The 64,989-nt window shown below is 42.8% G+C and overlaps 1 protein-coding gene across 1 annotated transcript; it reads left to right on the top strand.

The window, feature by feature from the left end:
* The first annotated feature begins 22,180 nt into the window (after nucleotides 1-22,180).
* Nucleotides 22,181-60,734, top strand: orai2 (ORAI calcium release-activated calcium modulator 2). The gene is made up of 2 exons (XM_041197542.1): nucleotides 22,181-22,523; nucleotides 56,534-60,734. Exons 1-2 carry the CDS (start codon nucleotides 22,299-22,301, stop codon nucleotides 57,083-57,085), a joined length of 777 nt encoding a protein of 258 aa, XP_041053476.1. The 5' UTR covers nucleotides 22,181-22,298; the 3' UTR covers nucleotides 57,086-60,734.
* Nucleotides 60,735-64,989: the final 4,255 nt, after the last annotated feature.

Consider the following 64,989-nt stretch of genomic DNA (forward strand, 5'->3'; position numbering starts at 1 on the left):
CAGTGCTGTTAGGGAGGGAGTTCCAGGATTTTTTGACCCAGTGACAGTGAAGGAACAGCGATATATTTCCAAGTCAGGATGGTGAGTGACTTGGAGGGGAACTTCCAGGTGGTGGTGTTCCCATCCAACTGCTGCCCTTGTCCTTCAAGGTGGTTGGCATTGTGAATTTGGAAGGTACTCTCGAAGGAGCCTTGTTGAATTCCTGCAGTGTATCTGCAGGACTCCTCTGCCACTGAAAATGATATCTTCACATTTACTCGACTAAAATCCTTCAAATCAATTGGGTAATGATGATTGGGACAGTCATGTCGGGGCAAAGAGAGGTGTTTTGTCCCATTGTAGAATGGCTACTAAATTGAGGGAATGTCCCTTTATCCAGAAATGGAAGGGAATGAGTTAAGGCCCTCATTTTAAACATAAGCTCTCACACAGAAGAGAAGGCTTAAGTAATGAGAGTTAGATAAGACATTGTATGTTCAGAATCAGAGACACTGGTCAATGTGATAGCATTTCCATTAAAAAACAGACCGAGTCTGTTCAATTTGCATTCGACTCTCCTAACCTGCAGAGATCTCTGCTGTTCATATTTCACTTAACATGCAGACTGCACTCGCTGACCTCATGATAGCTCACTGCAACAACAGTGAGCAGCACAAGCAAAACTCATTCAAAGGAGCAGTGTCCTCAGGAACAATAGGAGATAACTGCTTTTTTTTTAATCAGATGCTGAAGATTGGTTGCAAGACATGGTCCTAATTTACATTCAGTAATATCTGGATTGCAATTTAAAGATTCCATGCCACAATGCTGTTTAATTCTCCTGATATTGTTTGTACAGCATTTCTTCCTATTTTAGACATAAGGGTGAGAAAAATACAAATGGAAAAGCAGAGCGTGCTGCATGTAGACAGCAGTTATGAAGAGGAGAGATGGGTTCATGTTGCAATTATGAAGGCGCTGTGAGTTTGAAGCATTTCCTGTTTTTATTCCCCTATTACAGGCCTCAGAATTATGAAACTACTCAAAAGAAATCTTAAGGGTCTCACGGGACTGATTTCACAGTGGAATGTGTGAGACACTGGCCCTCTCCGTTTATCCGAGGAACCAGGATTCAAGCTCTCACCACTTTGTGGAATCCCCACCTTTCCAGGAGATACTGAGGCGAGTGCTTTGTGGTCGTCTCAGTCCTCATTACAGAGTACAAGTGAAGGCAAATTGCTTGCACTCTCGAATTCCCTGGGTCATTTTACAGCCTAGCTCTTGATTTGCTGAGTGGCTGTTCGGCACTGGGAAGCGAGATGCGAGATGTTTGCTGAAGAACTCCAGCCATTTAAGGCGAGGTTGCCATCTTCATGTGGCTTGTGTTCTGACTGCTCGTTCTGTTTCCAATGTTGAATTTGGAGTGGGAGATTTTTTTCAACTATATTTTTTTGCTGCTGCAGCCCCTGAATTCTGTACTCGTCTGATCAACCACGCAGCAGCATCTATGCTGATACCGGTTCACCCTGACCGTGGGAATTTCATTGGGCCTACCAAGCTGCTGTCAGATTGTAGAAGGTAGAGGAGAGACAGGTTCTCCAGCACAGTAGATACGTGGTACCCCCATGTGGACAGCCCAGGCATTACCAGCACAATGGCTTGGCCATGCCAGAAGAGACCTGCCTTTGTGGTTTACAATTCAACAGGGAGATAGTCACCAACTGGTGCCATCTGCTGCAATCTGACCCACAGACACTATCAAGCAGACATACAGTTTTGCTGTTGTAGGGAAGTCACCACCGCAGTGGAAGGTGGTAGGTGAAGAGCAGGTAGGACTCCTTCCCCCTATGATGATGTCTGACTACTGAGGCACCGAAACTACAAATCAGTCAGCCATGTCTTAGTGCTATCAATTTCACCTTGTGTCAGAGGACTGTGGGCCCTGCTCCCACTCCAGAGACTTGGGGCAGAATTCTGCCCGTGGCATGTGGGCTCAGTGGGGGTGGGGGTGATTGGGAAGCCGACCGCCGCCCTCAGTTGAGCCCAGAAGGCAATTTCACATTGGCGGGCCCAACAAAGGCCTGGCCAGCTTGAAGCGTGAGCGGCAGCACTATGCGCTGCCTCAGGGAGATGAAGATATATGAAAGAAAAATGAAAATGTAATGAAACATGTCCCCCATGTGACTTGGTACAGGAGCAGGGACGTGTTATTAACGAAAAATGAAAGTTTTTCTGTATTTTATTTTTATTTGCTTTTGGAAACCTCATCCCTCCCGTGGATGATGTTTCCAAAAAAGTGCAAAGGCCGCTTGGCGTTTTCACCTGCCCGCCAACCGTAAGGTTGGACCGGCAGCGAAAAATTTATTTCAATTAACTTTTTAATGGTCTTAATAGGCCTTTTAATTGACGGTGGGTGCACCGCTGACTCCGGCGCGTGCCCGCCAACTGAGATATCGCATGAATGCACAATGAGGTCGGGATGCATGCCTGACTTCATCGCATGTCATTTTATGCTCGGTTGGAATGGGCGCGCGATGACATTGTGAATTTTTAGCTCGGTGGGCGGGGCATGCCCGACCCAACCAAGCATAAGAAGACGCGCGATATCTCAGTTGGCGGGCATGCGCTGGAGTCAGCGGTGCACCCACCAACAATTAAAAGGCCTATTAAAGCCATTAAAAAGTTAATTGAAATACATTTTTCGCTGCTGGTCCGACGTTAGGGGTAGTGAGCAGGTGAAAACGCCAAGCAGCCTTTGCACTTTTTTGAAAACCTCATCCACGGGAGGGATGAGGTTTCCAAAAACAAATAAAAATCAAATAAAAACTTTCATTTTTCATTAATAACACATCCCTGCTCACGTACAGAGTCACATGATGGGACATATTTCATTACATTTTCATTTTTTTCATATATCTTCATCTCCTCAGGGAGATTATGTAGCACGCACTCATGCGCATAGCGGAGGTTGCACTCGGCTGGCTCACACTCCTCCTGCCACCTGCACCAGCAGCGCTCAGTGCTGCCGCTCGCACTTCACGCTGGCCGGGCCTTAATTGGCCCACCAGTGTGAAATTGCCTACTTTGGGCCTGATCACGGGCAGTGGTCGGCTTCCCATCCACCCCTGCCGACCAAGGGAAAAATTCTGCCCTTGAGCACAAAGTCTAAACTGACACTCCAGTGCAGTACTTTGGGAATGCTGCACTGTTGTAGGTGTTGTCTCTCAGATGAGACATTAAACTGAGGCCCCGTCTGCTTTTTCAGGGAAATGTATACAGAACAAGGGACATTTCCCTGGTGCCCTGGACAATATTTATCCCTCAACTATTGTCACTAGAACTGATTATTTGGTTACTGTGACATTGCTATTCTTTTTTGTACCTTGCTGTGCTCAAATTGACTGCTACATTTCCTACATGATAACAGTGGCTACACTTCAACAGTACTTCATTGGCTGTAAGATGTTTTGGGATGTGTTGAGGTAATGGAAGGTACCATGTACATGCAAGCCTTTCTTTCTTTCAAATGTGCTTCTTCCTCCAGGTAGCACAGATATAATGGAATACCAGATAATACTCATTATGGTGCAATATGGTCCTCAGATGTGTTGGAAGCATGTCTATATACTGCATTGCTATGGCAACAGCTAAATGAACAGGGCATTCCATCTTAATGAAGGAAAATGAATGGCCCAGAAGGTGTTCCAGTTGTTGCTTTTCTCTTTAAACTTCCAGAACCAGTAATGCAGCACAATTAAACTGAACCTCCTACTGTTAATATGAATACAGGCTGCTAATGAACTGCGACCAATAGGAAAAGAAGGAACAAATGGGTGGATTAGAATGATGTCACCTCAAGCTCCCTCGAGCAAAATCTAAACAGCCTTGCCTCAATGAAACAGTCACTGCTCAATCTATGACGAGACATGCAAAGTTTGAGTGGGAGGAGGAAATGTGGCAGAACTTGTTTCTGAGGGTAGAATTTTCCACTCAACGTGCGGCCGTGCGCCCAACATGTTCAAGCATGAAATAGGACGCGATGATGTTGAGCGAGCGTCGCAAACGTCATCGTGAACTTGCGCAATATTTCGTTAGACGGATGTGCACGAGAGTTGGCAGAACGTTTGCCGACAATTAGGAGGCTCTGCTAAGGCCATTAAGGCAGCAATTGATGGCAATTTTTCACTGCCCGTCCAACATTATGCTTGCGGGTGGGCGAATCTGCCAGGCGGACTTTCCCTTTTTGATGAAACCTCATCGAAGTGTGAGATGAGGCTTCTGCTATTAATTTAAAAAAATTAAAAATCTTTGGACAGAATTATCATCTATATTTTCATGCGAGTGAATCTGATGTGTGGACATTTTTTTCTGCAGTTTTGAATCTTTATTGATTGGTTTTAAATTCTTCAGCTCCCTGAGGCAGCTCTCTGCCTTCTGGGAGCTTACAGTGCGTGCTCCCCTGCGCCCGCACAGACTTCAGCGCACGCCCTCTTCCTGCCCCCACTTTGGCAGCGCTGAGCTTTTCAGTCCACCTTTCGCACTGGCTGGCGAAGCACCGTAGCCGGCGGTCTGTTTCCCAGCAGTTCCCGGGCCTGCCGATTGTGACCGCCTGCCAACCCAAAATTCCTGCCCTAAATCTTTCTCCTAGGCATATCTGAGGCACAAAGCAGGAGATAGGAGGTCCCAATAACTGCATTTAAAAAGCTAACAGTTTTTTTCTACTCCAAATTCTTTCATGGAAAGTGGGCAACACTGGCAAGGCCAGCATTTATTGCCATCCCTAATTGCCCATGCACCAAGTGGCTTGCCACACCATGTCAGAAGGCTGTGGGTCTGGAGTCACATGTAGGCCAGACTAGGTAAGGGTGGCAGATTCCTTTTCCTAAAGGACATTAGTGAACCAGATGGGTTTTTGCGACAATCGACAATGGTTTCATGGTCACCATTACTGAAACTAGCTTTCAATTACAAAATTATTAATTGAATTTAAGTTCGACCAGTTGCCATAGTGGGATGTGAACACTCGTCTCCAGAGCATTAGTCTGGGCTTCTTGATTACTAGTCCAGTGTCATTATTTCTGTGCTAACTGCACTGTTTCTTCATCAACATGGGCTTCACCAACATGACAATTATTCTTTGCAGTTTATGCAAAGATTGAAGGTGAAGTAAGAAATATTCACATTACACGCTGGAAATGTGAACACACTGTAGTTGCAATAGTTGCAAAGCTGCATGATGTGCTGGAGCATGTATTGTAGGTCAATTCGCAGAATACAAGTCAGAAGCTGTAATCATGACACAGTGTAAAGTGTTGGTGAGACCAGACATCCAGCAAAAAGAGACCAGTTCTACTGGCTGAGGTAGAGCTGTTATAACACAACAGACCAATGTGTGAGACAACTGTGACAGCCCAAATGGTCACATGGTTTGCTGGAGGCTTCAGCAAGAGTTGGAAGTTAGATAGAGCCTAACAAATAATCAGATATCTGGGAATGACTGTCCCATGTCAGGGGTCAGAGACGTACTCCAAGTTGGATTGATAGTGTAGAATCCATTGTTTGTCAAGTATGTGAAGTCGGCTTGGCTCCCCGCAAAGAAACAAATGAGCTTACGTTTATATAGCACCCATCACATCCTCAAATTTATTCACAACTAATGAATTTATTTTCAAGTGTAATTGCTGCTGGTCCATAGGCAATTGCAGCAGTCAGTCTGTGCACAACAAGGTCCCACAAATATCAGTGAAATAAATGACCAGATAATCTGTTTTAATGATGTTTGTTGAGGGATCGATGTTGACCAGGTCACCTGGTATTGATTCAAAACCCACAATCTTCTGACTCAACCTTCAGTCTGTATTTTGGTCAGTGCTGAATTATTATGAGTAGTGTGCTATGATTGGCTGGTAGCTCTCGGTGGGTGGAACTTCTGCCTCTGGGGTCCTTGGTCCAGGGGAAAAGCCCACCCCCTGGCCTGTCAAGTGCCTGAGTGGGATCAGGTATGGAGGGCCTTCCCAAAAAGGAGGCAACATGGGGCTCTCGCTGGTTGCCTCAACAAAATTCTAATCTATAAATATGACCATCATTCCCCACTGCTTTAATCTCAAGTACTGTAATGTGGGGTTTCGTGCAACATACTATAATTTGCTACTCATTCATTGAGTAAAGGAGGAATCTAGTGCCAGTCTTTCCTTAACATAGGTTTATTCACAAAACCCAAAGAACACAGGCAAAGACTCCCTTTTTTTTCCCCCACCAGCCCCCAGGTGGAAACCGGTTTGTATATATACTTAAGAATAATGCCCTAACCTTTACCCAATTAGTAATAGCTGCTCTCACTTACGGCTAGAGCATGCACTTCATTGTGACAGTATTTCAGCATTAACACAATGCTATTTGGAAGGTGCAACCACACATCATTGGGCTTTCTATAGCAACTTAAAATGTCACTCTTTAAAAAAAAATAAAGAAGACTCTTCAGTTATCATCCTTCCCTTCTTCATTTTTGCAGTTTGGCTAACTTTATACATGTTCTTTTCAGGTTCATTTCTGAAAATGTATTTTGTAATTTCACCTAATATTGATGGGTCAGCAATTACCTGGACCTATGTGGTTAACATTAAAACAAGGACCATAGGGATAAGATAGGAAAGTGGAATTGAATTCAGAGCAGGTTCAAGGAACCATATAGTCTACACATGTTCCTATTTCTTGTGTGCCTCAATGTTCACTGATTCCTGTATAAATCTCCACCCTTCATCCCAGTTATTACTGTAGGGTAAGTGTCTGTAGAACTACTTGTTTTTATCCATTTTTCCCCATATAGAAGCTCCAATTTATTTATGCTGAAGTTATTATTTTCACACAGATTGTCACTAGTTATGAAGAGCATGTCACATCTTCATTTGTGAATACTTAAATAATGTACTCATTGAATATGTTAAATATGTTAATATATTAACAGTTTTATGTTTCCTCGCTCTCGCATCCTGTTGTGGACGATCTGCATGGAGGGTCTATCAATACTTCATAGATGTGCTGCTGCCCATCAGTAATTATCCTTTTCATCGTTGGCTCCTGGGGTTCAGCATCTGTTCCCAGCTGAGGAGAGGGCTCTGTCCTCTGTCCTCCTCCTTTACAGCTGTCTCTGCCACCGCTTTTTGCTCATGTTCAGTTGTGAATTTGAGTCTCCAGGTGAAAACAGAATAATTGTTGATGAGGACCCACTGAAGTGCGACAAACTGCACTGGTGCGTGGTCAGTATGAGTCCTGTGATGGTGCAGCCTCAGAAATCATTGTCTGACAACTGTGCTTGAATGTCCTGGAGGAGAGGGGAGGTGGGTATGAATTAGTACTAACAATGTAAATCTGTTGCTGCTTAGTGTAATTAAAATAATCACATTTCGCTCATTGTTGAAATCAAATCTTGTAAGAGTTGTAGGACAGAAATATTTAATTCTGGCATCAGGCAGCTTCAAAGTCACAGTCTCTACATCTCACTTGGCTGGGGATGCAGATGTGCCAATGATCTCTATGGCCTCTACCTCTGATGATGTCAGATGCACTATGTGAGGTGGGCCACCACTTGACCTCTCCCTCATGCTTTGTGCTCATTTTCACTACAACTGGGAAGCAACAGAATGTCTGTATGGGATCTGTTTACCCAATACAGTGAATTCAAGTGAGGGGGATTATCAGGCAGATGCATGTAATAAGGACTGGGGTGAATGGCAGTGGTGAATGGATAAAAAGGGAGGTGAAGAAATGCATACAGAGTCAATAGCGGTTGCTCTTTAAATTCTGTGAGAAGTGATATGATGAAATACACTTCACAAAAAAGTTGGGAAGGGGAGGGGTTGTGCACTACAGGGCGTAGGTGATTTTAAAAAAAATTCATTCACGAGATTAGGGTTTTGCTGGCTGGGCCAGCATTTATTGCCCATCCCTAGTTGCCCTTGAGAAGGTGGTGGTGAGCTGTCTTCTTGAACTGCTGCAATCCAAGTTGTGTAGGTACATCCACAGTGCTGTTAGGAAGGGAGTTCCAGGATTTTGACCCAGCGACAGTGAAGGAACGGCAATATATTTCCAAGTCAGGATGGTGAAAGATTTGGAGGAGAACTTGCAGGTGGTGTTGTTCCTATCTATCTGCTGCCCTCGTCCTTCTAGATGGTAGTGGTCATGGGTTTGGAAGGTGTTGCCTAAGGAACTTTGGTGAATTCCTGCAGTGCATCTTGTAGATGGTACACACTGCTACTACTGTGCGTTGGTGGTGCAGAGAGTGGATGTTTGTGGAATCAAGCGCGCTGCTTTTTCCTGGATGGTGTCAAACTTCTTGAGTGTTTTGAGAGCTGCACTCATCCAGGCAAGTCAGGAGTATTCCATCACACTCCTGACTTGAGCCTTGTAGTTGGTAGACAGGCTTTGGGGAGTCAGAAGGTGGGTTACTCGTCACAGGATTCCTAGCCTCTGACTTGCTCTTGTAGCCATAGTATTTATATGGCTAATCCAGTTCAATTTCTGGTCAATGGTAACCCCCAGGATGTTGATAGTGGGGGATTCAGTGATAGTAATGCCATTAGACATCAAGGGTTGATGGTTAGATTCTCTCTTGCTGGAGATGGTGACTGCCTGACACTTGTGTGGCGCGAATGTTACTTGCCACTTGTCAGCCCAAGCCTGGATATTGTCCAGGTCTTGCTGCATTTGGACATGGACTGCTTCAGTATCTGCGGAGGCATGAATGGTGCTGAACATTAAGCAATCATTAGCGAACATTCCCATTTCTGTCCTTATGATGGAAGGAAGGTCAATTATAAAGCAGCTGAAGATGGTTGGGCAGAGGGCACCACCCTGAGGAACTCCTGCAGTGATGGCCTGGAGCTGAGATGACTGACCTTCAGCAACCACAACCATTTTCCTTAGTGCTAAGTTTGACTCCAACCAGTGGAGAGTTTTCCCCCTGATTCCCATTGACTCCAGTTTTGCTTGGGCTCCTTGATGCCCCACTTAGTCAAATGGCCTTGATGTCAAGGGCAGTCACTCTCACCTCACTTCGGGGGTTCAGCTCTTTTGTCCATGTTTGAACCAAGGCTGTAATGAGGTCAGGAGCTGTGTAACCCTGGTGGAACTCAAACTGGGTGTCAGCGAGCAGTTATTGCTAAACAAGTGCCACTTAATAGCACTGTTGATAACCCCTTCCATCACTTCACTGATGATCGACAGTAGACTGGTGGGGCAGTAGTTGACCAGGTTGGATTTGTCCTGCTTTTTTTGGACAGGACATGGCTACGCAATTTTCGACATAACTGGGCAGATGCCAGTGTGGTAGCTGTACCGGAACAGCTTGGCTAGGGGCGCAGCAATGTCTGGAGCATTAGTCTTCAGTACTTATAACTTTCCTGATCTGTTTAGTTAATTGAACCACTTCCTGCACTGCACCCAGGTACGGGGCACAATCTTCCTCTTGTTAACTTCCTCAGCTACCTCTAATCCTCATCATCTTGACATCAGTATGTTTCCTCCTCTATACTGCATCCAGCAGGGTATCGAATGAGGTGTCACCAAAGTGGAGCCAGTCTTTGAACATCCAGAGTTAAGTTTGTTATTTTTCCATCTGTTTCTAAAACTCAACTCCTCTAAATCCCATTTTTGAATTTGTCCATTAAACAAACAAGTTGAAATCACATCATGTGGATGCATTTCACAATTGCTGAGTTGTATTGGAGTTGCGAAACTCAGAAAAAAGAAAATAAAATCTGACATTTCAACACAACGAAACTTATTCTAGGTTTTTACAGTCGCAATCGCCATCACTGCCTCATCCCCTGCCCCCACGCTCAGAACCAGCTTCTGCATTATTATCGGGCCTCATGTGTTTCACTTGTCCTTGCTGAAGAGTTGCTAGTTAGCTCCGCTGCATCCAAAAATCTATTTGCTCCAGCTCCTCCCACATTTCAACAAAATGAACCTTTTAAAAAAAAAAATGCCTAATCCTGGCCTTCAATGTTCATGAATCCCAGATCATATTAAACTTGCCTGGTATCTCCCAAGAGTGCCACAACTGCTGTTTCCTGTTTGTGCCTATATTTCATACCATAATTCAAGATGTGCACTTACTCTTGACGTATTAGATCACAAAGCACTCAAATATTATACTAATCAGCTCATGTGGTGATTTCCATTTTATATTTCATTGGTTGAAGTTCTCTATTCAAATAATTTTCTGTTTCACTTCCCTTTCTTATCTATTATTGGAGTCTTTATTCTCTTTCTACCCCTGCGTATATTCCACACTGTGTTTATTGTGTAATTTTCCTCTCACAAGCAATCAACTCACTTAATTTCCTAGATATTGTCAATATAAAAGGAAGGACACATCCTCTCCTTTATTACCCTCTCAATCTTTCCTGAGTACTCTTTGTAGGTTTTTATCTTCTAGTGTACACCATGGTATTGATATTCTGCAACCTTGATCAGAGAGGAGTCAGACATAAAAAGTGAAGAGCACTCAACAACAACCTGCATTATTATAGTGCCTCTAGCATAGTCAAATGTTCCAAGGCGTTTCAAAGGGAGCATCCAGAAAAAACTGATACTGAGTTAAAGAAGAACATATTAGGATAGGTCAGATAGAAAGGTGGATTTTAAATGGTCTCTTAAAGGAGGAGAGACAGTTGGTGAGGCAAAGAGGCTTAGGGAGTGAATTGCAGAATGTAGGGTCTAGACAGGTGAAAGCCGGGTCACCAAGGCCAGGGCAAAGGGAAGTTGGAGATATTCAAGATGCCAGAATTGGAGGAATGCAACAGTTTTGGAGGGTTGTATGGCAGAAAGAGGTGACAGAAATTGGGACAGGGAAACCATGGAGGGATTTGAACAAGAGGGTAAGAGTTTTAAATTTGAGGCATTGCCAAAACAGAGACCAGTGAGCGGAAGGGTGATGGTTGAATGGAACAGTGCAAATTAGGATACAGGTCACAGAATTTTGGGTAAGCTCAAGTTTACAGAGTGGAAAACGAGAGGCTGGCCAGGCGAGCATTGGAACAGTCGAGTCTGGAGGTAACAAAAGCATGGTTGCGGGATTCAGCAGCAGATGGGCAGAAGTGAAGACAGGTGAAGTTGCAAAGGTGGAAGTAGATGTTTAGTGATGGAAAGAGTATGAGGCCTGAAACTCAGTGCAGGGACAAAGGGAAAAAGATTACACATTTTTAACAATGTAGATAAATAGTCAAGCTTTTGTGAAATGTATCCTATATGTATCCTATATCCTCTGTTGAAGGAGCAGGATGGTTTAATCACAATCTAATTGTCACCAATTTTAACTAAAAGAACCTCTGCTGCCGAGGTAAGGAAGTTTGAAATCAGCTTAGCTAATGTAAGACCAGATAAACCATATTTGCAGTAATTTGCTCAGTTCTGGTCTAGATATAGAGGAACTCAAGAAGGTGCAAAAAAGATATAGAATAATACCAGAACTGAGAGATTATAATTATCAAGTAATACTGAGACAACTGAGTCTCTTTTCTCTAGTATTGTTTTCAACCCCCGCCATAAACTCCATTCCCTAGTCACCAATTCAATCCTGCTCCCTGGCAACATTTTAAAAAATTTGTTCACGAGATGTGGGCATCACTGGCTGGTCCAGCATTTACTGCCCATTCCCAGCTGCCCTTGAGAAGGTGGTGGTGTCCCACCTTCTTGAACCACTGCATTTCATGTGGTATAGTCACATCCAGAGGAAAGGTTACAGGATTTTGTCCCAGAGACAGCGGCAATATTTTTCCAAGTCAGTATGGTGTGTAACTTGGAATGGAACTTGCAGGTGGTGGTGTTCCCATGTGCTTGTTGCCCTTGTTCTTCTAGGTGTTAGAGGTCACAGTTTGGAAGGAACTGTTGAAGGAGCTTTGGTGAGATTCTGCAGTGCTTCTTGTAGGCAGTACACACTGTTGCCAATGTGCATTGGTGAGGATGGATTAAATGTTTAAACGCAGTGGATAGGGTGCCAAACAAGCGGGCTGCTTTGTCCTGTGAATGTTGTTTTAGCTGCACTCATCCAAACAAGTGGAGAGTATTTATTCCATTGCATACCTGACTTGTGCCTTGTAGATGATGGACAAGATTTGGTGTGTCAGGAACTGAGTTATTTGCTGCAGAATTCCCACCCTCTGATCTGCTGTTGTAGCCAGACTATTTATGTGACTGGTCCAGTTTAAGTTTCTGGTCAATGGTAACCCCCCCACGATGTTGATGCTGGGAGATTCAGCGATGGTAATGGTACTGAATGTCTAAGGAGGATGATCATTGCTAATTGGCACTTCTGTTATGCTAATGTTAGTTGTCACTTATCAGCCCAAACCTGACTGTTGTCCAGGTCTTGCTGCATGCAGGCATGGACTGCTTCATTATATAAGGAGCCATGGATGGTGCTGAACATTGTGTAATCATCAGCGAACATCCCCACTTCTGACATTATGATGGAGGAAAGATCATTGATGAAGCAGCTGAAGTTGGTTGGGCCAAGGACACTACCCTGAGGACCTCCTGCAATGTCCTGGGGTTGAGATGGTTGGCATCCAGCAACCATAGCCAAATTCCCTTTTGCTAGGTATGAGTCCTGCCAGTGGAGAACTTTCCCCCGATTCCTATTCAATTTTATAGAATTCCTCGATGCCACACTCAGTCAAGTGTCTTGATGGCAAGGACTGTCACTAATACCTCACCTCTAGAATTCAGCTCTTTCATCCATGTTTTAACCAAGACTGTATTGAGGCCTGGAGCCAAGTGGTCCTGACAGAACTCAAACTGAGTTTCAGTCAGCAAGTTTTGGGTGAGTAAATGCTGCTTGATAGTCCTGTCGATGAGATCTTCCACCACTTTGCTGATGAGTGAGAGTAGATTGATGAGGCGGTAATTGGCTGGATTCGATTTCTCTGGCTTTTTGTGGACAGGCCGTACCTGGGCAATTTTCCACATTGTTGGGTACATGCAAACGTTGTAGCTGTACTGGAATAGTCTGAAGCTGAACCAGACTATTCACAGCCTAGACTTGACTAATCCAATGAACTCTTGTATGACCTCCCAGCTACCACACACTATAAATTTAAGCTCATCCAAAACTTTGCTGCCCTTATGTTAACTTGCATCAAGTCCCGTTCACCTATCCACCCTATGTTCAACCACCTATACTGACTCCCAGTTAAGCAATGCCCCAAATTTAAAATGCTCATCCTTGATTTCAAATCCCTTCATGACCTCACCCCCCCTCCCTATCTATATAATTTTCTCCAGCCCCCAATCCTCCACTTCTTCAATTTTGGCTTTGTGTGCAACCTGATTTTAATTTCTCCACCACTGCTGAATGTGCCTTCAGCTGCTGAGGCCCTAAGCTCTGAGGATCGCCCCTCTGTCCATCTTTGGGATAGTCTCTAAAACCTACCTATTTGATCAAGTTCTTACTCATCTGCCCTAATATCTGCATATGTCTCAGTGTCAAATTTTGTTTGATAACACACTTGTGAAGCTCATTGGGATGTTAATGGCACTATTGAAATGCAACTTGCTATTATTGTTGTAAAGAGAAGGTTGAAGGGTGACCAGGTAGAGGTCTTTAAAATTACAAAGGGATTAAATTAGATAGAAAATGAGAAGATGTTTCTACTTGTGGAGAATCCAAAACTAGGGTCCATCAATAGAAGATAGTTACTAAGAAATCCAATAAGTAATTCAGGAGAAATCTCTTTACCCAAAGAGTGGTGAGAATTTGGAACTTTCCTTCACATGAATTACTTGAGAGGAATGGTACAGATGAATTTAAGGGGAAGCTAGATAAGCATATGAGGAAGAAATGAATAGAAGTACATGATGATAGGGTGAGATAGGAGGAGTTCATGTGAAACATAAACACCATAATAGACTTGTTGCCTTGAACAACTTGTGTCTGTGCTGTAAGTATTATGTAATGCTGTGTAAACAAATGCAACACTCTCCCAATGACTGGGTTGCAAAGTCAACAAGTATTTAATTCATTTAAATGGGGAATGCCTCAGATTCAATCTTCAATATGTATTTGTGGCTGGTCTCAATTGTGGCAATGGCACAACTGGCCTCAGCAACTCTGGGTTTCGGAGGGAACAGTCAGGAGTCTGGCTCCTTAACACCATTTAGTGTCCTCTGCCAGGTACGTAGGAGGGGGGAATTTCCTATATTAGAGCAGTGCCAGTAAACACCACATTGCAAAGAGGGTTGTAATTTGATGAATCTTTTAACATACGTCACTGAGACATTGGCCGGGATTTTCTGGCCCTGTTGGCTTCAGGTGTGATGGTGGGCTGGTGAGGGGGGTTGGGGGGTGGGGGGGGGGGGGTGGGGGGGGGGGTGGGGGGGTGGTGGTGCAAACAATATCGTGAGAAGGCCAAAAATTGATTTTACGCTGTTGTGAAACCAGTTTGTTATCGACCGCTCCACCTGCCAATAGTGGGCCGCGTTTCCCACCTATCGGATGTCAGGGACATCATTTCAATACGTTTGCAATTAACTATAAGCCCTGCTCGCCAGAATCATCCGTCCACGTCAAATTTACCGCCCATATCAACGTGACTTCAGAACGGCGCGCTTCATGAGTGCCTTTAAAAGGTGTGCACCTGGCGACCTGGACTCTGAGGGGAACTCGGAGGTGAGTGCACACAAACTTGCACAGCACTCATGAGCATCGCCCGTATCAAGGAAGAAGCATCGCGCATTCGCGGGGAGCGCAGGCAAGACGCTTTTTTGCCAACTGGCTTTCAGTGCGGTGCCAGGGCAAGGGCTACGGTGCAGGTCAAACCAGTGGGGGAAGCTACTGGAAAGACATGGCTACCAAAGAAAGGAAACATGCTGCCCCCAAATTTAGCAATGCCTCTCTCGGATGCCTACTGGATGGAATGGAAGCCCGCCATGAAGCCCTCTACATCCACTCTGGGCGAAGACCAGCAAACAAGGTCAGCAACCCAGCAAGGGAGGTGGTGGCAGCGGTCAGTGCCACTTAGTGCCAAAAGAGGGTTAATGATCTCCTCCGTTACGCCAGGATAAGTCATTCTTCTCAGCACTCTCAACTTACACACTCACAAACCCATCACACATCCCACAGGGATCTCACTCACTGCCAGTTCAAGGGGCATCACCATTCACTCTCTCACACAAACCTTCATCTGCCCTGCGGAGCATGTCCACATCCCATCCATGGCACCACTCACATATGCCAGGCATCCTTATCATCTGGCCTAGTAGTTGTCCTGCTTACACTCTCTCCATCTGTATTCATGCAGGACAACTGGCACACAACAAAAGGGAGATGTCGCAGGCTGGTGGAGGAATGAGTGACATCAAAGGTCCTCACAGACTTTGAAAATAGAGTAATCCAACTGCCCAGCAACCATCTGGAGCGTTTCGGTGCTGACGGTGAGCAACACCCATCAGACAACCATGCTGTGAGTGACGTGTCCTGTTTCACAGGCCACTGCCATGCATTAATTATCTCCCCTTGCTTTTGCAGGCATATCTGGGAAACAGCCAACAGAGTCCACGACCCAGGTACTCGACTCAAACCCTGAAGGCACCTTGGAAGAAGAATCTGATGACACCCTCACTGAAGACCCGTCACAGTGCTCACCCTCACCATCCACCAGCGCAGAGATACACACTTGGTCAGACTTAGTTCTAGAGTAGCCTCGGGATCGCAATCCAGTGAGCACATCACAGTCTGATCCACAGCAGACGGTGGCAGGGACTTCCCAGGTTTCCGGCACTTGAAGGACTGCTGGAGACCGAAATCTGCCGAGTCCCAGTCAGGTGAGCAATCTCTGGACTCGGTTATACCTCAGTTGCTGGAGCTGCAAAGGCAAGCTCAGGAACATCGGGAAAGGATGTCCGCTGCACTCCTCAGATTGCAAGGCACAATGGAGGAGTCCATCCGCCTTCAGTCTGAGGTGATAGTGCCAGCATGCCACGCACCGAGGTCAAAAGTAGTAGGACAGCAGCCACCATGGAGACCTTTGTCCAGGACATCAGTCCTGCACTGCTGCGCGGGCTGAATTCCATCGCTGATGCTATAGTTAGCCAACAGTGTCAACGTGAGAGGGGTGCAGGGCAGCTCGATCTCACTCCAGCTTCCCCTTCTCAAGAAGTCAGCCAGGGGCTATCGGGCACCCATAGGTAGGAGGATCAGCAGGTGCACATCCATCCAGGTGACTCTGGGAGTGTCCGGCCCATCCGAATCTCCTCTTCCTGTGACCTCAGCAGCTCCAGCTCCACAGGCTGAGGAGGGTGCCACTGCCACACAGCAGGAGTCTGAAAGCAGGCTGGAGCTCTCCAGGTCTCGGCTCTTCAGAGGAGGTCCGACAAGGTCATCACAGGCAGGGTGTAGCAGTCAGCAGGCTGCCTCCACCTCCTTTGTGGATGTCCAGGAAGCACCAAGACGTAGCGGCAGGGTTAGGATGGTTAAGAAGATGTAATTGCACAGCCTGGGCATGGGTGTTAATCACTTGTACATAATGTTCACTATTGTTAATAAACTCCCACGAATGTCTCCCTGCCTATAGCTCCTTATTCTGATGAGCAGTGTTCCTGTCATTCAGATGTGAAACTATGGTTCCTGCACATGATGAAGTCAGGTGTCTCAGTCCAGGGCCTCTTCCCTGTACAGTATGTAACCTTCTGAGCAAAGTGATGGTCCAGCCTCACACTCACTGGACACATTACTGATGCCTGCACCTCGGTGATGCTTGTCATTGCTGCCAGAATGTCATGGGCAGGCGTCACAGAGTTCCATCATTCTCTGTGTGCTCTCAACAACTTTGAGGTGGGGCTGGCCCCCATCTCTTCAGCATCTGTGACCCCTGAAGGGGTCAGGTGCTGAAGGCTGACAAAGGATCAGGTGCATTTAAAGTTTCATGGTTGTGTCTCCATGATATGACCCTGATCACAGAACGCAAGTCAGTCATTCTCAGAGGCTGTGTGAAGATCGATGGAGGGCCATCACTGCATGTCGTCATCATCCTCCTGGAATCGAGTGACTATTAGTGTCTCTGCTGTGTCTCCATGACATGAGTCTGAGCACTGAGGGTATGTGCGCTGCCATCAGCCACACAGGAGTCAGACATTCACAGATGCACGTTGAGGATGTCAGGACTGTCTTCACTGCATCTTGTCATCATCCTCCATGAATCTTGCAGTTATGAGGGCCTCCTGAGTGCGCGTGCCTCATTTGATCAGCGTTATGGCCTTATCACCAGCATCCTCACCTTTGAGGACCTCATCATAGTCATCCCCTTCGACGTCCTCCTCATTGCAAGATATGTGCAGCTCTTCCATCTCCTCCTCAGCCAGGTCCTCCCCACTTTGCAGCACCAGGTTGTGGGCAATGCAGTAAGTGATGATGATGCATGACACCCTCTGAGGATTGTATTGCAGTGCTCCACTGGACTTGTCTATGCCTACTGTTTGCTCTGCCAAAGCCCTGGTCGTGACATGAGCCTCTTTATACCATCGATATGCTGCAGTCTATAGCTACCACACAAGCGTCATCAGACACATCATCTTTGGGTAGCCCTTGTCCCCGAGAAGCCAACCCTGCAGCCTCTCTGTACCTTGAAAGATGTCAGGGATCGGAGACCTGCTAAGGATGTAGGAATTGTGGATTAACACTGGAAATCATACATAGACCTGTGGGATGCTTTTGTGGTGATTGCACACCAGCTGAACATTCAGTGAGCGGAAGCCCTTGTGGTTGATGTAGTTAACTGCTTGTTGCCATGGAGATCTAAGCTCCACGTGCGTGCAGTCGATGGCACCTTGCATCAGTGGAAAACCTGAGATCTGTGCAAATTCCAGGGCTCTTGCTTCCTGGCTTTCCTGATCCCCAGCGAAATGCACAAAGTTCTGTGCCTTTGCGAAGGTGGCAACCGTGACCTCCTGGATGCACTTGTATGTGGAGGCTTGCAAGATCCTGCACAGGTCACCTATGGAGCCCTGGAAGGAACCACTGGCATAAAAATTGAGCGCCACAGTCATTTTCATGGCCCCTGGCAGTGGATGCCCTCCATACTCCCATGGCACCAAATCCTGCAGCAGGAGGCATTTGTGACCAACCAGTGACATGCGCAGTCTTCGGCGGCACTGGTTCTCAGTCATCTTCAGGAATTACAGACGCCAACAATAGACCGTCGGTCTAGCGAGGTGCCTACGAGCGATGGCTTGTTGTGGATCTACAGCTGCATGCACAGAAGGCCCTGCCACCCCTTCATCTTGAGGGAGGTAGGGCCACCAAGAACCAAATCATATTGTCAAAACACTTGGTTTTGCAGTGTGTGATGTAGGAAGCATGGTTTCACAGATAGGACTTTCCCTTACTAACATTTTACCTTTACAATAGTGCTGAAAAGAAGTTCCTTTTAAATTATGAATAGCTAACGGCTGCTGGTGATGTGGTAAATGGTAAGCCTTCCCTAAATAGGTTCCTTCCTTCTTAGTAACAGGAAACATATTTCCAAACCAGCTGTAGTGAACTGAATGACACATCATTTTCATTTGAATGTGGTCTTTGACTGGGTAAAAGCCACCATATTACAATGAGGCCATATACAAATAATAAAGATATTGAAGTAGATCTCCCATGGCATTGTTCATGGACACAGTACAAAATCCAAGTAGATGCTTCAGTATGGTACAAAAACAAAAATACCTGGAAAAACTCAGCAGGTCTGACAGCATCTGCGGAGAGGGATACAGTTGATGTTTCGAGTCCATATGACCCTTCATCAGAACTAAGACATATAGAAATGAGATGAAATATAAGCTGGTAGAGGGGGGTGGGACAGGTAGAGCTAGATAGGGGGCCACTGATAGGTGGAGACCAAGAAGAGACTGCCAAAGATGTCATAGACAAAAGGACAAAGGGGTGCTGATGGTGGTGATATTATCTAAAGGATGTGTTAATGGGGACATTAAGAGTAGCAAGCAGGACAAGCTAGCGGCAGATGGTCTTAGTGGGGGTGGGGGGAAGGGATTGAAATGGGCTAAAAGATGGAGATGAAACAATAGATCTAAATAAATTTAAAAATAGGAGGGAAAAGAAAAATATATTTGTAAAAAAATTATAAATTATTGGAAAAAGGGGTATCTGGAAGGGGTGGGGATGGAGGAGAGAGTTCATGGTCTGAAATTGTTGAACTCAATATTCAGTCCGGAAGGCTGTAAAGTGCCTAGTCAAACAGTTCCTCTGACATGTCTTCCTTCTTCCTTAACTGAGGTTTTCTACCCATGGTGGTTGACAGGGCCCTCAACCGTGTCTGGCCCATCTCCTGTGCTTCCCCCCTCACACCTTCTTCTCCCTCCCAGAACCATGATAGGGTCCCCCTAGTCCTCACTTATCACCCCACCAGCCTCCGCTTTCAAAGGATCATCCTCCACCATTTCCGCCAACTCCAGCATGGTGCCACCACCAAACACATCTTCCCTTTATCCCCCCAGCGGCTTTCCACAGGGATTGTTCCCTCCAGGACACCCTGGTCCACTCCTCTATCACCCCCTACACCTCAACCCCCTCCCACGGCATCTTCCCATGCAACCGCAGAAGGTGCAACACCTGCCCCTTTACTTCCCCCCTCCTCACCGTCCAAGGGCCCAAACACTCCTTTGAAGTGAAGCAGCATTTCACCTGCACTTCCCTCAATTTAGTCTACTGCATTCACGGTCTCCTCTACATTGGAAAGACCAAACGTAGACTGGGTGACCGCTTTGCGGAACACCTTCGGTCTGTCCGCAAGCATGACCCAGACCTCCCTGTCACTTGCCATTTCAACACAACACCCTGCTCTCATGCCCACATGTCTGTCCTTGGCCTGCTGCATTGTTCCAGTGAAGCTCAACGCAAACTGGAGGAACAGCACCTCATTTTCCAACTAGGCACTTTACAGCCTTCTGGACTTAATATTGAGTTCAACAATTTCAGATCATGAACTGTCTCCTCCATCCCCACCCCCTTTCCGATCCCCCTTTTCCCAATAATTTATAATTTTTTTACAAATATATTTTTCTTTTCCCTCCTATTTTTAAATTTATTTCAATCTATTGTTTCATCTCCACCTTTTAGCCCATTTCGATCCCTTCCTCCCAACCCCACTCGGGCCATCTGCCACTAGCTTGTCCTGCTTGCTACCCTTAATGTCCCCATTAGCACATCCTTTAGATAATATCACCACCGTCAACACCCCTTTGTCCTTTCGTCTATGACATTTTTGGCAATCTCTTCTTGGCCTCCACCTATCAGTGGCCCCCTATCTAGCTCTACCTGTCCCACCCCCCTCTACCAGCTTCATTTCATCTCATTTCTATATGTCTTAGTCCTGATGAAGGGTCATACGGACTCAAAACGTTAACTGTATCCCTCTCCGCAGATGCTGTCAGACCTGCTGAGTTTTTCCAGGTATTTTTGTTTTTGTTCTAGATTTCCAGCATCTGCAGTATTTTGCTTTTTGCTTCAGTATGGTACTGAGGGAGTGCTCCATTGTCTGAGATCACATTTTTCAGATGAGACGTTAAACGTCTGCTATCTCAGGGTGACATAAAAAATCTAAGGCACTTGAAGAGGAGAAGCAGAGTTCTCCATGGTGTCCTGCCCAATAATTATACCTCAAACAACATCAAAAAAACAGGTTATCTGGTTGTTAACACATTGCTGTTTGTGAGACCTTATGTGTAATTTCACTATTGTGTTTCCCATAGTACAACAGTGAATGTACTTCAAAAACAACTTAAATGGCAGTAATGTGCTTTGGAAAATCCTGAGATCATGAAAAATGCTATATAAATGCAACGACCTGTGCTTTTAAGACCAGTGCCCTAAATGTATAAAAGCAGCCAGAAAACCCATCAACATTATAATTCTCTAATCCAAACATAGAAATAATATAATTTTAAATAAAAGGAAGACTGTTGTGCTTTGTGTACAATGTCACCTTTTTTCTCCGATTTCCAATTCTTCCCAATGCTATTCTAATTTTAACATTATTACTTTAGCTTTAACTTCTTGCTTCATAATTAAAATGGTGTGTGCATTTCTATTGCTTTTCTTTTCAGGTTCATCAAGTCACCTGCTTCAGTCTTCCATCTTGAAGGTCAAAAAAGCAAGGATATCAGTGTCGGTCCATTATAGGCACCAGTACTGACCATTAATAGCAGTATCTGTCCATTGTGCACACCAGTACTGACCATTAATATCAGTATCTGCCCACTGTAAACACCAGTACTGTCCATTAATATCAGTATCTGCCCATTAATATCAGTATCTGCCCACTGTAAACACTAGTACTGCCCATTAATATCAGTATCTGCCCAATGTAAACACCAGTACTGTCCATTAATATCAGTATCTGCCCACTGTAAACACCAGTACTGTCCATTAGTATCAGTATCTGCCCACTGTAAACACCAGTACTGACCATTAATATCAGTATCTGCCCACTGTAAAAAATAGTACTGCCCATTAATATCAGTATCTGCCCACTGTAAAAACTAGTACTGCCCATTAATATCAGTATCTGCCCATTAATATCAGTATCTGCCCACTGTAAAAACTACTACTGCCCATTAATATCAGTATCTGCCCATTAATATCAGTATCTGCCCACTGTAAAGACCGGTACTACCCATTAATATCAGTATCGGACCACTGTAAACACCAGTACCGACCATTAATATCAGTATCTGCCCACTGTAAAAACTAGTACTGCCCATTAATATCAGTATCTGCCCACTGTAAAGACCGGTACTGTCCATTAATATCAGTATATGCCCACTGTAAACACCAGTACTGACCATTAATATCAGTATCTGCCCACTGTAAAAACTAGTACTGCCCATTAATATCCGTATCTGCCCATTAATATCAGTATCTGCCCACTGTAAAAACTACTACTGCCCATTAATATCAGTATCTTCCCGCTGTAAGCACCGGTACTGTCCATTAATATCAGTATCTGCCCATTAATATCAGTATCTTCCCACCGGTACTGACCATTAATTGAGTGTGATGGCAACAGGTGCTTCTTTGGAGTTCTCATTGAGCATGCGCACTGGCGGCAGTGTCCTGGAGCGGGGCGATCGTCCCCTGGCGGCGGCAGCGGGCAGTGCGGGAGCGCGCGCGCGTGCGTGCGGCGATGCCGTTGCCGCGCCTCTGAGCCGAGAGCGCGTGTCTAGTCAGTGCTGATTCCCGGGCTCTGGAGGCGGCGGCGGCGGCACGCTTTCCTTCTCCCGTTGAGGTGTATTCCCCCCCGCCCGGCGGCGTTGCCATGAGCTCGGAGCGGTCGGCGCCGGCCGGTTCCCCCGCTCCGCCGTGCTCGGAGCCGGAGGGAGGGGCGGCCGATTACCGGGACTGGGTGAGGCGCAGTTACCTGGAGCTGGTCTCCTCCAACCACCACTCGGTGCAGGCTCTCTCCTGGAGGAAGCTCTACCTGAGCCGGGCCAAACTCAAAGCATCGAGCCGGACATCGGCTCTACTGTCCGGCTTCGCCATGGTGAGTCAGCCCGGCTGGCCCGGGATTAGAGTTAAAGGGCTCTGTAAACGGTTAAAACTCTACACTAATGTCTGGCAATTTAAAGCTAATGTCTGCAATATTATTGCAAATTAATAATCCATTACTCTTATCTTAACACAAATGAAACTAATACTCGTCACTTCCGACCATAAATAAAACTGAGGTGGCATTTCGGGGTGGAGAGGCTCGGTGAACGAAAGGGGGAGATGCCTGGCCACCTATGTTGGGAGGTGGGTGGGGGGGCAAAGATGCCTGGCCACCTATGTTGGGGGGTGGGGTGGGGGCAAAGATGCCTGGCCACCTATGTTGGGATGGGGTGGGGGTGCAAAGATGCCTGGCCACCTATGTTGGGGTGGGGGGCAAAGATGCCTGGCCACCTATGTTGGGGTGGGGGGCAAAGATGCCTGGCCACCTATGTTGGGGTGGGATGGGGGGCAAAGATGCCTGGCCACCTATGTTGGGGTGGGGTGGGGGGCAAAGATGCCTGGCCACCTATGTTGGGGTGGGGTGGGGGGCAAAGATGCCTGGCCACCTATGTTGGGGGGTGGTTGGGGGGGGGGCAAAGATGCCTGGCCACCTATGTTGGGGGGTGGGTGGGGGGGGGCAAAGATGCCTGGCCACCTATGTTGGGGGGTGGGTGGGGGGGGCAAAGATGCCTGGCCACCTATGTTGGGGGGTGGGTGGGGGGGGGCAAAGATGCCTGGCCACCTATGTTGGGGGGTGGGTGGGGGGGGGGGCAAAGATGCCTGGCCACCTATGTTGGGGGGTGGGTGGGGGGGGGGGCAAAGATGCCTGGCCACCTATGTTGGGGGGTGGGTGGGGGGGGCAAAGATGCCTGGCCACCTATATTGGGGGGTGGGTGGGGGGGGGCAAAGCTGCCTGGCCACCTATGTTGGGGGGTGGGTGGGGGGGGCAAAGATGCCTGGCCACCTATGTTGGGGGGTGGGTGGGGGGGGGCAAAGATGCCTGGCCACCTATGTTGGGGGGTGGGTGGGTGGGTGGGGGGCAAAGATGCCTGGCCACCTATGTTGGGGGGTGGGTGGGGGGGGGGCAAAGATGCCTGGCCACCTATGTTGGGGGGTGGGTGGGGGGGGGGCAAAGATGCCTGGCCACCTATGTTGGGAGGTGGGTGGGGGGGGGCAAAGATGCCTGGCCACCTATGTTGGGGGGTGGGTGGGGGGGGGCAAAGATGCCTGGCCACCTATGTTGGGGGGTGGGTGGGGGGGGGCAAAGATGCCTGGCCACCTATGTTGGGGGGTGGGTGGGGGGGCAAAGATGCCTGGCCACCTATGTTGGGGGGTGGGTGGGTGGCTGGGGGGGCAAAGATGCCTGGCCACCTATGTTGGGGGGTGGGTGGGTGGGTGGGGGGGCAAAGATGCCTGGCCACCTATGTTGGGGGGTGGGTGGGTGGGTGGGGGGGCAAAGATGCCTGGCCACCTATGTTGGGGGGTGGGTGGGTGGGTGGGGGGGCAAAGATGCCTGGCCACCTATGTTGGGGGGTGGGTGGGTGGGGGGGCAAAGATGCCTGGCCACCTATGTTGGGGGGTGGGTGGGTGGGGGGGCAAAGATGCCTGGCCACCTATGTTGGGGGGTGGGTGGGTGGGGGGGCAAAGATGCCTGGCCACCTATGTTGGGGGGTGGGTGGGGGGGCAAAGATGCCTGGCCACCTATGTTGGGGGGTGGGTGGGGGGGCAAAGATGCCTGGCCACCTATGTTGGGGGGTGGGTGAGGGGGCAAAGATGTCTGGCCACTTATGTTGGGGTGGGGGGGGTGGGGTGCAATGATGTCTGGCCACTTATGTTGGGGGCGGGGGGCAAAGATGTGTGGTCAGGTAAGTTGGGATGGAGAGATACTGGGTTTCTTTCTAAAAGGATTAGATGTGTCGCTATATATTTTTTGGGGTGAAAGGGGCGACTGGATTGCTTGAGAAGTGGCGGGGGTAACATGTCAATATGTTTTTTTGAGGTCGACACTTAACCTGTCACGTCATTTTTTTTTCCCCTCTGTCACATCTGAGCAACATACCGATACATTTATCATTCACATTTGCAGAATCTGTGCCTATTTTTAATGGAATGGAAAATATTTCTTGGTTTTGCAGAAGGGCCACCGTCTTGGCTGCCTCACTGGATCATGCAGTCTCTGTTCTTATCCAGGATCAAACAAGTGGGATCAACTTTGTTTGTGCCTCTACTAGATGCTGCCCTCCTTATAATCCATATTGACATTTGTTATTTCTTTATAATCATGATTAAACCTGTGACAATTATACCATGATTATTGGTCTTTCATTGTTGACATTATCCCACATCAGATCAATTGGATAAAATGCTCTGGCACTTGCTATCTCCCTTGATACCTTCTGCAAACCCAAAACAAAATTGTTAATTTTTTAAAAAACTAAATGAGTTCATGGTTGTCATCTCGCAAAGGGGTTGGATCATGATTATAATATAATTCATCTTTGCCTGTTGATGATTTGAGGCCTGAGAGAGGTGTGCTGCTTTGTAATGAATGCTTCACGGGCTTTGTTTGAGGGCACCTCAGTGAAGGAATAAATTTCAGTCAGGGCCCAATGAATTCACCATTTTAAATTACTTCTTCTATGATTGGTAGTCCTGCACACTCACAGATAAAAGCAGAATATTGCGGATGCTGCAAATCTGAAACAAAAATGGAAAATGCTGCAAAAACTTAGGCCTGGCAGCATCTGTGGAAAGAGAAGCAGAGTTAGCCTTTCAAGTTTGAAGAAGGGTCATACGGATTCGAAATGTTAACTCTATTTCTCTCTCCAGAGATGCTGCCAGACCTGCTGAGTTTTACCAGCATTTTCTGTTTCGTTGCTGCAAAGTCCTAGCTTCGGAAGGGCAGCATCTGAAAAGTGACGTGTTTTATTTTTTGCATATACAAAAATTTCACATGCCCATCATTACACTGCAACCAATAACAAAGGAAATCAGCCTAAGGCATTCACTAATCTATATAGAAGTTAGCTTCCTGGTATTTACCAGATACAGCACCTGTGTAATGCTATTTATTCAATGATCAGTGCTACTATCTGATTACATCTCTGTTCTGCAGGTGCGACTTCCTAAAAAGCAAAATAAAAATCTATTTTGAGATTGTGTTATGCCTGATACGTTTTTGCATTTGAATTAGGCAGTGTTTTGAATTAAACTGCACAAATAAAGCAAAGTAGGAATTTGGTGCAGAAAATTTCTATTATCAGGCAATTTGAAGTGATTTTGACTGAACAATAGCCTGTAGATGAACTTGCTGATTTCCTCAGGATTCAGACAAAAAGCAAAATACTGCTAGGTGCTGAAAATCTGAAGCTGAAACAGGTCAGGCTCCAGCTATGGAGAGAGGAAGATAGGATTAACATTCCTGGTTGATGACCATCTGTCAAGGTTTAATCATGCTTACTGCTCTCCACAATGCTGCCTGACCTGAATGTTTCCTCTGATTTCTGACTTATTATTCACCCATGTTTGGCCTTGTTGTGGCTTGCAAAGTTTCACTGCCAGGAGACAAGTGATTTTATGTGCTTTTATATTGTGGAGTATTTTAATGTTGCCAATTCTAAAGTGTGGGTCTGGTGCAGACACTGACAACATCAGGGTTAGGCTGTCAGCAGATCTGATTTAAAATTAAATGGCTCTTCCTAATGGCTTTTTTCTGAACTCTGAGGTTCTCTGAGAACCACCATGTCAGTAGCTGACAGCACTAATGCCCTATAATTAAATTGGGTGCTATCAGTTGAAGAGCAACATCAATCCTTTCCTGTGGGTGCACCGGTTCAAACCTTAGCTGAGCCAAGTTGGCCCCTGAGGCCCCCTAACTGAATAATGATTGGTTAGTCTCCAGTCAGTGAATGATTCTGGTGTCTGATCATTTTGCTACATTCGTGCTACATCATCGCTTTTGCTGCCGGAAATGTTGATTTCATTGCGATTCTCTAGGCAGCAGGACTGTAATTCAGTACGCCAAACTCATATCACTTGCAAGATTTATGAGCTGAGAATAATTTCATTGAAGTGTATCCTTCATTTGCTGTGTTCTGGTTTTTAAATAAGTGTGCTTCAAGCATAAGGAGACTTACCCGACTGCATTTTGCAAAATTTATCAAGTAAATTCTTCATTTGTGGATTTTTCTGCAGCTTGAACGTTAGAGACCGCTACAGTGTACCTTTGACATCCAGCAGTGATTATTCTCCTTTCCTGGTGGCCTACAGATCACCGCAGTCTTCTGACTTGTAGCACGGTTGTTAAGATGTTAAACAGGTGGAAAAAAAACTACATAATGTACGTTCTATAAAGTATTGGATGTGAATTATAAAAACAGGCAAACTTGCATTTATATAGAGCCTTTCACAAGCTCCTTATAGCTAGTCAGTTGAGCACTTTTGAAATGCAGTCACCCTTGTAATACTGATGAAGACAGCAGCTAATTTAAGCTTAGCAAGGCCCTACAAACAGCACGGATAAACAGCCACTAACTCTTTGTTGGTACTGATACTTGTGGGCCAGACAGGGGTCTCCAATCATATACATCCACCTGAGAATGGTTTAACATTTCATCTGGAATCTAGTTTGCAGCACCAAACAATTTTGTTCATATGGGATGAATGTTTCATCTGTCAAGTAGCAGTGATTGATTTCTGTGTTTTGACATCAGATGATAAGTGCTAACTCCTTTTGGGGGAAAATCCTAATAAACTCTGATATGCTTATGTATAAAACCATGAAACTACCATAAAGCAATAAGAAATGGCCAAATGTATTCACATAAAATAACACTTAGCTCCTAAAATTCCAGCCACAAAACTCAAAAAATCCATCAGCTTCCTATAAGAGAGGGACATAGAGGTTCGTTTTACCAAACTTCACATCCTCATGCCAGCTGGAGTTCACAGATATATTCTCTATTCTTTTTAATTTCAACCAGCTTATTCCTATCTGCTAATGTGCTCTGCTCTTTTGTGATATTAAGTGGTGACCTCTCCAGACTTCTGGTGCTGATTTTGAATCTTTTTAATCCACTTGGCTGCCTCTGCCTTTAAGTCATTTTCTTGTATCTAATCTTGCTGGGCTGTTTCCAGTTTAAGTGGAGGTCTGGGGTGGAAGTCCCATTTAAATATTGCAGTGATGAAGGATGTGTGAACATCAAGAAAACTCGAGCAAAAACTCATAAGATGCTACATTCTGTCCACTTTGCAGTATGCCTCAGAAACCTGGATAATAAATAAAGATCTATGGAAGAAATAGAGACCTTTGAAATGTGGATGCTAAAGACTTTAGCTACAAGTTCCGTAAGACAAATGAAGAGGTGCTTGAAATTGCAAGAGCAGAAAGAACTCTTAAAAAGTGACATCCAGAAACGATAGTCAGTATTTCATTCATTTGATCAGAGCTGAAAAGTTGCACAGATCTGTTCTAGAGGGCAAAGTGGAGGGCAGCAGAAACAGCGGTCAACCTAGGTGTATTTGGATGACGGATGTCACAGAGTGTTGTAGACGAGCTATAGTGGATGTGTGAGGGTGGTGCAAGACAGGCATGACAGCAGCTGATCTGGTAAAAGTAACTACAAGCAGCAGAAGCAGATGGAAGGACTGAGCGGGAAAGCAGCTGGCTGGCTCTTTGATAGTTATATTCTTATGTGGTGCTGCTGGGTTCAACACTTAGAGACAAAACTGTTCTTCCAGGAAAGAAATGTGATTTGTGCTCAAGCTGATTTGGTACTTCTGAGCCCTAATGCCCTAAATTTCTAATTTACTCTGGAAGTACATGCGGTAGAAATTGTATATCGTGGAGGCGAACGTATGATAGGTAGGGAAAACGTAACAGTGATTAAATGAGAGTTTCTGACTGTTAGTAGTCATCCTGCACTTCGCCCACTGAAATATAGAGCTGCTGAGTTTCTACATTGATTTATTCCCCTTTAGGGACATGCTTGGAGGCGATTCAGTTGTGATATTTGCTGTAATAATCTTCAAACCCAAGCCAAAAGCTAGGCATTTGAGGGAAATGGGGGTACAAAAGAGAGCTGTAAGCAGCACATGGAATGAAGTTGAGTATAGTGAGAAATGGTGACAGAATTACTGAAGAAATTGGAAATTTTAGGCAGGTTTGAGCATTGATAGAATATGTTTAGGCAGTGGGCTGAGAGAATAATGGGTCATGTGAAGTAGTTTCAGCTTCGCATCAATGCAAACTATTGTAGGTTAAACAAAGTGTGGGAACAGCCTCTGAGTTGTGTAATGATATTTTGAGGTCTTGCCCTTTACCAACAGCTTCAGCATTTGGTGAGCTATAGCTTGCAAACCTTTCTTCTGTTTCCTCATTTTTAACAATATCTACCCCTTCGTTGTTTAGCTGAGTTTCTTTCAGCACCAATGCGTAATGCTTTGCATTTTTTTTATTGACTGCTATTTGCCATTCAGAGTCGAGGAGTGATATCCCTTTCTGCGGAATGTGTAAGTGATCTTTTATGTAGGATTTATATCCCATGTGTGGGCTGACCTGGCAATGGCAACTTACGAGAAACTTTCCAGCATGAGTTGGAAGTTGGAAATCTGGATTTTTCTTTTATAAGTAGTAACCCACTTATGTCAGTGTTTAAATTAAATTGGATTTGACAGTTCGGAAAGTGTAGGTTGATGATTCTGCGGTGCCTATTCTGTTTCCACCAAGCTGGGACATTTTACTACAATTTGCGAATTGATCTGTTTTGTGAAGTGGATTTATCATGATTGCATGGTGAACAAGCTGTTCATAAGAAACCCATTTCAAACCCATGTAGATTCATAGCACCTTACAGCACAAAAGGAGGCCATTCAACCCATCAAGCCTGTGCCAGCATTTTGAAAGAGCTGTCCAATTTAGTCCCATATGAGCGTTTTCTTCATAAACAAGTAGTTCCAGTAATTCAAATTCGATGTCCCCTCTGTACATTCTGTGGAAACCTGTCTTGTGGATGATGTACCTGTCCTAACCCTATCCTTGTGCTCCTTGTATGGGGCTATGAATTCCACATTGCTACGAGTCTGGAGTCACGTAGGCCAGACCAGGTAAGGACAGCAGATTTCCATCTTTAAAAGGGCAACGATTTGGTGGTTTCATGGTAACCATTACTGATTCAAGCTTTTTATCACAAATTTTATTTAATTGAAGTTAAATTCCAATGCTACTGTAGTGGAATTTGAACTTTTGTCTCTGGGTCATTAGTCCAGTATTAGCCCTGTAACATGACCATAATGTTGCAGCACTCCTTGACCATTTCTTTTGTCTGTGGTACTGCACTAGCAACCTAGACATTGTGTGCTGAAATCCCAACATGGAAAATTTGGAATAATGTCCAATTAATAACTTGTGGGCAGGCACCAGAAAATGACCTTGAACGCTGCTGGATTGTACTGAAAACCTGGTTCACCCATGTCCTCTGGGAAAAGAGCCTGCTTTACTGGCCTACACTTAACTCGAAATTCACAATATATAATTGACTCTTAATGTGTTGAAGATTGCTAGGATTGGGGAGCACATGTTGCCTTGCTACTATTACTTACATACAAAATAAAATTAAACACATAATGGCGGCCATTTATACTTGCCTCTAAGAGCTGCTTAGAAGCCACCCTGTGAGGTGAGTCTCTGGATTTTAAAAGTCATTACCCGTTCTGAAGTTACCAGTGCTGATTCAATTTGTCTTGCTTTGAGCTATCAGGCATCACGTAGGTATGATCTTAATCGGTTAACTGATGTAGGCAACAGAGATATTAGGTAGACTCTGCTAGTCATTACCATCAGCTGTAAGTAAAAATTTGGATTATCTGCTTCCTATTATCAGAATAAGTCACCACCCATTTTACAACTTCTGCATCAGCCTTGTGGTTTGTTCGGTTACTTGTCTGTTTTATTTTATCATAAATTTTACTCAGCGTTGTTTTTCTTCATTATGGGCCAATTTATGAGCAGGATTTTTTATTTTTTTTCTAAAATGTAAATATTGGGGTGGAAGAAACTTTAAAAACTGGAAATAACAACAGTTATTCATTTACTGTTTATGAAATGAAAATATTTAGTTACAGACCCTTCTTGACTCAGTGCCTATCTTCCATGTTCTAATGCTTCAGTCTATTTCTCTTAGTTTTCCATTTTTCTTTCTTCCTCCTTGTCTCCTTTTATGGTCTGTGACACTTTCTCTTCATGTCACCTCCATATGAATCCATGTCTGAAATAGGATTTTCTGTCACCTTTGTGAATCTGTTCTTTGTCTCGCTGTCTTCAGCATACATCCCTCTTTATGTATATCATTTGTTATACAGTTTGTATTTCCATCTGCCTACCTTTTCCTCTGTCTCTCTGACTTTATATACATGCGAGAGTTCCTTCTCCCATTTTGTTTTTTTAATCTTTTGGATTTACCATGCGTTTTTTTTTCTTCCTGTCCTTTAGCTCCTTTGACTTTCATTCTATTAATTTATAATTTATCATTTAAATCTCAAGCACAGTTCCAAAGCTGAGCTTGGAATGGGGACCTGTTTTGGGTTGGGTTAGGCAGAGGACTGAAACTCAAAACAGTCAGGATCTGGTTGTATGGAAAAAAACATTGCATAGGAATAAAATCTTAAAATACTGAAAATAATCTAAAAATTCAAGTGGATTAGATAATGAATGAAGGCATTGCAGTAACTAAGAAGTATAGGCACAACGTTTAAAAAAAAAAACAGGACTAGTAGCTGCCTTTGTTGGAGTTGTCATCATGGCAGAGTTGATGATATTTCCATCTCTGGATCAGTAGGTTCAAGCTAGTTAAGTAGGATTTGAACATGTGATCTGGGCTGACACTTCAGTGCAGTACTGAGGAGCTGCTTCATTGTTGAGAGTGCTATTCTCTAAATGAGATGTTAAACTAACATCCTGTTCGCCTGCTCTGTGGAATCAGGTAGATGTTTAAAGGTCTGTAGCACAAATTAAAGAGCAGGTAGTTCTCCAGAAATTTTTGGCCAAGATTCCTCTCTTAAGCAATATCACCAAAAGCAGATTAACTGGTCGTGTGTGGCTGTTTACACACATCCTGTAAATGTGCTACATTTGCCTATTTAGCAAGAGGTGCTCTCAAAGTAATTGATTGTGTTGAGCGCACAATGTTTCTGAGGCATCTAATTTAAATAAATTGCTAGACTGTGGAATGAGGTTGTTAGCTATGTGGAAAATGCTTGAGCCATTTTACAATCAATCGATATGTTTTCAGAGATGCAGAACTTTAATTGATGTCGCAATAATTTGGAGGATATGTTACTTTGTAAGGATAGGAGCAGATTTCTTTTCCCTTTAATAAAATCTCCTTATTTGCAGCCAGTTGCCTGATTCACCACAGCTCAGTAACACAAGACATCTGAAGGTATTTCATGCACAGTGCAGTAAGATACCATTGCTTAAGAATGAGTGTTGTCAAGAAAGCAAGAAATTGAAATATTGTTCTTCTGGTAATAAGTCCGACATTTTCTTATGTACTGGAAGCCAGGCTGTAATTAGATTAAGATTTAGAGTGACTGTGAGGGCCTAAAGCCAACAGTGGTTTTGATATGCTAATGAGCCAAAAGGAACTTCAGTTAGAGTTTTACATAAAGCAGTAACAGGAATAGTTTTGAATTGAGTTAATTTAGTTCAAAGTGGGTATATGCAGGTTGCAAAAAGGTGTAAGGAAATAAGGTAAAGATAGGGTAAGTTTGCTTTTACAAGTCTAAGAGCTACAGAACAATTTAATCAATTCTAGGAAGAAAGCATTTCTGAAGAAGCTGGTTGAAACAATATAGAGATCAAAGAGAAAGAACGCATTTAAGGAAATACTGAAGCCTATGTGAGGAGGCAGCTGGTTAGATCTCACAGAAGACAGCAAGATAGCTGGGCAGATCTCCAATAAGACAATGTGAACAAGGCTAGACTGGAGCAGCCACTTGCTGTCAGCCTCAGAGGACACCCTAAAGAAAAAAAAGCGCTGTGTAGTAAAGTTACTGGAATCCTATAAATTTTAAAATGTATAAGGATAGTTGCTGAACGGAAAAAGGGAAAGTTAGCTCTGAGGGTAGTTAAGATTTGTGGAACTGTTTTAAAATGTTGCTTACTATATGAAGCCATTCTTGTGTTTAAATGTAATTGTTTTTTTATTCTTTATTCTTTTAGTAAATGTTTACTATGAAATCATCACAAGTAGTTGGGGACATTGTTTTCTGATTTCAGAACCGCTCCTCATCCTAAACAAATTGCAAAAATCATTTTGGCAACTGTTTCAAGTTTCCCCCTGGGATTTGAGCAGCTCTGCATTTACTATCTGCCATGCCATAATAAAATTGCGGGCTCTTTGCAGGATATTAAAGGAATAATTCCTTGCTTGGCTTGGAATTGGTGAATTTAAAAATGAGGATGAGGAGTATACTGGACCAGAAGTGGTATTGTGAGATTTTAAAGTGGAGACTGCAATATGGCTTTGGCAGTTGCTAAGACTTGTCTGGGAGTTGAAGTCATAACTTTGGATGGCTTGCAAAAGGTAACTAGAGCTAAGTTAATGGAATTGGCAGATAGGTTACAATTAGGATTACCCACAGGGGTAAGGAAATCAGACATAATTGAAGGTGTAGCGCAGCATTTGAAATTAAAAGGTGTATCTGAGAGATGGAGTTCTCCAAGTGGTAGATCATTGGATTGGGCTCAAATTTAGTTGCAAATGAAAAAGATTGAATTAGAGGAAAAGGAAAGGGAATGAGCATTTCAAAGGAACAGGCAGAAAGGTAGGAGAGAGAAAGGAAACAGGAAAAGGGGGTTAGAAATGGCAAGGTTAGAAAAGGACGAAAGAGAAAAAGCGAGACATGGAGGATTCCAGCTTAAAATGCTGGCAGTTAAAAAAGGGACACCAGAACGTAAGGGAAGGACTCACTTCCAGATCAGAATCAAGTGGGTAAGCTAGGTCAATTTGTAGAGGGTTCAACAAGGGACAGTGCTGTGCTGGACCTAATTCTGGGGAATGAAGCCGGACAGGTGGCTGAGGTGGTGGTGGGGGAGCATTTTAGTGATAGTGACCACAGCATGGCACAGTTTAAGTTTGTTATGGAAAAAGAAATAGACAAGTTGAAAAACAATGTTTTGGATTGGGGGAGAGTAAATTTTAGTAAAATAAGGCAGGATCTGGCCAAGGTAGACTGGGAAGAGCCACTTGTGGGGAAATCTACAGAGGAGCAATGGGGGGCATTCAAGAAAGAAATGGGGAGGGTACAGGCTGGACATGTCCCTCTAGGGTGATTGGAAGGAGTAACAAGCCCAGAGAACCATGGATGACCAGAGATATTCAAGTTACGATGAGAAGGAAAAGAGAGGCTTTTAGCAGGTACGAGGGAAGCAAATCAGCGGAGGCATTAGTGGAGTACAGAAAGTGCAGGGTGGAGCTTAAGAAAGCAATTCGGAGAGCAAAGAGGGGATATGAGAAAGCTCTGGCTGGTAAGAGGGAAAATCCCAAGATATTCTATAAGTATATCAATGGGAAGAGGATAACCAAGGAAAGAGTAGGGACCAAGGGGCCAATCTACGGGTGGAGCCAGATGACATCGCTAGTGTTGAATGAATACTTCACATCCGTCTTCACCCAAGAGTATGAAGGTATCGAACTCGGGGAGAGAGGTTGCGAGGCTCTTAAGCAAATTGATATTGGAGGTGTTGGCAGGCTTAAAAGTGGACAAATCTCCAGGTCTGGATGATTTGTGTCCCAGACTGCTGAGGGAGGCAAGGGAGGAGATCGCAGAGGCTCTGACCCAAATTTTTTATTCCTTTCTGACCACGGGGGAGGTGCCAGAGGACTGGAGAACAGCTAATGTGGTTCTGCTATTTAAGAAGGGTTGTAGAGATAAGCTAAGGAACTAAAGGCCAGTTAGCCTCACGCCAGTGGTAGGGAAGCTATTGGAGAAAATTCTATCACCACTTGGAGAGGCAAGGTTTGATGAGCAATAGTCAGCATGGCTTTGTCAGAGGGAGGTCATGCCTAACAAATTTGATTGAATTTTTTGAGGAGGTGACCAGGTGTATAGATGAGGGTAGTTCAGTCTATGTAGTTTATATGGATTTCAGCAAAGCCTTTGACAAGGTCCCACATGGGAGACCTATAAAGAAGGCAAATGCACATGGGATGCAGGGGTAATTTGATAAGGTGGATTCAAAATTGGCTTAGTTAGGAGACAGAGGGTGATGACAGAAGGATGCTTTAGTGACTGGAAGCCAATGTCCAGCGGCGTACCACAGGGATCTGTGCTGGGTCCCCTATTATTTGTCATTTATATAAATGACATAGATGACTATGTTGGGGTTAGGATTAATATGTTTGCAGATGACACAGATTGGCCAGGTGGTTAACAGTAAGGTTGAGTGTCTTGGGCTATAGGAAGATAAAGACGGGATGGTCAAATGGGCAGGGAAGTGGCAGATAGAATTTAACCTTGAAAAGTGAGGTGATACACTTTGGAGGAGTAATTTGACAAGGAAGTATCCAATGAATGGCATGACACTAGAAAGTTCTGAGGAATAAAGGGACCTTGGCATGTGTGTCCATAGATCTCTGAAGGCAGAGGGGCAAGTTAGTGGGGCGGTGAAAAAGGCATATGGGACACTTGCCTTTATTAATCGAGTCATAGATTACAAAAGTAGGGAGGTCATGTTGGAGTTGTATAGAACCATGGTGAGGCCACAGCTGGAGTACTGTGTGCAGTTCTGGTTACCACATTATCGGAAGGATGTGATTGCACTGGAGGGGTTGCAGAGGAGATTCACCAGGATGTTGCCTGGGTTGCAACATTTAAGTTATGAAGACAGGTTGGATAGACTTGGGTTGTTTTCTTTGGAGCAGAGAAAACCGAGGGGTGACCTGATCGAGGTGTACAAGATTATGAGGGGCATGGACAGGGTGGATAGGGAGCAGCTGTTCCCCTTAGTTGAAGGGTCAGTCACAAGGGGGCATAAGTTCAAGGTGAGGGGCAGGAGATTTAGGGGGGATGTGAGGAAAAACTTCTTTACCCAGAGGGTGGTGGTGGTCTGGAATGCACTGCCTGGGAGGGTGGTGGAGGCAGGTTGCCTCACATCCTTTATAAAGCACTGGATGAGCACTTGGCAAGTCATAACATTCAAGGCTATGGGCCAAGTGCTGGCAAATGGGATTAGGTAGGTAGGTAGGTCAAGTGTTTCTCACGTGTTCGATGGGCCGAAGGGCCTCTTCTGCACTGTGAGATTTTGTGATTCTGTGGGTAGGTGTTTAAATTTGTACAAGCTCTTCCAAAGTCTAAAGAAAGAGATGTTGATGCATTCTTTATCTCATTTGAGAAGATAGACAAACAAATAAAATGGCCAAAAGCAATTTGGACATTGCTATTACAGTCCAGGATGGTGGGTAGAGCTTTTGTGGTATATGCATTGCTGTCAGAAGAAATATCTGGGGAATATGATGAAGTGAAGAAGGCTATTTTGAGTACCTATGAATTACTTCTAGAGGCACACACAAAGAAATTTTGAAATGTGAGAAAACAGCTTGAACAGGCATATTGTGTTTGAAAAAGAGTCAAAGTAATTTTGACAGGTGGATCAAGGCATTAAAAATAGAAGAAACCTATGAAGGCCTTAAAGAAGTGATAATTTTGGAAAAATTTTAAAGATTCACTTCCTTCGGTAGTAAGAACCCATGTGGAGGAACAAAGGGTTAAAACTGCTCGGCAAGCAGCAGTGATAGGTGATTATGAGCTGGCCCATAAATCAGAATCTTTTTTACGGTGCCCTTTAAATCTGAAAATGATAGAAAATGGGAAGCTGAGAGGAAGGTAGGTAGTCAAGGAGGAGACAGGAGACTAAGGAGATTTCACCTCGGACTAGGAAGGGGGGTGCTGAGTGTGGAAGAGATGTAAAAAAGTTTAAATGTTTTCATTGTAATAAGATTGGCTATAAGTTGTCAATGTGCTGGGGGTTACATGAGAAACCTTTTGGATTAGTACAAAAGGTACTGTGAAGTCAGGGGCTTTAGAACAAGACAAACCAGTAGGACATATTCAAGCAGAAAATCAAGCTCAAGTATTAGCTGAAGGTGTGGAAATGGGTTCACTGCCTATTCAAAGGGATGTTGAAATGCAGGTTTCGAACATGTTTAAAGATTTCATCTGTGAGGGAAGTCTTTTCATGTGTAAAAGGTGGAGTTGGCAAAGATACACAAATTTTCAAGGATACAGGGGCAAATCAATTCTTAATGTTATGGGATAGTGATATTTGTTGTTCAGTGGGAATTTTGTAGGAAAAGTTGCATTCAACAGAGGTGTTGCAGAAGGAGCATCTTGGATTGTTCCCAGATTGTGTAGTAATGAGATCACAGACTTACAGGTTGAAACAGGAAGAGGATGAAGTTAAAAGGCAGGGAAAAGGTGCTGAAGCTCAATTAGCTGACACTGTCTTTGTTCAGGAAAAGAGAATAGAGGAGAAGTTAGTGAGTAGGAATTCGGAACCCACACTTGGATTAAGTATCTAAATTCAGGGAATTATTGAGCAGAGCATGTGAATTAGCTAAAGAGCATTTAAAAATATCACAGCAGGTGATAAAGGCAGAAGCAGATAGGAAGGCAAAGACTTGAATTTGGCTCTAATTTCCCTTTTTCTGTGTTATTTCACATTTCTTTATTGGATAATTCAAGCTTGCACAAGCAATGACTTTATCAAGGGTGACATGGATAACACATTCAGATTTTTTTCGTATTTTATGAATGGCTTTTGCACAATCCACACACCAGGATATGACTAAGTGGAACGTAACACCAAAAAAACATACAACTCTGCACGTTTTACTGCCACCCTTCTTCTTTGTATTGTAAGGAAGACTTCCCACCCTAGCTTTTTCAGGCCCTCGAAACCATCAGACAGCGTTCCTCCTTCAATCTTCCCTTCATCCTTCAACCTACAGGTTTTTAGAATGTACATTTTGTGTTGCCCAATCACTATTTAATATGATTAGCCTCATCCTCTCTCCTACTCTTTTTAGACTTGTTGTGATATTGTACACAGTGGAACATGACCCTTTGCCAAGCTTCCTCCCTTAAAAAATACACACAAATCCAATGAGCTGTTGTGGGCTCTAACACACTCGTGGCACTTTATATCTATATTTTTCTAAAGAGCTTTAATTTATAAGGGCGTATGAATTTTTTCAGGACAGAAGTTTCTACAAATTAAGTTCCTTTTGATAGCTCTGCAACTCATTTTTTTGCCATTTTCTCAATCTCTTTTACCTCTAAAATCCAGAATCATAGCAGATACCTTTTGGCCCATCATGCCTGTACTAGTTCTCCGAATTTGTACTGCTCACTTTAAAAGCCTTCCATGATAGCCTATTACTTGAGTTGACTAATTCAGGTAAGGGACCAATTTGGCCACCTTTCCCTCTTTACTAAAGAAAGCAATTCCATACTTGATCTTTCCTTGTAACAAGCCTTTCTATTGCCCGCTCAATAATGTTTTGTTAGAAACAGATAATGCAGAAATACATATATCTCTTCTCTTTAAGTTATTGGTTGACCTGTTAAATTTTCAGCTTTGTGATGGGAATGCTAAACTGTAAGAGTTGCCCCAGTATTGGCCTGAGTTGGATACTGATTTTCTCTTTTGGGCTTCAAGAGTGTGATAAGCTAAAGTTTGAAGTATAAAATATGAAGCAAGTATATTACTTTAAGATAAGTGAGTAACCTAACAACAGTAGAATACGGTGCAGTATTCACAATATGTGTTTTATCACAGAGACACAGTAGCAAGCTGATAAAGTCAAATAACTAATCTAATCAGTTTTACTTTATTTGTAAAAATTGCCTGCATTTATTTTGCTAAGCCCATAATTTAAACTGTCAAGTACTTCTGAGATCTTGCGATGTGCCTGCCAGTCAGTATTCTTTAATTGTTCCTTTAACTTTGTGATTCCCTATAGAAAGTACTGACTAGTTACAGATGTGGCTATGGTGAAGCTGTATTAGCTGCATATGTTAATTTCAATAGAAAATGCTTTACCCAAACAATATGGGCGAACGTACTTCATATGTGTATTTTCTTAACAAACTTTTTGTTCAGCAACCAAAAGTAAAGCACTTGCAACAATCAAAAAAACGCTTGTGCACAGTTTATTTCATTTTACTGTGTGATCAACAAACTCAAAACATGTTAAAGTGTACACACACCATGTGACGGAGCGTTGGGATTACATACCCAGTTATGGGGTCTGTTACTTAGATTTCATGTGCTAATCAGAAATGCAATTAACCACATATTGCTAACGTGTTGGACAATTTTGCTTTAGCTCAAGGCAACCATATCCACCTGCCATTCTTTGTAGAATTTTTTCAAATTGACAACTGCCAAACAAACACTAGAGTAAAATGTTTCATTTTTGTCTTAGAGCCAAGTAACCCACAAGGGCAAAAAGCTTTGGCACCTCTGGCCTATGAGTGAGTGTGACCGTTATTTAGCTGCAGTTGGGCATTATGACAGAGCTCATTCTTGACCTCTACCAGTGGCAATGTAGTGACCAAGAGCTGTAGCCCCTTCTGCTTTCTTCCCCTTCAATCCCAAAAGCATAGAGGCCATTTGCAATGTTCCATGCTCCTGCCTGGTCTTCTAACCACAGCCCTCACATCATGCTTTTTTTTAAGGGCCATTAGGGAAACTGGCTTCTTGTTTTTATATCATTAAAATTCTCTACCGCATGTGTGATTTGGTTGATGAAAGAGCTGGCTCACAATGTACTCTCAGATTTTTTTTTTGTGCATCCTGGAACTGGCAATCAGATGCATAAGAGTGGGTTATGTAATTTTTTTGCCCCTCTCTTTCCCCCAGTACTGCATCTGTTGCTATCTCCCCTGACGTGACTGGAACACTCTGTGTAGATTGAGGGGAGAGACTGTGGATTACAGGTTCAATCTTACAATATCGCATTGTATGACAACAGGCAGTTATGCTGCCACGAGACTTGCCTTCCAGTGAGGCACATTAAAAAAAAAGATTGAATGGAAATGCACATATCAACTGGCAGAGTTTTTAAAATAAAAAGCAGAAATAGCTGGAAATATAAAGCAGGTCAGTCAGTATCTGTTAAAAGAAAAGGCATGTAATGGAATTTCAAGTGTGTTTCCTTTTGCCTTATGTTCCGATGACAGGAGCACACCTGAAATGTCACAACTTGTCTTTTCTTTTTACAGATACTGATTGATCTGTTTATTTCCAACATTTCAGTTTCCACTTGATGTTCTGCATTTTTGGCTTTCATCTTACTTTATGGACTTACATTAAGTAAGGATCATGTGACTGTGGATGAGTTGGTGGGGAGGGGGGCGGTGGTTGTGACTAGCTGTTTATATTTTAATCAATCTTCACCATTCCTAGAAGGGATGAAAGAGCTTACATGTTGTCACTAACTGTGTCACAACAAAAGCTCCACTTTTTTGAAACTTAAGAACTGAATAAATTCATTGTACACAGGGCAGTGTAGATAGGGCAGTAGAGTCCATGTGGATGAGTTACTGCATTGTAGATAGGGCAGTGAAGTGCCTGGAGATTAATTGCTCTGCTAGTATCAGATATAGACAGATAGCTACCAGTAGTTCACCCTGGTGATATACAGCTCAAAATGTTATCCAGACGCAATCCAAGTTTGGAAGGACGGGATCTATATTTGTTTTGTAGGATGTTTCATGCCCCACTATTGTAATTATCAAGTTTCAAGATTTAATGGTAGAAGCTAGACAGATTTATCTGGGGTCTTTTTAAAGTTATAGTATGAAGAAGTGAGAGTAAACTCCACAACTCTTCCTGCCACAGACAGCTGGTTCACAAAGGAACATGAATTGAAGCTGCTGCTTAGAGATGGTGATCTTGCTATGCATGTGTAACCTGTATAGTTACTGAAATATATTTGTAGTAAGCACAAACTGCATGAATGTTTGCAATTAACAACTAACTGAAAGTGATTCAGATATTCTACTGTACCAGTCACAGCTATCGTTTTTATTGTACAAGGCACCATTCATGCTTAAAAGTGAAGTCACATTAACTTCCTTCATCCCATCCCTCCAACTAGACAAACATGAACAGGTGCAGTAATTTATTTCTGGTTCTCCCCATCCATATCAAAGATGGTTGTTTGGGCTATATGGTTCTCTTGACCCCAGCTCCCCTTTGGTAATTTGCAAAGTGACCCGTGAGCCAGTGCTAGTTATCCATTAGGCTCCCTTGGCAACCTCATGATAGCAAGGCAGTAAAATGAACAGAATTGAGCAGTTTATAGTTTTTGAGCAGCCATTAGTAAATTACAGAAGTCATGAAGTGCATGTGTTGGCTGTGACTCAGTTGGTAGCACAATTGCCTGTGAGTAAGAGGGATCTGGGTGTCCTTGTACACAGATCGCAAAGGGTCAGCATGGAATATTGACCTTTATTGCATGGAGGATGGAGAATAAAAGAAGGGAAGTATTGCTACTTCTGTATAATGCATTGGCAAGACCACACCTAGGCTGGGATTTTCCTGCCCTGTCGCGGACAGGACCCGCCGCGGGCAAGGCGGAGCCCCAGCCAGCAGTCCATTGACTTGCGGTGGGACCGGAAGATCCCGGCATTGGGCAGGTGTGGAAAATCCCACCCCTAGAGTACTGTGTATAGTTTTGGTTTGCTTACTTAAGGAGGGGGACACTTGCATTGGAAGCAGTTCAGAGAAGCTTCACTAGGCTGATTGCTGGGATGAAGGGGCTGCCTTGAAAGGAGAAGTTGAACAGGTTGAGAGCATACTCACTGGAGTTTAGAAGAATTTGAGAGGTGATTTTATTGAAACGTAGGATTGTGAGGGAGCTTGACAGGGTAGATGTTGAGAGGATGTTTGTGAGGGAACCTTGAACTAGGGGGCATTATTTTTTTAAAAATCCTGTTTAAGATGGAGATGGGGAGAAATTTCTTCTGTTGAGGGTCGTTAGTCTTTGGAATTTTCTTCCCTCGAGAGCAGTGGAGGTTGGGTCATTGAATAAATTCAAGGCTGAATTAGACAAATTTTTGATCTACAAGGAAGTAGAAAATTATGGGGGGGTAAGCAGAAAAGTGGAGTTAAGGTCACAATCTGTGTTAAACTACATCTAGCCAGTTGGTGAAGGAAGAGACCAGAAGTCAATCTTTACTGAGTTTTAGATTTATTCACAAAATGAGACATCACAATTGTATAGCTCCCATCTCGACAACCCACTACCAGTGTGAAAGGTGCTTCTTTATATGTGTACATGTCGCTATCCAAAGAATATCCCCAACTACTTAACTGTATGCAATTAACAATCACATCAGCCATGATCTTATTGGTGAAGCAGGTTCAATGGACCATTTCATTTGATTTTGTTAGAAGGTTGTGGGTTGAGGTACCATTCCACGACCTGAGCACGACCATAAGACGTAGGAGCAGAAGTAGGCCATTCAGCCCTTCGAGTCTGCTCGACCATTCAATGAGATAATGGATGATCTGATAATCTTCAACTCCATTTTCCTGCCTTTTCCCCATAACCCTTGATTCCGTTACTGATTAAAAATCTGTCCATCTCAGCCTTGAATATACTTAATGACCCAACCTCTACAGCCCTCTGTGGTAAAGAATTCCACTACCCTCTGAGAGAAGAAATTCCTCCTTACCTCTGACTTAATTTGGCAACCCCTTACTCTGAGACTATGCCCTCTGGTCCTAGACTCTCCCACAAGGGGAAACAACCTCTCCGAATCTACCCTGTCAAGCCCCCTAAGAATCTTATATGTTTCAATAAGGTCGCCTCTCATTCTTCTAAACTGCAATGGGGACAGGCCAACCAACTCAACCTCTCCTCATAAGAAAATCTCTCCATACCCAGGATCAACCTAGTGGACCTTCTCTGGACTGCCTCCAATGCCAGTATATCTTTCTTTAGATAAGGGGAACAAAACTGTTCACAGTATTCTAGGTGTGGTCTAACTAGTGCCTTGTATAGTTTTAGCAAGGCTTCCCTATTATTGTGCTCCATTCCCTTTGAAATAAAGGCCAACATTCCGTTCGCCTTACCTATTACCTACTGAACTCATATGTTAGCTTTTTGGAATTCAGGCACGAGGGCCCCCAAATCCCTCTATGCGGCAGCTTTCTGCAGCCTTTCTCCATTTAAATAATATTCAGCCCCTGTAGTCTTCCTATCAAAGTGCATAAACTCACATTTTGCCACATTATATTCCATTTGCCAAGTTTTTGCCCACTCACTTAACCTGTCTATATCCCTCTGTAGACTCTTTGTGTCACTCTCACCACTTGCCTTCCCACCTATTTTTGTCATCCGCAAACTTGCCAATAGTACATTCATTTCCCTCACCCAAGTCATTAATATATATTGTAAATAGCTGTGGCCCCAGCACTGATTCCCTTTGGCATTCCACTAGTTACAGATTGCTATCCTGAAAATGCCCCCTTATCCCAACTCTGTCTCCTATTGGTTAGCTAGTCTTCTATCCATGCTAATATACTACCCCAACACCATGGGCTCTTATCTTAAATAGCCTTACGTGCAGTACCTTATCGAACATCTTTTGGAAATCTAAATATGTTACATCTACAGGTTCTCTTTACCTATCCTGCTTGTCCCTCAAGGAATTCTAATAAATTTGTCAGGCATGATTTCCCTTTCATGAAGCCACGCTGACTCTGCTTGATTATATTATGCATTCCTAAATGCTCTGCAATTACATCCTTTTTAATAGACTCTAACATTTTCTTAATGACAGATAACTGGCCTACAGTTACCTGTTATTTGTCTGCCTCCCTTTTTGAATAAGGGTGTTACATTGGCAGTTTTCCAATCCTCTGGGATTTTTCAAGAATCTAAGGATTCTTAGAAGATTACGACCAGTGCATCCACTATCTCTGCATGTACCTCCTTTAATATCCTAGGACCCGTCAAGTCCAGTGGACTTAGCAGCCTTTAGCCCCATTAGTTTCTCTAGTACTTTTTCTCTAGTAATGGTTAGTATTATTTCCTCCCTGACTTTTGCCCCTTCATTGTTTAGTATTTTTGGAATGCTATTAGTGCCTTCTACCATGAGGATTGATGCAAAGTATTTATTCAACTCCTCTGCCATTTCCTGGTTCCCCATTATTATTTCCCCAGCCTCATCCTCGAAGAGACCTATGTTCATTTTGGCCTCTCTCTTCCTTTTTATATATTTAAAGAAGCTCTTACTGTCCATTTTAGTATTACTGACTAGTTTACCCTCAAAGTTTATTTTCTCTCACTTTTTTTTGGTGATAATTTGTTGGTTTATAAAACTTTTCCAATCCTCTAGTTTACCACTAATCTTTGCCACATTGTATGTTTTTTCTTTTAATTTGATACTATCCTTAACTTCCTTGGTTAACCATGGTTGGTTTATTTGCCTCCTAGAGTCCTCCTTCCTCACTGGGATATATTTTTGTTGTGAGTCATGAACTATTTTCTTAAATGAATGCCATTGTTCATCAACTGTCTTTTCTGCTAAACTATTTTCCCAGTCCAGTCCAGCCAACTCTGTCCTCATTCCTTTGTAATTACCTTTATTTAAGTTTAGCGCAGTTGTTTCCAACCCAAGTTTTTCACACTCAAATTTAATGCTAAATTCTACCATGTTATGGTCATTGTTTCCAAGGGGGTCTTTTACTCTGAGATAATTTATTAAACCTGCCTCATTACACGTTACAACAATCTTGGCTGATACTCCAGTGCTGTATTAAGGGAGTGCTGCACTGTTAGAGGTGACATCTTCTGGATGAGATGTTAAATTGATACTCTGCCTGCTCCCTCAGGTGGATAAAATAGTGCCGTGGGACCTTTCACAAAGAAGAGCGAAGGAGTGAGTTATCCTTGGTATTGTAGTCATCCCTTAATCAACACAAACAGATTATCGGATTATTATTTCATTGATGTTTGTAGGAGTTTGCTGTATGCAAACTGGCTGACGCTTTTCCTATATTACAACAGTGACTACATGTCAACAAAGTACTTAATTGGCTGTAAAGCATTTTGGATTGTCTGGTGCTTGTGAAAGGCACGATTCAAGTTTTTCTTTGATTTTTGTCTGTTTAAGAAAGTAAAATATAAGACTTGACAATGAAGGCTCCTTGAAAAAGTTTAAACTAAATGTCTGTCTGCACTTTGGGTTAGGATTATGGACAAAAAGAGGGGATGTGGGAGTAAGCAAGATTGGTCTTTGTAGAGTAGGTATAGACATGATGGGCTGAATGGCCCCCTTCTGTGCTAAAAACACATTTTATCATTAAATAAACCACTTTTTCTGATTTGCTTACTGTTCAAGCTGTTTTTCAATACAGTTTTCTTGCATCATTGACTTGAGAACAATTTCTGTAAGGCCAGGTCTCTTAGTTAGAGATTAGTGCTGTCCAGGTCTAATGATTAACCCTGACCAGGATAAGTTGCTTACCAGAAAAATATATATCTATATCTTTTGTTATTTTTGATGATGGAAATCATGACACAGGTCACTTTTAATAGATGAAACTGTGTCCATATTTACCTACAATGAAAAATAAATTCTCAAATGCATATCAATGTAGCTTAGATACTATGCAGCATGCACACTGCTATCGTTAAAACATTGATAGCCCTTCTGGCTTATCTTAACTCTTAAATGATGGCCTTTGATAGCGAGGGCAAAATAACTTTTATACAAAAAATGGGAAAGATGAATAGACTTTTGTATAAAAAGAATTAGAAATGCCTACACTAGAATGTGTCAGTCAGCCTTTGCTCAATGGTTATATTCTCGCCTCTGACTCAGAAGGTTGTGGGTTCAAGTCGAGCTCTTAAGACTTGAGCAAACATCCTAGTTTGACAATTTAGTATAGTGCTGAGGGAGTGCTGCACTGTTGGAGGGGAGTCCTGAAGCAATGAAAGGCATTATATAAATGCAAGTCATTAAAGGTACCACCTGGTATAGGACAGAATTACTGTAGTTCCATATGCCTTGATGCTCTTAACCAAATAATTTCATTACCTGATCATCAACTTTAGTCTGCTATAATAGACATGAAATGAAAATTGCAATGTACAAATGAACATCCAGCTGAATGAAAGTTGCACCAATATGAAATACAGTATGAAATATTTATAAAAATGTTAGATTTCGCAAAATAAGGATTTGCCTTTTTATGCAGTTCAAATTGTCAGTGGTTTCAAACTGCGGCCAATCTTTTCTCTTGTGATTATAATCATGAAGTGGCAACAGTCCATTTGCATAAAGTGGACACAGTTTCCTGATAGAGGACTTCCTCTGAAGAAAGAAGCAGTTTGATTAAAATGTTAATGGGCAAAGCATGCCTTAATAATATAATTCCTGACTGTTAACTGTTGAAATGAGAAGGCTGTTGTGACAGGAATGCTGTTTGTTACAAGCAATTATCTTGTGCAATATGGGACAATGGACCAGTGAACTAAATATCAGTAGTAGCAAAAAAAAGGAATTCCAACTAAAGGAGAAAATATAAAAGCATCTAGAAACCAAAAATACAATAATGAATAGTTCGTGTGGATTTCAAAATGCAAAGTCTTGCTTGACTAACTTCATAAATTCTTTGACCAGAATGGGTCTTGAGACAAGGGTGATGTAGTAGATGTAATTTGCCATCCATAGAAGGGCCTCTGCGTGGTGTCTTTTGTAATGAGAGGCCTGTTGCACAATAAGTCCTACACTTGGTGGGGCATTGCCTGGTTGTAAACATCAGATGTGCCTCTATAGCTGAGAACAACTCACTGTTGCAACCTTTTGTTCACCTTCACAACTATCATCATTGAAAGACTTTGTTGTGGTATAAGATTTGTTGAATGGCAACTCTTGCTCACCATGTCTTAGGGTGCTGTAAAGTAGGTTTTAGAGGCACCGCCCTTTGCCTCGCCTCCACCCTAAGCAGCCTACTGCTGTGCCCCATGACTGCTTATTTGTCAGGAAGGTTCCTGCTAATTTTGTGGATAACCTTCATATTTGGAAGTTGTTTTGGCTATCCACTGCCCATTGACATGGTTGGTAGCTGCAGCTCACCCCAACGACACCAGCGAGCCCGTTCACATGGGGGCCAATCTCAAAGCCTCCATGAAACTTTGCTCTATTAACATCAATACATGGGAAACAGATGCCCAATCATGACCAAAATGGCAATCCATTGTCAAAAATGAAGGCCTGACAATCAGTAAGAGCAGCCATTGAGAGAGGACAGCAAGATGGAAGGAGAGGGCAGCTGCTCAAGCCAACAGTCTGCCACCACTTCTACTAACAACTAATGTCCTCGCTATGGGAGAGCCTGTAAGGCTAAGAAAGATGGTGCTGATAAGCCATCTGCGAAACTACAGCCAACACTGATATCTCATAAAAACCCAGCCATCTGCAAGGGAGAATCATATTTGACATGAAGGGTTGCCGATGATGAGCAGATGTAATATCTAGATTTGGATGAGAAGAGGATTGAGTAGAGAATAAATGCTGTTACAGACTGGTTAGGCCGAATGGCCTGTTCATCTGCTGTATGTTCTATATGATTCTATGTATACACGGCTGAGGTTTGAAGCTTCAACACTTTTGGTTTCCCAAAATAGCCTGAAGTTCAAAGGAAATACATTCTTATAAAAGATGCCTAGTGTCAGTTACACCTTTTACCCCCTCTCCAATTCACCTTTTACCCCCTCTCCAATTCATTTTGTGTTTCTCGCAGTCTGAAGTGCACCCCTTCTCTTCAAGGGAGCTGAGTACATTTTCTGTGCAGTTTGGTGTGGTCTCTGCCATTGAATGGTACAGTACTCTTGTACTTACAGTAACAGTGAGATAAAGTCAAATATACTCTGCAGGAAGTTTAAGCAGGAAATCCTCCTGTCACTGAATTTTCAATTTGGTTGAACAGAAAATGAGTTGTTGTGGAGAGGGAAGACCTTTATATATTCTTGCAAAGTAAAATTAATAGATAACCATATTAAAATATTTCAGAAATGTGATTTATTATCTTTTGTACGTGCAAGTAATTCTGGGGATGCACAGAACAGCTGTGGGTTAACAAATTCATTAAGAACTGACAAAGCTCTTGAGACAGCCAGGGTTAAGCAACAAGTTGGGCCTGGGCAGCTTTTCTTCATTGATGTTGCATCGCATCCTTCTTTCTCTAAAAATGGGCATCATGGGAAAAACTAGATTTATAGTTTGATTAGGTTTAGGAATGCTGGCTCAATTTAGAAGATAATCTGAAGATAAACTGTAGATCTTAATAGTGATTAAGTATCGTATTTATGGAGCATCTGTGAGAAACCTTAACAAATGCTACATCTCTTATCCAATCGACTTCCCAGTTACTGCTTTAGGCCTAATCTGGTCATGTGTGACCTTGGCATCCTTTTCAGTACCAAACTCAGCCTTGCACTCCACATCTGGTTGTGTTGTGCTTTGAACTTAGCTTTATATTTCCATTTCCAATCTGTTGACAAGATTACCTCTGTTCAGTTCTGGAGCATTACCCACTTATGTCCTCACAACTGCTAAAAAAAAAAACCAAAATCAAAGCTTTCATTATCTCGAGGATTGACTTGTCCAAGTTTCTGCTTACTTATTTCTGTTGTAAACTCCAACTCATTCAAAATTCTATCGCTGCACACTCATCACTTATTACCACCAAACTTGCATCTCCTTCTCCCTATTTTAATCCTTTCACTTTAGTTCCTATCTCAGTTACAACATCAAGACCATCTTGGTCAAAGAGGTGAATGATAATCTACATGTTCGTAACGACAGTGCACCATTCCTATTCCATGACCCTGTTGGCTCTAATTTGACTGACAGCCGCTCTTAGTGGCAGATCCTTAATCAACCTTGGCCTTCCAAAAACACCTTGGGGTCTTTGTTATGTCATGGATGTTATGCAAACATAAAATGTAATTCCTCAGTACTGTACCACCAATGCACACATTTATGTCAAAGTTGGAGACACAAAAATAGCTTTAGGCCCACTCCCTGCTCTGTAAATTGATAGAATAACATTTTTGTTATAATTATTGTTTTTATTGTATGTCTTGGCTAACTACAGCCTGATAAGGAAATACCAGTGGTCATTACAAGTTGATGCTTAGGTTAACTCCCATGTAATCCCCTCTAATTTCTGTTTGAGGTGCCATTTATCATTAAATGCAATCAGGAGCTAGAGAGTATCTTGCGCATAATGGCAGGCAGTAATTGGGTTGTTATAGGAAAATAATATCTGGTCATTATCCTACCAGTTATCATGGATGTAACATGTTTAGGCTGAATAGAATTATCATAGCCATCCTTTTACAGAGCCTCTCGATAGAATGGATGTTGGTGACTGCTCAAGTGAAATTTGCAGCAGCAAATTAATGTAGTTGTCTCAAGTCTCCTGTTTGATCCAGGCTATTCTTTGAGCAATTTTCATGGACCTACAGTGGATACAGCTTCTCTTTATAAGGTTCAAAAATTCTGAAATAAACCTGTGGAGTTTAGGGGGAAGGGATCACTCCCAGCTTTTAGTTCCTTCTCCATAATTGACAGTAAATCAAATGATTCACCCAACATGATGGAAAACCATCTGACTATAAGCTGAGAAAGGAAAAGGTAATCCTATCTGGGAGTACTGTAAATAGAAAACACTTATTTTATTGGCATGAAAACCATATGTGACATGAGGAAGAAAGAATTTAGGCAGCAAGTTATGATCTGGATTGCGTTGTCTGACGGGGTGATGGAACCAGATATAATAGTCATTTTCAAAAGAGAATTGGATATGTACTTCACAGGAAAAAAATGCAGGGCTAATGAGATAGGGCAGGGGAGTTGGACTAATTGTTCAGCTCTTTCAAAGAACTGGCAAAGGTGTGATGGATCGACTGGCCTCCATGCTGTATGATTCTCTGATAACAGTTGATGCTAGTGTTTGCGGGGAAGCACAAACATTGTGTTGAGGTAGCATGAGGCAAGTCACTGATTTCCCATAGCTTAGTGCAAGTTCATGGTGAAGGCTAACTGTATCAAACTCCTGTCATGAGGTAGACTCCTAAGTTCTGATGCCTGAGTGAGAGTTCCACAGTAAGGGGAAGTGTATATTAAATATTGCTCTGGTGGTGATTTCATTGAGCATGGAATAGGCCACTATCATCTCCACTAATTTGCATGACTTTTGAGTACAAGAAAAAGAGAATCCATCATTGACTTATTATATGGACCATGAATAACAACAACTTGTCCCACTGTAGAGCAATTTACAGGTGGCAATGGACAGACCTTGTCAGATGTATAGTTTTCTAAAAAGTTGAACACTCACCTATAATGCTTTCTTTACCTAGTGTATATTAGCTGTAATAGAACAAATTGCAAAATTCTGTACATTCTGGAAATCTAAAATGAAAGCAGAAAGTGCTGGAAACATGAAAGATCATGTACCTGAAAGGTTACCCTTGTATTCTCTCCCCACAGATGCTGTCTGATCTGCTGTGTGTTCCTAGCATTTTCCTGTTTTTATTTTAGATGTAACTGAAGAGAATTTCAGTCAATGCATTGAATAACACCGACTAATCATGGTTAATCTTGAGTGCGTGTATTTGTTTTTGGTACACTTCCGATAGAAACACCCAGTTTTTGAAATTCCACGAACGCCCACGTTACAAGTAGATACAGGCTCAGGATCCCATTGACTGCCACCGCCTCCAAAAAGAAAATCTCATTTTGAATCTCCAACCCCTCCTCTCAGCTGCAGCATTTCTTGTCACTGTTCTACTGACGTTACCATGCTATTTGCCCTTACGAGCTTTCATCCCACCCTTCTAAGCTCCAAATCTGCCATCCATCATGCTTCTTTGTTCTCCCTGCATTTTCATTGAACCCAAGATTCAACTTACTTTATCTATCCCATTTCCTGCTCTAGTTCGTTGTTTCCAGAGCCTCAACTCTGTGACACCCAGTCTCTTCCTTCTGTTGCAATCTACCAGCTTTTCAACCCTCGGGTTTGGTAGCAGCTACTTGCTCCCTCTGGATTTGGATGATTTTTAAAAACTATGCTGATGCCCTGTTTGCTCTTCCCTTCATTTATTCTTTTTACTCTAAAGACTGCCTGTTTCAGCATTTGTTGAAAGAAATAGGTTAATGAATCCTAATTTTTTTAATTTGAAAAAAAAATTGAAAGTCTTTTTCCTGAGTTGTAGATATGAAGGAGATCTGGTTATTAATAGTTGTCAGTGGTTATTTCCATTTTCAGTGCTTATGTACTGATGACATATCTACAAAGTTACCTTCTTTAACTCTTCGGAGGGCTGAATGGAGTAAGCAAGTTTATCATAAAGCTACCAAGATTCCAAGGATACTGTAAAATCTAATGTAACGTTATTTTCTACTGTAGTTTCAGTATAAGTCATAAAAGTTGGACAAATGTACAGATCTTGTGTTAGAAACTGAAGAATACGTTGTAGTGTCGCCGCTGACACTGCATATTTTAGATTTTCAGCACGCTATGAATTCTAAGTCCAGCGCATTGAGCTTGAAAGGGGATAGCCCATTTGAGATCTATAAAACATTTTTTGACATCTAGCAGTTATTTTTGAAATTTGGCTCTTTTTTCTATAAACATGGGTTCCAAATGCAAAGAAATTACTATCTCATCAGAAAGTGCAATAAGAATATTTTTCGCCTTTTAATTTTCTCTCCGCTCTTGCTGACATGTGTTTGGGGCATGGTTCCATAAACTCCATTTGACCTCCAGTAACTCATTCAAGAGCTCAGCCCTTTTTTCCCCAAGGATGATTAGGCATTAAGCATTGGCAGGTTATTGACCCACAGAGCCTGTTCCTGTTCTCAAGTTTTCTCATGCATGTGCAATTTCCAACAGAATAAAAGTCAGGTTGGAATCTGGGCTGCTTTTTCCCACTCAAATTGTAACTCTTTTTCCTTTTCACTCACTCAGATCACAAACTCAGTCCAAGCCATGACACAATTCCACCCTAGGCAAAATACTAAGAATGCCGAAAAACAGAAAATGCTGGAAATACTCTGGAGAGAGAGAAACAGTTAATATTTCAGGCTGATGACACTTGTCAGAACTCAATTAATAAGGAATTAAATGGGTAACAAAAGGATAATCTGGTAGAAACAGAAAGCTACTGAGCTCCTTTGTAATTAACTGGACTTTCAAATTGGGTTCCATGTTATTTATAAATTTATAACATGAGGAAAGCTGGTAAAACTTCCATAATTTTTAAATTGATTGACTCTGTTAATGTACCTATGTTGTGTTGCTGAATTCAGCAATTTATAAACTCCCAGCACCAATGCTGAAATAATTGTACAGCACAGGCAAGCAAAGCCAACTTAAATGCAGCAGAAGAAATCAGGTTATATTTATCTACAGTATTAGTTATAATCTATTGTATTTTGCTGCCTTCCAAATACAGGGTTAAACCAATGAACTACATTTATAATTCTGCATTCCAATGCTCCTCTGGCCAGCGAGCCTCCCATCTTCCACCCTACATAAACTCAAGCTCATCCAAAACTCTGCCACCCATGTCCTAACTTGCACCAAGCCCCATTCATTCATCATCCTTGTGCTCGCTGATTTAAGCTGGTTCCTAGTCTGGCAACATCTCTATTTTAAAACTTTCATACTTCCTTTGAAATTTAGCCATGCCCCACCAGCCCCTGTCACCTATCTCCAATCTCTTCCAGCCCTACAACCTCTGCATTCCATCAATTTTCACCTCTTTGAGCATCTCCAATTTTTAATTGCTCCACAGTTGACCACCGTGCATTCAGCTGCCTAGTGTCCAAACTCTGGAATTCCCTTCCTAAACCTCTGCCTCTTCTTCTCCTTTAAGATGCTTCTTAAGACCTATCTCTTGGACCAAGCTTTTAGTTATCTGTCCTCGCATTTCCTTTGTGGATCAGTGGCAAATTTTGTACTTTTTTTTTAGGTACTTTGGGATATGTTAAAGGTGTGATATGAATGCAAGTTGTTGTTCAAAAGCCTGCACATGAATCTTGCAAAAAGTGCAACTTTGTAAGTTAAAAGAAGAGCTTGTATTTGTACAGCATCTTTCACAAACTCAGGATGCCCCAAAGCACTAAATAGCCAATGAAGTACTTTTGAAAAGTAGTCACTTGTGAAGCAGGAAACACAGCCTCCAATTTGCACAAAGAGCAAATAGATAAATGAACAGTTAATCAGTAACACTGATGTTGGTTGAGGGAAGAATATTGGCTAGGACAACAGAAGAATTCCGTTTTCCTGGAATAATGCCTTATGTCCGCTTGAGAAGACAGACTGGACCTTGTCTAAAAGACAAAAACAACATTCTTTCAAGGTTACACTAAATTATAAGCCTGGATGCTGTGATGAAACCTCTGGAATGGAACTTGAAACCACTGGAATGGAACTTGAAGCCACAACATTCTTATTTGAGTAAAGATTATCACTGAGCCAAGGGTGACGTTTGCAAACATGGCCTCGGTATATGATGGTGGGTTAACAGACACGTTGACTACTTTCTTCCTTGTGTCACTTCCACTTTGCTGAGGAACGGCTCTGGTTGCTCAGTTTAAACTATTAGATAAAAAGGAAGATCATCCTCTATTGCTAATTATTTCATTGTGTTATCACATATCCATTGCTATATTTAATCAGACATTGTGCACTCCCTCAAAGTTACTGAACTGTCTTTTATGTACCCTTGCAAGTGAGTTTGTTTCACTGACTGGATTCCATTTTGAAGCAATGGGTATTAATGTCTACATGTTTGTGGTGGTGTCCTCAAGCTGTGATCAGGCCTCCTGAAAATGATTTTCTGTCATCGCAAATTGGGACAATAAGTGTAGACATTTGCCCCTTCCATTTCAACAGCAACATTGCAGACAGTTAAACTCTTTCCTTTCAGGAAAGATTTAAATGATGGTGTATTACCTTCTGAAGTAGTAAATTAAGATTCAAAGTAGGAACCAGTAAGACCCCCACACATCATCCATGTGGACTCTTGAATGGGAATGTTGAAGCATTTTTTTTTAAGGAGGATTCAAATCAATTCCCCTTCCCAGGAGGGATTCATCACTATATTAGACTTCTAAAAATAGAACGCAACACATGAAAGGAATCTTATGGAGAAATTGGATTTGTCTTCAGAGGTACTTTGCTTACTGCCAGAAGACTGCACACCATGGATGGAATTTAACCCAATGAAAGAGATCTTGCCCCCTGGCTGGAGAGCTGGCAAGAGCCCTGTGTCGCCTCCTTTGGAGAAGGCCCACCACATTAAGTGCCAATCAGGCACTAGAATGGCCAGCAGTAGACCTTTCCATGGACCATGGGCCCTGGGAGTCAGAGGGGCAGTGTGATAGAGATCCTGCTCCTCACCCCATAGCTGCAAGTCAGTCAGAGGCTGGCATTTCTCCATTGCAGGCAGCACCAGTGGGCAATGCACGCAGCAGAGGCCCAGAATCGGCAAGGGACCTCAGGCTGCAGGTGAATGAGGGCATGATGAGATCATAGGGAGGAGAGTCGCCGGCTGTGGTGGGTGTGAAGGGGTTCGGAAGAAAGGGTCGGGGGGGTGGGGTTGACTCTCAGGCACCCCCCCATTCCTGATGTCAGGTCCCTCAATCAGGCATTGAGTGCCATTGAATGAGGGACCTCCCCCACCCCACCCCGGGAGTCCAGAAGCAAACCAGACAGGATTTTCTTTTCAGGATCCCTGCCTGGTGACTCCCTGCCCGCTGCTGCTTGAATGCCAGGCTCTGGAGTGGACATTAGTTGCCACAAGCCTTCCCACCCTGGACTTGCAAAGGTGGGGGATCCCTATTCTGCAACCTCTAGCTCGATTAAATGTCCCCCACCCACCTTTCACCCTGCAAACTCATCTCCAGCGAGAGGATTAAATTCTGCTCTTTGTGGCTCCTTTAAATGTCTGTCACAAGAGCCTAGATGTTTGCGTTAAGGACCCTGTAGCAAAGTATTCTGTGCATCAGCAATCCCCTGCATAAAAACAATTCTCCTAACTTCCTTATACTTTTAATTTGATAATCCCTTCCACATTGCTGTGGTCAATGTTATAGACTGTATACATTGCTGCCACTGTGTGCTGGTAGTGGAGGGAGTGAAGGTTTAAGGTGGTGGATGGGGCGCCATTAATTTATGCTGAGAACAGAAGTGAGCTGGCCCAGGCCTGACCCCTGGAGGGTACAGAACTGCCCAACTGATCTCCAATCCAATAACACCTACTTACTCTGCTTATCTCTTAATTTTACACCCATACTGTGTGGTACAGACAAGGAATTGGTTTGTTAGGCTGCTGTGTGTAAAAGGAGAGGGATTGTTTGCTGAACAGTTGTCGACTGTTTCATTAAGTATGAGGAGAATTGGTATTGGTGTTGTACCATGGCTGCCGTACAGATGATATAGGATGTCCCTGATTGATTTGAGATTCTTTAGTCAAAATGGAGTGGAAGTATTTTATAGCTGTGGCCAAGGCAGCTTTCCTTGTATTGGAGGCAGCTTTCCTTGTATTGGAGGCAGCTTTCCTTGTATTGGAGGCAGCTTTCCTTGTATTGAGTCAGTCACTTACTCACTACTTAGACCATATTGATTGTGTTTCTCATGTCTAATCTAAGTAGGCAATTCACTTCCAGCTTCTGGAGGAGAAACTGGAGTCATAGGGCAGAACAATTATCTAAAATCATTTGCCACTAAAACCTAACATCACCTGAACAGATAATTTGCTTCATCATCTCCTTTCAACCTCTGCATTATGTGCCTTGATCCTGCACTAGTGTCCCAATTCTAAAATGGCAAAATTCTTCAATTTGTTCCCTTTGACAGTAGCTTTTTAAAAATGTTTTGGCTTCGTCCATTGGCCAAGCATCGCCATGGAAATGACTGGTTCCATTACACATTTGCTTTCTAGATATTTTATGAATTTTGTTTAAGAAAAAATGTTGAACTTGCTGTTGAAAAATGTCAAGAATGAGCATTCCAGTCATTCATTCATATAAAATTACTAGTGTTAGGACCTGCACCCCTAATATGTGGACGGTTAAGCTCCAGAATTTTGCTGACGGAATGAGCTCAAGTAAAACAGCCCCTGTAATATTATCCAAGTAAAATACTGTAGCATTAAAATGATGCTGAGATACTTCAGATTGATGTAGCCAAATCTTTATGCCAATCTGAAACATCTCTTATCATTCTAACAGTTTTGTGGAAGGTTTAAACATCTTCATTATTCTTTCTTTTTGTGCAGAGTGATTATAGGTTGCTGAGCAGCCTATATTGGTTCACATGGATGCCATGCCACATGTCTAATCCTGTTCACTGTACAGTGCTCTGTTCACAGGCATCATGATCCTGCTGCGTCAGACTTCTGCAATCGGGCCGCATTAATCATTCCCTGCTTTCTGTGAGCAGAGGTCTTCTATTTATCATGTTCTCTTAAGCTTCATTTGTGTTGTGTTTTTGCTTTGTTAATAAACTACATCCATTATTATTGTGTGGTTCATGTTCTGTTTATATAAATTCACACTTCTTGACACAAAATTGTGAATTTCCATTTAAGTGAAACATAAAATTGTTTAATAAAATATATTTTTTCTTGTGCATTTTTATGTTCATCAAGGCGACTGGTGTTGGGGGATGGTATGAACCCCCCCCCCCCCCCCCCATATGAAGCACACAGTTACACACCTAAGACAGACGTACCATATTTAAATGCAGAGGATATCTCCTTTTGCACTGCCCCAGCCAACCCAGTGCAGAAGAGTACCTTCTACTTCACCTTGTAACATTGCCCATATTAATCTTGCTGTGATTTCCATGTGAGATTGCCATTCTAATACCAGTATGTATCAGATAATCTTCAATGAGGTTTTCATTTCTTTTTCTTGCAGGTTGCCATGGTTGAAGTACAGCTGGAGATGAAGTACAGTTATCCCAAGTTCCTGCTCATTGCCTTCAGCGCCTGCACAACAGTGCTGGTTGCTGTCCACCTCTTTGCCCTCCTGATCAGCACTTGCATCCTCCCTAACGTGGAAGCAGTCAGTAATATCCACAATCTCAACTCTGTCAACGAGTCGCCCCACGAGCGCATGCACTACTACATCGAACTAGCTTGGGGTTTCTCGACTGCGCTCGGCATCCTACTTTTCCTCACAGAAGTGGTCCTGCTTTGCTGGATCAAGTTCCTACCGGTAGGCAAACCTGCAAAGAATGACAAAAATCCTGATTCAGTCCAGCCAGCAGAAGGGCACACTGGGTGGAATGCAGCTTTGGCATCCACTATTATCATGGTGCCTGTGGGCCTTATTTTTGTGATTTTCACCATACACTTTTACCGTTCACTGGTAGGGCACAAAACTGAGCGTCACAATCAGGAAATTGAAGAGCTGCATAAGCTGAAAGTACAGCTGGATGGTCATGACCGGGTCTTGCAAATGGTTTGACAAAGTAGCAATTGCAAAAAAAAAGTTTTACTCAACTATCCTGGGATTCTGGGCTTCAGCAGCCAATATGATCTCAGTTGCAAATGCCATGTGGGCTCTCCTGTTTATTCAGGAATCCAGGTTTACAGCTGTGGCTTTTAATTGTCTTTGTGGTTACAGTACTTGCTGCATTGTCTCGAGGAAAAATATCAAGGCTTATGCATCTCTTTCCCTTTGTCACAGAGTTGAGATGTAAACTGGAATTCTAAGCTTATCCAAAAATGTTTCAGGCTGCACAGATGCCGTGCCAGCTGTTGAGGAACTGAGATTTGAGCAAAAAGGATGCTGATTGAAGAAAAGCTTAATTCCTTACAGGGCTTAAAACTCTAGAGGAACTATTCCAGATTAAAATGAATAACCAGATGTAGACCGATCCCAATTTTTCTCCAGTCCACCATTTTGTTTTTACACCACAGGAGTGAACATGAGTCCGGAATCTGGCGTACTGAAAGAGTAATGGATTAGACAGCAATGAAAAGCTGTAACTGAACAGAAGATCCAAGGATATGTGGTGTTATGGAATGATGTTTGGCATGTTTCTGGAATGTCTTGGATTTTTACAGTGGATTCTTCCCCTCCCTACCCTACACTGAAATTCTTAAAAGCAGTTTTATAAAGAGGAAACCTGCTTTCTTTTGTTGGGTCCCTGCAGGTCTAAATAATATCCAATGCTGCCCCCGACTGGTCATGAGGAGTATTATAATCCGGTGGGGCTACCCAATGGACCCCTGCTTTGCAGCATGGATAAATACTGTCAGGAGCTCAGTGGAGTGGAGGTTCAACCTGTTCCCCTCTACTCCATAGCAACACATACTGATGCTCCAATGCGATGTGCCACTGTGCCTCCATATTATTAACGATAAGCTATTAAAATCCTGATGTGGATAATCTTATTTAACCCGATGCCCTAGATCCTGATCTATACATTGTTGTCCAGGATATTGAACTGTTCTGATCTTGGCAGGCAGTGTCATCGTTGATGTGGATTGAAATGGAGACCTCTTCTCTGTTCAACTCTTGACATAAAGGGGAACTACTCATGCAAAAAGAGGGAGAAATATTTCCTGGTGTAATTTTAAAATATCAGATGGATTTGTGCCATCTGAACACTGCTTACTTGATTTATATAGTGCTCACTTCTCCCCAGCTCCCTTTTAACCATGATGCCATGCTCTGGTGAGCCTGGGCCCTTCACCTTATTTCGTTAAAGTTTCAAGATTTTGATGCTTGAGTCTTAATAACAGAGCAGCCAATTGTCATAATGCTAACTGCTAATTAGCTAAATTTTAGGAACTACTTAAAATATCAGTTGCAAGAAACAATGTGACATTTTCTTGTTTTGGCATTGGAGCAAATCTGGAGTGATTATAACTGAGTCAACCTCAATTATGATTATAGTGCTACCACCAGATGAAGAAGGATGCAAGGACTCCCCTTTTATCCCCCATTCCTCAGTTGATCATAACAGGGTTTTTAATTTATAAGGATGAATGTGTCAATTCAGTGTATGTACTGAACTATTTATGTGCTGATTGCAAAGAACTCTGTCCAACAGGCTTTCTTGAGTTTAAACATGTAAGGGGTTAGGCTTTATTATGCTAAAAACCCACCCAGGCAAAGATATTAAAATGTCTAAAAGGTAAACAAACATTCAGACTATTGCAACACATGCACACACACACATATCTACTCAAGCATGCAAAAATACAAGTTACAAAGTAGACAAGGTTAACTTTTGGCAAAATTAAGATTCAACAAGAAAAGGCAAGTAAATAAAGAGTTCACTGATTCTAAATTACTTATGCTGTTGTTCATGGCTGGGCAATTCTTAAGCTGTCGTCCTTGTTTTTTTTCCTGGAAACAGTGCTTTGGAATTTGAAGTTGGCTTTACAATTTCTCGATCTGCTGTCCATGCTATGATATAAGCAGGCAGGGTTCAAGATATTTGAGAGCGAGGAGAGGCAGAGTGCCTTTGGCTGCTGATGTCATCTGCTATCAGGTGTTACTTTTTCCAGAGTGCTGGAAAGCAAGCAGGGTTTTGTGAAAAAAAAACAGGCAGTTCAATAGGGTGATCCCAATCACATGACTTCTCCCTCCATAACTATTGCGTATTCCACAGAAGGAAATTGACTGGCTCATGTCTGGACAGACCTTGGCTATTGTTTTATGGCCTAAGTGATTAATTTTTAATGTCCAGGTGATCACTTCTGAATGACCTATTCTTCCATGTAATAAGCTAGGAAGAACATATCAACATCTCCAATGTGACTCTTGTCTCTGTTGTCTCTGCCTCCAGCCTGATGTAAATGGAATGTAGCCATTTTAAGTTTCAGACCATCTCTGAAATAATCCTTTATATCAGCAGTTGTGAAATTTCACAGGAGGACTGCCTGCTCATGTCCTAATTGTAATCCACTTTGGAAACTCCGGAAACTTGACCCACTTGCAGTTGCAGACAATGTCAGATGACCACTGGCAGCCATTTTAAGTCAGTGTTTTTGTTTTTACAGTTGAAACTGTCCTTTTTAAAAAGTTCCATTGGTGAGCCAGCGGATGAAATTGAAATTTAATATTTGACATCAAATCACCTAAGAATGGAAAAAAAATCCAATGTTCCCCATTTTGGACCCTACCTGTATTTACCCACCTTAGGGGCGATTATGAAAATTGGTGGCTTTTTATGGCTGATTTGGTTTTAATGGTTGAGCCTGACATGGACTCGGGCTGAATGGCCTCCATCTGTGTCATGATGACTCTATGATTTGTGCATGCTGTTCTGTTGAAAGATCCAGCACCCAATCTTATTAACGTGTTTAATTTCTGATGAAAAATAATTTCTGGATGGTGGGGAGGAGGAGAAAGTTTATCTGTGATTTCTTGGAGATATTGATAGGTGAAGAGGAAATTAGGTTGCTGCATCCATGTTCCTTAATCAGGGGTTTGGGGAGATGGGAATCAGTCACTTTCGAGTGTAAAATTGCACACATCAAACAAGAGACCAATCTTTGCATGTTTGCTGTTTACTTGTGCAGCTTTTACACGCTTAACTACAATGGTGGCCTTTTTACTGAAATCAGTGACCTACAACTGCTTCTATATGCAATTATTGGTGTTTTTTTTAAAACATTATTGTGGTCTGATTTGATCCTTGGATCAGACAGTGTTAAGTCTTAAGCTTCCTATGTGCAGTATATGCCAACCTTTTATGTTTCATATGTGAACACTTAATTGTCTTAATCTTTATGAAGTCAAAAACCGCTGTGACTTGGGTCCAAGAGGAGTGTAGCGTGCAGTTTGGTACCCTGTGCTTCATTGCAAAGCTTATAGTTACTGTAACTTGCAAGAGAGGCAACAGTTGGTATATTGCTTTTTTTCAATTTTATAAACCAAATTCCTGGACAAAAAAAGTTGTCGTTTTTTTTTCCAAAAATAATTCTTCTCTGGTACATTGACTAGTATTTCCTGCTTGCACGCCATGTATTTACTTTGTATGTGGTACCATTTATTGTTTTGCTACATTGGTGGTTGCATGGAGATTTGTCCTGTAGCTGTTGGAGAAGTGAAAGTTACATTTGAAATAAAGTATTACAAAATAGATTTTGTAACATCAGTTGCATGAGAACTGTGGTTTTTTTGCTATTAGATTTTTATGCATTAGCATTACATAAACACGTTACTTCACAATCTGTCACCTTGCATCCTCCCTATGGTTTTTCTCTGCTATCGCATTGCAACTGTCCAAAAAATGATTGCTTTTGTTCAGATGATTGCAATTAGTCAAGGTAGGCAATTTGTCAGACACTGTCAGCTCATATTGTGTCACAGAATGGTGAGGCCTTGATGGTGAATTCCTGGTTCCAGCCAGGAAAATCTGCCTTAGTACCTGGAAGAAAGTTCCTTCCCTCGCAAAAGGTAGCACTGGCAGAAATATGTACACAAATGGTGTGCTTTCTTTCAGACAGCGTTAACACCTTCCAAATAAGCTGCTGCCTTGAAGATACTGATAGGTCATAAAACCTGTCTCCGATAACAATGGATTTAGTTTAAGTACTGAATGATGCAGTGGTTGGACAGTGGATTCAAATCTAAGTCTAGAATGTTGGATAGGGTCTTTGTGAAATTAATTTGCTGCATCCCAACCCAATGGACCGAGAGTCTTTACCTGGGCCTTAATGTGGCCACTTTAGTACAGCCCCAACATAACTGATGTCAAAAGTGTAGTGGCAGATTGGTGCAACAGCAGGAGCTCCACTTGCTGTGCTTCCCTTATCTAGGTACTGTTTGATGAAGACATTGGGTGGCTTGAAAGAAAAATTGCTTCCTTCCCCAGCACTATGCAGGGAATTGCACACAAAATTCACAAGTAAAACTTGTGCAAGGTATGACAGGTTTCTATTGGTAACTTAATGAAATGCCTCTGACATCCAAGGATTCTTTTGGGTATCTGCTATAAGCGCAGTAATCACCAGAGCAATGGCCAGCTTAAGTTTGAATAGGTCCATTTTAAAGTAAAATATTTGTTTTCAGTGCAAATCAAAAGCTAAAGATAACTGTCATTCCTGATACTTTAATTCTTCAGTTCTTTCTGAAGAGGTTTGTTGTGTTTCAGGCGATTCTGGAGATTGTCTCTGACTGTTGGTGTCCTTTAATACTGCTGTATCAGTTCATTCTCCAAGTCCTAGCAATACCTTTTTTGGTAAAAGAATGGACTGTGCTTTTTTTATTATTAATAAACTCAACGCTATGTAAAGGTCATGGCTCTAATTTAACACTAGCAGCTAAGTTTGCTGCAAGTTGATTTATTCAACTTGCATGAATCCGCTTCCCAAAAGCTAGTTAAAGTCTGGCAGCAGAGGGTTTTAGCTCAGTGATGTGGTTTTGCGACAATTGGTCTGCATTTCCTGGTATTTTAATGGATGAGAAAAATGTGAGTGTGTTGGACCATGGCAGGTTTAGTATATAAATGGACTGTGAATGTTGGCAATTTTTATGTGACAACACAAAATGCTGGAAATATACTATGGGCTGTTTAGCAGCTGAAAGACCATTCGCATTCCAAAATTGACATGGTGTACAGACTGCGTCCAACCACCTCACTCAGATGATTCTGGTGAATGTATGGCACAATCTGTTCAGAGTAGCAGAGTGCACAAAAAGATATGTGGGGATGGGGTGGGGAGTGGGAAGAATTGGTTGGACGCCAGGGGTGGGGGTGGGAGGGTTGGCGAGGGAGAGGGATTGGATGGACACTTGTGGGGGAAAGGAGGATTGGATGGATGCTGCCGGTGGAAGGGGAGGGAATTGGATGGATGCCAGAGGTTGGGGGGGGAACAAATTGGATGGACGCCAGGGGTGGGGGAGGAGTGAATTAGATGGACGCCAAGGGTGGGGGGTGAGGGAATTGGATGGGCGCCAGGGGTGGGGAGCGGGGAGGGAATTGGATGGATACCTGTGGGGGAAAGGAGGATTGAATGGATGTTGCTGGGGGGTGAGAGGGGAGGGGGAAATTGGATGGAAGCCTGGGATGTGAGGAGGGAGGGAATGGATGCTTGGGGTGGGAGGATTGGATGAATGCGTGGGCAGGGTAGGTGGAGGATTGGATAGACGTCTGGGAGAATTGCAGAAATATCTGGGATAATTGGATGTAGTGACCTGTTGATGCGATTAGTTGTTGAAATTGTCAGACTGTAGAGTCTTTTCTATTTCTGTACTTTGCTATTTCAGATGCTGATGGGCTTGCTGCATGTTTCTAACATTCTTTTTGATTTTTAACAGCTTGGTCTATTTGAGTCATACTGTATTTGGATGGGATGAAAGAGTCAACTGCAATGAAACTATGCAAATACTATCTGTATTTCTTCAGAATTGTAACCTGATAATACTAATTCTATTTGTTTCGTTATTCCAAAGATTTAAATCCAATTTGGTTTTGGCAAGTCATCTTGTTCTTTTTGTTCAAGTGAAGAATGTTATTGCTGAGGAACAGTGTAAATTCCATCTCGGGCAGCCAGTATTCTGTACAATATCATTGGATTCATAATATAGCTGCCTCCTCTTTGTCTTTAATAGCCCTTCTATTGCATCAATATGACTTTTTTATTTCCCATCTGTGGCCTCTGAGTAAGATTGCCAAACTGGTGGCAATTTTATAATGTGAACTGATTGGGTTTTAATGAATTACCATTGCAACCTGCAGGCAGACTTTGGCTGGACTGGATTTGAACCTGGTCCCAAAGATACAGTGCAGAATTGAGGCCACATCAACCAACACACTCCTTTTTCTGTGCAACATTTTCATTTTTGGGTATTAATTATAAATGAGGCATAGTTGAAACTGAATCCCTAGCTGGATGGTGACTTTATTTCTAATTTATTAGTGCAGTTCTCTCTCATTGTTAGAGTGAGACCATTTAGAAGGGAAATTGAGAAATACTTTTTCACACACATTAGTAGAAGTTTAAAATTCCCTGCTCCAAGAGGCTGCAGATGCTATGACAATTGGAGATTTCAAGACTGATAGGAGCATTGGTAAGTCAGGGTACCAACAAATATGGAGTAAAGGTATAAAAATGAAACCAAGTTGGAGTTGAGGTCTGGATCAGCCATGACCTAATTGAGAGAGTAGGCTTGAGGGGGCTTAATTGCCTCGCCCTGTTGATATTGCCAGTTTCAATACAGAAAACTGAAAGAAGACTGTGACTCTGGCACAGAGCCTCACAAAATGGCAGAGCAGATCAGAGAATTGAGACAAGTGAGACTGGAAGTTATTGCTGAATTTGCTGTGCCATCTTCTATCGCATCAGTGCTCTAGGAACAGTTCAGCAAAGATTTGAAATATCTTTTCCTGGTACTTTCCTAGCATTCTGTCTCCCTGGCTATCATCATAAGATCTCATTTGGCTTTCTTACTGTGCTGATAATCCTGCTATTCCCCATGTTAGCTGATATTGTTAACAGTTCTCTCTCTTCAGTATCTGCGGAGAGGAACACAGTTAATGTTTTGAGTCCGGACTCGAAGCATTAACTGTGTTCCTCTCTGCAGATGCTGCCAGACCTGCTGAGTTTTTCCATTTTTTTTTTTTGCTTTTGTTTTGGATTTCCAGCATCCGCAGTTTTTTGCCTTTATCTCTCTCTTGAGTGTTGTCCCTCTCTCCTTTTAAATCTGCCATCATCACCCCTCTTGAAAACCAACCGTTTATCCTCCATCTTTGCATACTACCCATCTCCAATCTCCTTTTCTGCTCCTAAGTTCTTGAATATGTCGCCTTCCAAAACTATGCCTATCTTTCCCAGAACCCCATATTTGATTCCCTCCAATTGAGGATCTGCCCCTGCCACATTACTGAAATGGCTCTTATTAAAAGTTACAAATTGCATCTGATATGATTATGACAAAGGTAAACTATCCCTCCTCATCCTTTTGGACCTGCTTACAGGTCACCCACATCCTCGTTTAATGCCTCTACTGTTGTCCGGCTGAGTGGGACTGCACCCAACTGGCTCCATTCTTATCTAGTTGTAACCAGAGTATCACTTGCAATGGCTTTTCTTCTGCTCCGACACAGTTATCTCTGGATCTATCCTTGGCCCCCTCCTGTTTCTCATCTATATGCTGCCCCTCACTGACACAATCCAAAATCAGTGTTTAGTTTTCACTGCTGTCCACCCTCATGATACCTGACTTGTGTTTTAAATATTATCTTAAGTTTTCTGGTGTTCTTATGTGCAGACCAGAAGCCTTATGCCATTGACCTTTCCATTAACTCTTCATTTGTTGTTTTTACCAATCTTGATATTTCTTCTTTCCTGGAAATACTACCAAAACTTAAGCTTCCTTCATGAAGACTGATACAAAGAATTTAGCTA

The sequence above is a fragment of the Carcharodon carcharias genome, chromosome 10 (assembly GCF_017639515.1).
Source record: "Carcharodon carcharias isolate sCarCar2 chromosome 10, sCarCar2.pri, whole genome shotgun sequence".
In the NCBI taxonomy this organism is placed as follows: Eukaryota; Metazoa; Chordata; class Chondrichthyes; order Lamniformes; family Lamnidae; genus Carcharodon; species Carcharodon carcharias.

Excerpts from the sequence above, each read along its gene's own strand:
- orai2 (XM_041197542.1), top strand. The coding sequence starts at position 22,299 with ATGAGCTCGGAGCGGTCGGCGCCGGCCGGTTCCCCCGCTCCGCCGTGC. Across the intron at positions 22,524-56,533 it reads TACTGTCCGGCTTCGCCATG|GTTGCCATGGTTGAAGTACA; the intron begins GTGAGTCAGCCC and ends TTTTTCTTGCAG.